Source organism: Bos indicus, chromosome 23 (genome assembly GCF_029378745.1).
Source record: "Bos indicus isolate NIAB-ARS_2022 breed Sahiwal x Tharparkar chromosome 23, NIAB-ARS_B.indTharparkar_mat_pri_1.0, whole genome shotgun sequence".
In the NCBI taxonomy this organism is placed as follows: domain Eukaryota; kingdom Metazoa; phylum Chordata; class Mammalia; order Artiodactyla; family Bovidae; genus Bos; species Bos indicus.
The window spans coordinates 31,678,302-31,750,390 of record NC_091782.1 but is presented as its reverse complement, the minus strand read 5'-3'; the positions used below and the strand labels follow the sequence as shown (position 1 = coordinate 31,750,390).

At 38.4% G+C, this 72,089-nt stretch overlaps 3 protein-coding genes across 3 annotated transcripts; all 3 read right to left on the bottom strand.

Moving 5' to 3' along the window:
* Window positions 1-14,305: 14,305 nt before the first annotated feature.
* LOC109576711 (olfactory receptor 2B6-like) lies at window positions 14,306-15,244 on the bottom strand. Its single transcript, XM_019985353.2, has one exon. The coding sequence runs from the start codon at window positions 15,242-15,244 to the stop codon at window positions 14,306-14,308; it is 939 nt and encodes a 312-aa protein (XP_019840912.2).
* Window positions 15,245-32,180: 16,936 nt separating this feature from the next.
* LOC109576707 (olfactory receptor 2B11-like) lies at window positions 32,181-33,122 on the bottom strand. Its single transcript, XM_019985350.2, has one exon. The coding sequence runs from the start codon at window positions 33,120-33,122 to the stop codon at window positions 32,181-32,183; it is 942 nt and encodes a 313-aa protein (XP_019840909.2).
* Window positions 33,123-42,994: 9,872 nt separating this feature from the next.
* LOC109576887 (putative olfactory receptor 2B3) lies at window positions 42,995-43,936 on the bottom strand. The gene has a single exon (XM_019985530.2). It carries the CDS (start codon window positions 43,934-43,936, stop codon window positions 42,995-42,997), a length of 942 nt encoding a protein of 313 aa, XP_019841089.2.
* Window positions 43,937-72,089: the final 28,153 nt, after the last annotated feature.

The following is a 72,089-nucleotide window of genomic DNA, read 5'->3' as shown; positions in this document are numbered from 1 at the left end:
CCTTGTTATGGTCAAGAACAACTAGAATGTCTGAGACCCTGCCACTGTTAACCCCAACCATTTACACAGCACACATGAATTTGTGTCACAGGCAATTTTGTTGAAAAACTACCAGTGAAATCAGCCTTTTCTCAGCTAAGAATGGAAGTGAAATGCACTGAAGGACCAACTTCTTCTTTATCTCAGTAAATTTTTCCTCCCCATTGGGACCATATCTCCCAATCTTTGTCCAATTCATCTCATACTTGTTCCTGTGCAGCATATTCCCCAGACGCATGCTCAGGGATTTCTCTTAATATATCTCAGCAGTGTGGGATTATTGGCACAAATATGCCATCAGATAGCTACAGAAACTAGCTCTGGCTTCCAGTCCAGATTCTCTCATTCTCTACACTTTCTTTGGCATCAGTGTCACATACTATATCTCTTTTTACGAAAGTGATGCTGAAAGGTCACTGGTTATCATATGCTATGACAATATCAAGTGATTTCAAGCATAATAAAGTTTCAAATACAAATTCACCATATTCCAATTATAATTCAGCAACAATAAAACTTTATGATCAAACTCTCACATCCGTAAAGAAGGCTGAATGCCGAAGAATTGATGTTTTCGAATTGTGGTACTGCAGAAGACTCGGGAGTCCCTTGGACAGCAAGGAGGTCAAACTATCCAATCTTAAAGGAAATCAATTCTAAATATTCATAGGAAGGAGTGATGCTGAAGCTGAAGCTCCAATACATCAGCCACCTGATGTGAAGAGTCATCTCATTGGAAAGGACCTTGGTGCTGGGAAAGATTGAGGGCAGGAGGAGAAGGGTATTACAGAGGATGAGGTGGTTGGATGGCATCATTGTCTCAATGGACATGAGTTTGAGCAAATTCTGCGAGATGGTGAAGGACAGGGAAGCCTGGCTTGCTGCAGTCCATGGGGTCACAAAGAGTTGAACACAACTGAGTGACTGAACAAGACAATATAACTTAGAAAAGAAAAATAATATGAATTTGCAATAAGCCTTCACTAGATTTCACAATATTATTTCACAAAGCCATTGGTGCTTTGTTGTTCTGTCAATAATAATATATTAATATGCAGTTAAATAATTTTCTGAAATATTATAGAGTATAATGCATGCCCATCTCTAACTGTTCCTGAGAGTATTTCCTAAAGATATAATCCAGTATAACAAATTAGATTTCTGTGTTATGTCCTTAGTATCCCTTAATCCAAAACTATTTTTCAGTTTTTCTTTGCCTTTAATTAACTAAATATTTCTAAAGAGTATAGATCATTTATTCCCAATCAAAAAATGGGCCAAAAAACTAAACAGACATTTCTCCAAAGAAGATATACAGATGGCTAACAAACTCATGAAAAGATGTTCAACATCACTCATTATCAGAGAAATGCAAATCAAAACCACAGTGAGGTACCATCTCATGCCAGTCAGAATGGCTGCTATCAAAAAGTCTGCTGCTGCTGCTGCTAAGTCGCTTCAGTCATGTCTGACTCTGTGCGACCCCATAGACGGCAGCCCACCAGGCTCCCCGTCCCTGGGATTCTCCAGGCAAGAACACTGGAGTGGGTTGCCATTTCCTTCTCCAATGCATGAAAGTGAAAAGTGAAAGTGAAGTCGCTCAGTCTTATCTGACTCTTCACGACCCCATGGACTGCAGCCTACCAGGCTCCTCTGTCCATGGGATTTTCCAGGCAAGAGTAGTGGAGTGGGGTGCCATTGCCTTCTCCAATCAAAAAGTCTACAGACAACAAATGCTGGAGAGGATGTGGAGAAAAGGGAACTCTCTTACAGTCTTGGTGGGAATGCAAACTAGTATGGCCACTGTGGAGAACAGTGTGGGATTCCTTAAAAAACTGAAAATAGAACTGCTGTATGACCCAGCAATCCCACTGCTGGGCATACACACTGAGGAAACCAGAAGTGAAAGAGACACATGTACCCCAATGTTCATCGCAGCACTGTTTACAATAGCCAGGACATGGAAGCAACCTAGATGTCCATCTGCAGACGAATGGATAAGAAAGCCATGGTACATATACACAATGGAATATTACTCAGCTATTAAAAAGAACGCATGTGAATCAGTTCTAATGAGGTGGATGAAACTGGAGCCTATTATACAGAGTGAAGTAAGTCAGAAAGAAAAACACCAATACAGTATACTAATGCATATATATCGAATTTAGAAAGATGGAAATGATGACCTTACATGTGAGACAGCAAAAGAGACACAGATGTATAGAACAGTCTTTTGGTCTCTGTGGAGGAAGGAGAGGGTGGGATGATTTGAGAAAATAGCATTGAAACATGTATATTATCATATGTGAAACAGATCTCCAGTCCAGGTTCGATGCATGAGACAGGGTGCTCAGGGCTGGTGCACTGGGATGACCCTGAGGGATGAGATGGGGAGGGAGGTGGCAGGGGTGTTCAGGATGGGGAACACACATACACCCATGGCTGATTCATGTCAATGTATGGCAAAAACCACTATAATAAAACTATAATTTTATTTAGTTCTGTCCCTCTGTTTTCTTGTACCTTGCCAAATTTTTTAAATAAATTTATTTTTTATTGAAGAATAAGTACTTTACAGAATTTTGCTGTTTTCTGTCAAATCTCAACATGAATCAGCCATCAGATCAGATCAGATCAGTCACTCAGTCGTGTCCGACTCTTTGCGACCCCATGAATCACAGCACGCCAGACCTCCCTGTCCATCACCAACTCCCGGAGTTCACTCAGACTCACGTCCATCGAGTCAGTGATGCCATCCAGCCATCTCATCCTCTGTCGTCCCCTTCTCCTCCTGCCCCCAATCCCTCCCAGCATCAGAGTCTTTTCCAATGAGTCAACTCTTCACATGAGGTGGCCAAAGTACTGGAGTTTCAGCTTTAGCATCATTCTTTCCAAAGAAATCCCAGGGCTGATCTCCTTCAGAATGGACTGGTTGGATCTCCTTGCAGTCCAAGGGACTCTCAAGAGTCTTCTCCAACACCACAGTTCAAAAGCATAAATTCTTTGGCGCTCAGCCTTCTTCACAGTCCAACTCTCACATCCATACATGACCACAGGAAAAACCATAGTCTTGACTAGACGAACCTTTGTTGGCAAAGTAATGTCTCTGCTTTTGAATATGCTATCTAGGTTGGTCATAACTTTCCTTCCAAGGTGTAAGCGTCTTTTAATTTCATGGCTGCAGTCACCATCTGTAGTGATTTTGGAGCCTGAATCAGCCATAGGTATACATATATCCCCTCCCTTTTGAAACTCCCTCTCATCTCCCTCCCCATCCCACCACTCTAGGTTGATATACAGCCCCTGTTTGAGTTTCCTGAACCATGCTCTTTTAAAAGGGATTATTTGAATTCTTTGCTAGACAGTTCATAGATCTGTAGATTAAGCATTGGATTTTATTACTACCCTTTTGTGGTTTCATGCTTCCTTGATTAGTCATGATATTTGTGGTCTTGCCTTGGTATCTGTGCATTTAAGAATGTAGGTACCTTTTCTAGTCCTTATAGACTGCCTTTGCCAGGCAAAGCCCTTCACTAGTCTACTTGTGCAGAGAATCTATATGGGCATTCTTGTGGCATCCATGATAAACTGCTATTGGAGTATTTTGGTGACTTGGTGTTGAAGTGAAGTGAAGTCACTCAGTCATATCTGACTCTTTGCGACCCCATGGACTGTAGTCTACCAGGCTCCTCAATCCATGGGCTTTTCCAGGCAAGAGTCCTGGAGTGGGTTGCCATTTCCTTCTCCAGGGGATCTTCCCGACCCAGGGATTGAACCCGGGTCTCCCGCATTGTAGGCAGATGCTTTACCATCTGAGCTACCAGGGAAGACTTGGTGTTGGGGTACATCAAAAGCCTGGAATAGCGGTCAACCTGGCACTGGGGCCCTCCAGCATCAGGAGTTAACAGGTGCCCTCTAGACACTGGTTTGTGGTCATTGATTGGATGTCTAAGACCAATTAAGATATCCTGGACTGTGGGAGTTGGCCAGTGCAGGAATATGACAGAAGTATGGGTTGTCCTGGCCCATTGGGAGCCTGGTACTTGGGAGTTGCCATGGCCATGGGAGCTGGTCAGGAACTTGATGCCATGGGTGTTGGTTGGTGCTCTGTTTGGCTGGGAGCCTGGGTTCACAGGAGCCATTTAGGATCTTGAAGCCAATGAGCTTCCTCCAGTCAAGGGAGGTTTCTGGGACCACTGAGCTACTTGTGACTACTTGAGGTGGCTGGCACTCAGGTGGGTGGGAAACCTAGATTTACAGTGCCCTCTGAGAGCCTGCAGCCATCACCCACCAGCCTCATTATCAAGCATCCTTTATTAATTCTTCCAAGGAACAGTGATTGCTATTTTGCTTCACGGAATGGTTGTTTTTAAAGTTCCATTATTCTTGTGCAGAAAAGGGAAGATTTGCCTACTGTTGGAGGGACTGTAAATTGGTACAGCCACTATGGAAAACAGGATGTGTAGGTTCCTCAAAAAATGAAAAACAGAAATGTCACATGATTCAGTAATTTCTCTCCTGGATATTTACCTAAGGAGAACAAAAACACTAATTTGAAAAGATATATGCACACCAACGTTCATTGTGGCATTACTAATAGCCAAGATATGGAAGCAATATAAGTGTCTATCAACAGAGCAATAAAGAAGATGTGCCACATATATACAATGGAATATTACTCAGCAATAAAAAGAAATGAAATGTCATTTACTTCAACATGAAGAGGTCTAGAGCATATTATGTTATGTGAAATGAATTAGAAAGTGAAAGACAAATACCATATGATCTCACTTACATGTGGAATATAAAAAACTTTAATTCTCCCTCTTATTTGGGAATTTAATTAGTTTTCTCCCTCTATTCAGATTCATATTCCTTTAAAAATATGAATTACAAAAAGTTGAATAAATTGATATATGCATTTTGATGAATTTGAACATATGGCTATGTATATGATACTGTCATCACAAACAACATAATCTGTTACCTCCAAAAGACTTCCTGTGCTTCTTGCTTTTTTTGTTTGTTTGATTTTTGAGAAAAGCACTGGTCATGAGTTTGTGCACTTTAGAATTTGAGAGGGCAGAAGCCCATTCTTGAGGGTGTATTTTGTCACTATTGCTTTCTGTGTGGAAGACACAATTCTGAAATGAATTGTCTTTAGAGGCCTGAAAGATAAAGAAGTAATCTGAACAGTTCTAAACAGTCTCTTTAGCTAAGCTTTTGACAAATCTTGTTGGGTTTTTCCCTCCAAACTAAGGTTGTCTTAACTAATAAAAATGATCAGAGATATTATGTAACATCACGGAAGTTTTATTTTCCTTGCGTTGTGTGTGTATATCTGTGTGTGTGTCAAATTTAAAAATATTTTATGGTAAATCATCCCCCAATCAAATTTTGAAGTTGTTCTAGAAATTTTTCCAAATATACCAAATTTTTCTAAATATACCAAAGTCAATTTGTCTCAAGAACTGGATGAAGCATGAAGATGGTCATTTCTATTTCAAAAAATGGATCTGGGTTGCAGTTGATTCAGTTCAGTTCAGTTGCTCAGTCATGTCTGACTCTTTTTGACCCCATGCACTACAGCACGCCAGGCTTTCCTGTCCATCACCAACTTCCAAGCTTGCTCAAACTCATGTCCATTGAGTTGGTGATGCCATCCAACCATCTCATCCTCTGTTGTCCCCTTCTCCTCCTGCCTTCAATCTTTCCCAGCATCAGTGTCTTTTCCAAGGAGTCAGTTCTTCGTGTCACATGACAAAAGTATTGGAGCTTCAGCTTCAACATCAGTCCTTCCAATGAATACTCAGGACTGATTTCCTTTAGAATTGACTGGTTTGATCTTGCAGTTCAAGGTACTCTCAAGAGTCTTCTCCAACACCATAGTAAAAAAGCATCAATTCTTCGGTGCTCAGCCTTCTTCATGGTCCAACTCTCACATCTATACATGACTACTGGAAAAACCATAGCTTTGACTAGACAGACCTTTTTTAATATGCTCTGCTTTTAATATGCTCTGAATATTCTCTGTCTCTGCTTTTTAATATGCTGTCTAGATTTGTCATAGCTTTTCTTCCAAGGAGCAAGCTTCTTTTAATTTCATGGCTGCAGTCACCATCTGCAGTGATTTTGGAGCCCCCCAAAATAGTCTCTCACTGTTTCCATTGTTTCCCCATCTACTTTCCATGAAGTGGTGGGACTGGATGCCATGATTTTACTTTTCTGAATGTTGAGTTCTAAGCCAGATTTTTCACTCTCCTCTTTCACTTTCATCAAAAATCTCCTTAATTTCTCTTCATTTTCTGCCATAAGGCTGTTGTCATCTGTATATCTGAGGTTATTGATATTTCTCCTGGCAATCTTGATTCCAGTTTGTGCTTCATCCAGCCTGGCATTTCTCATGATGTACTCTGCATATAAGTTAAATAAACAGGGTGACAATATACAGCCTTGATGTACTCCTTTCCCAGTTTGGAACCAGTCTATTGTTCCGTGTCTGGTTCTAACTTGCTTCTTGATCTGCATACAGATTTCTCAGGAGGCAGGTAAGGTGGTCTGGTATTCCCATCTCTTTCAGAATTTTCCACAGTTTGTTGTGATCCACACAGTGAAAGGCTTTGGTGGAGTCAATTAAGCAGAAGTAGATGTTTTTCTGGAACTCTCTTGGTTTTTCTATGATCCAATGAATGTTGGCAATTTAATCTCTGGTTCCTCTGTCTTTTCTAAATCTATCTTGAATATCTGGAAGTTTTTGGTTCACATACTGTTGAAGCCTGGCTTGAAGAATTTTGAGCATTACTTTGTTAGCATATGAGATGAGTGCAATTGTGCAGTAGTTTGAACATTTTTTGACACTGTCTTTCTTTGGGATTGGAATGAAAACTGACCTTTTCCAGTCCCGTGGCCACTGCTGAGTTTTCCAAATTTGCTGGCATGTTGAGTGCAGCACTTTCACAGCATCATCTTTTATGATTTGAAATCACTCAGCTGGAATTCCATCACCTCCACTAGCTTTGTTCATAGTGATGCTTTCTAAGGCCCACTTGACTTTGCATTCCAGGATGGCTGGCTCTAGGTCAGTGATCACACCATTGTGGTTATCTGGGTCATAAAGATCTTTTTTGTATAGTTCTTCTGTGTATTCTTGCTACCTCATCTTAATATCTTCTGCTTCTATTAAGTCCATACTGTTTCTGTCCTTTATTGTGCCCAGCTTTGCATGAAATGTTCCCTTGGTATCTCATATTTTCTTGAAGGAACTGCTAGTCTTTCCAATTCTGTTGTTTTCCTCTATTTCTTTGTACTGATCACAGAGGAAGGCTTTCTTATCTCTCCTTGCTCCTCTTTGAAACTCTGCATTCAGATTGATATATCTTTCATTTTCTCCTTTTTCTTCAATTTCTCTTCATTTCTCAGCTATTTTTAAGGCCTCCTCAGATAACCATTTTGCCTTTTTGCATTTCTCTTTCTTGGGGATGATTTTGATCACTCCTCCTGTACAATGTCACAAATCTCCATCCATAGTTCTTCAGGCACTCTGTCTATCAGATCTAATTCCTTGAATCTATTTGTTCCTTTTACTGCATTATTGTAATGGATTTAATTTAGGTCATACCTGAATGGTCTAGTGGTTTTCCCTACTTTCTTCAATTTAAGTCTGAATTTTGCAATAAAGTGTTCACTATCTGAGCCACAGTTAGTTCCTGGTCTTGTTTTTCTGACTGTATAGAACTTCTCCATCTTTGGCTGCAAAGAATATAATCAATCTGATTTCAGTATTGACCATCTGGTGATGTCCATGTATAGAGTAGTCTCTTGTGTTGTTGGAAGAGGGTGTTTGCTATGACCAGTGCATTCTCTTGGCAAAACTCTCTTAGCCTTTGTCCTGCTTCATTTTATACTACAAGGCCACACTTGCCTGTTACTCTGGGTATCTCTTGACTTCCTATTTTTGCATTCTAGTCCCCTATGATGAAAAGTACATTTTTTTTTTTTTTTTTTTTGGTGTTAGCTCTAGAAGGTCTTATAGATCTTCATAGATCTGTTCAATGTCAGCTTCTTTAGATTAGTGGTTGGGCATAGACTTGGATTACTGTGACACTGAATAGTTTGCCTTGGAAATGAACAGAGAGTATTCTGTCGTTTTTGAGATTTCACCCAAGCACTGCGCTTTTGACTCTTCTGTGGTCTGTGATGGCCACTTCATTTCTTCTAAGGGGTTCTTGCACACAGTAGTAGATATAATGGTCATCTGGATTAAATTCATCCATTCTGGTTCATTTTAGTTCACTGATTCCTAAAATGTCAGTGTTCACTCTTGCCTTCTCCTGTTGACCACTTTTAATTTACCTTGATTCATGGACCTAACATTCCAGGCTCCTATGCAATATTATTCATTACAGCATCAGACTTTACTTCCATCACTCGTCACATTCACAACTGGGCTTTTTTTTTTCTCTTTGCTTTGCCTCTGTCTCTTTATTCTTTCTGGAGCTATTTCTCCACTCTTCTCCAGTAGCGTATTGGGCACCTACCGACCTGGGGAGTTTCTTTCAGTATCATATCTTTTTGCCTTTCATACTGTTCATGGGGTTTTCAAGGCAAGAATACTGAGTTACTGAGATGGTAGAGTAGAAGGACAAGTGGCCATCTTTTGCAAGAATTCCAAAATTGTAACTCATTGCTGAACAGTCATTGACAGAAGAATGTTGGATCCCACCAAAAAAAGATACCCCATCTCCAGGGGCAAAGGAGAAGAAGCCCCAAGACTATGGTAGGAGGGGAAAAATTGTGTTTAGAATCAAAACCCCATTCCTGCAAGAGATACTTGGAGGGCTCAAGTAAAACCTTGTTCAAGAAAGCATATACTTTATCATCCAATACTTTGCTTAAATCTTGATTTGCTAGACCAAAAGACATGTCAGAAAAGTCCAGTTCACTCTTGTTATTCTTACCTGTTAATTTTTCACTATACAACATTATGTTGATTTCTCACCATATTAGTTAAACACCAAATATATGTAAAATCCTTTAAGTTGCTTTAAAAAATGTGAGATTTTTCACAGAACTAGAACAAATAATTTCACAATTTGTATGGAAATACAAAAACCTTGAATAGCCAAAGCAATCTTGAGAAAGAAGAATGGAACTGGGGGAATCAACCTGTCTGAATTCAGGCTCTACTACAAAGCTATAGTCATCAAGACAATATGGTACTGACAAAAAGACAGAAATATAGATCAATGGAACAAAAGAGAAAGCCCAGAGATAAATGCACACACATATGGACACCTTATCTATGACAAAAGAGGCAAGAATATACAATGGATTAAAGACAATCTCTTTAACAAGTGGTGCTGGGAAAACTGGTCAACCACTTGTAAAAGAATGAAACTAGACCACTTTCTAATGCCATACACAAAAATAAACTCAAAATGGATTAAAGATCTAAATGTAAGGCCAGAAACTATAAAACTCTTAGAGGAAAACATAGGCAAAACACTCTCCAACATACATCACAGCAAAATCCTCTATGACCCACCTCCCAGAGTAATGGAAATAAAAGCAAAAATAAACAAATGGGACCTAATTAAACTTAAAAGCTTCTGCACAACAAAGGAAACTATAAGCAAGGTGAAAAGACAGCCCTCAGAATGGGAGAAAATAATAACAAATGAAGCAACTGACAAAGAATTAATCTCAAAAATACACAAGTAACCCCTGAAGCTCAATTCCAGAAAAATAAATGACCCTATCAAAAAATGGGCCAAAGAACTAAATAGACATTTCTCCAAAGAAGACATACAGATGGCTAACAAACACATGAAAAGATGCTCAACATCACTCATTATCAGAGAAATGCAAATCAAAACCACAGTGAGGTACCATTTCATGCCAGTCAGAATGGCTGTGATCCAAAAGTCTACAAGCAATAAATGCTGGAGAGGGTGTGGAGAAAAGGGAACCCTCTTACACTGTTGGTGGGAATGCAAACTAGTACAGCCACTATGGAGAACAGTGTGGAGATTCCTTAAAAAACTGGAAATAGAACTGCCTTATGATCCAGCAATCCCACTGCTGGGCATACACACTGAGGAAACCAGAAGGGAAAGAGACACGTGTATCCCAATGTTCATCACAGCACTGTTTATAATAGCCAGGACATGGAAGCAACCTAGATGTCCATCAGCAGATGAATGGATAAGAAAGCAGTGGTACATATACACAATGGAGTATTACTCAGCCATTAAAAAGAATACATTTGAATCAGTTCTAATGAGGTGGATGAAACTGGAGCCTATTATACAGAGTGAAGTAAGTCAGAAAGAAAAACACCAATACAGTATACTAACGCATATATATGGAATTTAGAAAGATGGTAACAATAACCCTGTGTACGAGACAGCAAAAGAGTCACTGATGTATAGAACAGTCTTATGGACTCTATGAGAGAGGGAGAGGTTGGGAAGATTTGGGAGAATGACATTGAAACATGTATAATATCATATATAGAATGAGTCACCAGTCCAGGTTCGATGAACGATTATGGATGCTTGGGGCTGGTGCACTGGGATGACCCAAAGGGATGGTATGGGGATGGAGCAGGGAGGAGGGTTCAGGATGGGGAACACATGTATACCTGTGGCAGATTCATTTCAATATTTGGCAAAACCAATACAATATTGTAAAATTTAAAAATAAAAAAAAATTAAAGAAAGCCATGGTACATATACACAATGGAGTATTAAACAGCCATTAAAAAGAATACATTAGAATCAGTTCTAATGAGGTGGATGAAACTGGAGCCTATTATACAGAGTGAAATAAGCCAGAAAGAAAAACACCAATACAGTGTTCAGTTCAGTTCAGTCGCTCAGTCGTGTCCAACTCTTTGCGACCCCATGAATCGCAGCACACCAGGCCTCCCTGTCCATCACCAACTCCCGGAGTTCACTCAGACTCACGTCCATCGAGTCAGTGATGCCATCCAGCCATCTCATCCTCTGTCGTCCCCTTCTCCTCCTGCCCCCAATCCCTCCCAGCATCAGAGTCTTTTCCAATGAGTCAACTCTTTGCATGAGGTGGCCAAAGTACTGGAATTTCAGCTTTAGCATCATTCCTTCCAAAGAAATCCCAGGGCTGATCTCCTTCAGAAAGGACTGGTTGGATCTCCTTACAGTCCAAGGGATTCTCAAGAGTCTTCTCCAACACCACAGTTCAAAAGCATCAATTCTTTGGCGCTCAGCCTTCTTCATAGTCCAACTCTCACATCCATACATGACTACAGGAAAAGCCATAGCCTTGACTAGATGGACCTTTGTTGGCAAAGTAATGTCTCTGCTTTTGAATATGCTATCTAGGTTGGCCATAACTTTCCTTCCAAGGCGTAAGTGCCTTTTAATTTCATGGCTGCAGTCACCATCTGCAGTGATTTTGGAGCCCAGAAAAATAAAGTCTGACCCTGTTTCCACTGTTTCCCCATCTATTTCCCATGACGTGATGAAACTGGATACCATGATCTTCGTTTTCTGAATGTTGAGTTTAAGCAAACTTTTTCACTCTCCACTTTCACTTTCATCAAGAGGCTTTTTAGTTTCTCTTCACTTTCTGCCATGAGGGTGGTATCATCTGCATATCTGAGGTTATTGATATTTCTCCCAGCAATCTTGATTCCAGCTTGTGCTTCTTCCAGTCCAGCATTTCTCATGATGTACTCTGCATATAAGTTAAATAAGCAGAGTGACAATAAACAGCCTTGATGTACTCCTTTTCCTATTTGGAACCAGTCTGTTGCTCCATGTCCAGTTCTAACTGTTGCTTCCTGACCTGCATACAGATTTCTCAAGAGGCAGGTCAGGTGGTCTGGTATTCCCATCTCTTTCAGAATTTTCCACAGTCTATTGTGATCCACACAGTCAAAGGCTTTGGCATAGTCAATAAAGCAGAAATAGATGTTTTTCTGGAACTCTCTTGCTTTTTCCATGATCCAGCGGATGTTGGCAATGTGATCTCTGGTTCCTCTGCCTTTTCTAAAACCAGCTTTAACATCAGGAAGTTCATGGTTCACGTATTGCTGAAGCCTGGCTTGGAGAATTTTGAGCATTACTTTACTAGCATGTGCGATGAGTGCAATTGTGCGGTAGTTTGAGCACTGTTTGGCATTGCCTTTCTTTGGGATTGGAATGAAAACGGACCTTTTCCAGTCCCGTGGCCACTGCCGAGTTTTCCAAATTTGCTGGCATATTGAGTGCAGCACTTTCACAGCATCATCTTTCAGAATTTGAAATAGCTCAACTGGAATAATACAATATACTAATGCATTTATATCGAATCTAGAAAGATGGTAATGATAATCCTATATGCAAGACAGCAAAAGAGATACAGATGTATAGAACAGTCTTTTGGACTCTATGGGTGAGTGAGAGGGTGGGTTGATTTCGGAGAATGGCTTTGAAACATGTATATTATCATATGTGAAATGAATCCCCAGTCCAGGTCTGATGCATGAGACAGGGTGCTTGGGGCTGATGCACTGGGATGACCCAGAGGGATGGTATGGGGAGGAAGGTGGGAGGGGGAGTTCAGGATGGGGAACACATGTACACCCGTGGCAGATCCATGTCCATATATGGCAAAACCACTACAATATTGTAAAGTAATTAGCCTCCAATTAAAATAAATAAATTTATAGAAAAACACCAATACAGTATACTAACACATATATATGGAATTTAGAAAGATGGTAACAATAACCCTGTGTACGAGACAGCAAAAGAGACAGTGATGTATAGAACAATCTTATGGACTCTGTGGGAGAGGGAGAGGGTGGGAAGATTTGGGAGAATGGCATTGAAACATGTAAAATATCATGTATGAAACGAGATGCCAGTCCAGGTTCGATGCACGATACTGGATGCTTGGGGCTAGTGCACTGGGACTACCCAGAAGGATGGGATGGGGAGGGAGGAGGGAGGAGGGCTCAGGATGGGGAACACATGTATACCTGTGGTGGATTCATTTTGATATTTGGCAAAACTAATACAATTATGTAAAGTTTAAAAATAAAATAAAATAAAAAAAAAACTCCAAAAAATAATAAAAAATGTGAGATTTTATGACAGAGTTTGAAGTTGGATAGGAATCTTAGAACTAATTTTAACAGTTTCAACTTTTATTGATACAGATTCTAAGCATCAAAACTATACTCACATTGTTAAAGTAATCAAGTTACTTTCCAGTCTAGAAATGCAAAGTTTTTTCTTTTTCATCCTGATTCTTACACAGTTTCAAAAAACATTCCTGGCTGTTCCCATTATGCATGAAAATGTTTCCATGTTGTAATTCATTATTAATATTGCTTTCTTGTTCTGTCATGGATTCAGAAGGCTTTGATATATATGATGGTTTTTTGATATATATGAAGAACATTAAGAAATCCACACATTTTGTCCATATATTTTATTCATTTTAGTATTTAATGATACATTCATTGGCTAAAAATACAAAACATTGCAACCTTGTTTGTTAGAGTAACAATGTGTTGTTAAAGAATTAGTAGCAGGATTCCCTGGTGGCTCAGATGGTAAAACGTCTGCCTGCAATGTGGGAGACCCGGGTTCGATCCCTGGTTTGGGAAGAACCCCTGGAGAAGGAAATGGCAACCCACTCCAGTACTCTTGCCTGGAAAATCCCACGAATGGAGGAGCCTGATAGGCTACAGTCCATGGGATTGCAAATAGTTGGACACGACTACGCGACTTCACTTTCTTTCTAGATAAATGGAGGTTGATAAACTTGTGATACTCATAGTTGGTCTAAGGTGTAGACAGCCTCATACTGCATGCACAGTGGCACCATGCTGACCACTTAGATGTGCCCAGTCTTGCAGAGAGTGATGAAATGTTTCTTAGGTGCCATGGTCATAGGGAGTTCACTGATGAATGCTTGTCATGGTATTTTACGATTCACTTGAAATAATTAGTTTTTATTGTAATTCATAGTACATTTGTTTAATGTTTACAACTACTATTTCAGTATGTATCAACCAAAATAAAATGATTTTCTAATACATTTCCACAGAATGCCCTTACTGGTGAGTATAAGCCAAGAATTACCATTGTCTAGGAATATGAAGAACATGACATATTTTGCAAAAAGAACATCACATGATCTGTGGACATATGAGGCTAGAATGAGTTACTAAAGAAACCTCTATAAAACCTACCTCAATGGTTAAATAGTTTCATTTGATGTCTGCTAACTCTTACTTGCAAGTGAATACACTCCTCATGAGGTTGCCCAGTGCCCCCTTTACATCTTTATTCCTCAGAGTGTAGATGAAAGGGTTGAGTGTAGGAGTCACTACTCCATAGAAGAGAGCCATGAACTTGGGCTGGTCTCTTGAGATGGAAGAGGCGGGCTGAAGGTACATGCTAATGGCTGGACCATAAAATAAGAAAACTACTATGAGATGGGAGGAACATGTCCCAAAAGCTTTTTTCCTTCCCTCCAAAGATCTAATCTTAAATACAACATGTCCAATGCAAGCATAGGAAATAAGAATTAAGCACAGTGGCACAGCTAAGAAAAAAATGCATACCACTGAGAGTGTGAGCTCATTAGCACCCTTTTCGCCACAGGCAGTCTTTATCAGAACAGGAATCTCACATACTAAGTGATCCAGGGTATTGTGACCACACAGTGGTAACTGTAAGGTGACAGTGGCCTCTGAGACAGCATAGGTCATTCCACTCAGCCACACGGTGGCCACTAATAAGATACAGACGCGCTGATTCATGATGAGGGTGCAGTGTAGAGGCTTGCAGATGGCCACGTAGCGATCAAAAGACATAACAGCCAAAAGCAGACATTCTGTGCCCCCCATTATGTGGAAGAAATAAAGCTGAACTGCACACCCCACATAGCTGATTGTCTTCTTAGACGTTCCCAGGTTAAAGAGCATCTGAGGGACAATGCTTGTGGTGTAGCACATGTCCAAAAAGGAGAGGTTGGTGAGGAAGAAATACATGGGGCTGTGCAGACGGGTGTCTAACTTGGACACCAGAATGATGGCTATGTTTCCCATCATAGCCATGGGGTATGTTATAAGCAGAATAATGAATAGAGGAAGCTCTAGCCAAGGACGGTCAGCAAAGCCTAGTAGAATAAACTCTTCAGGATGGCTTTTGTTAATTAGTTCCATTATCTTTAATTTGTTTCACCTATAGTAGGGAAATGGCAGGAAAGATAGAAATATTTTGAGAAATGACAAAGCACAGTTATGCAGTGTGCACAATTATGTATGTAGTCATAAGAGATTGGGTACAGTAACTTGGGAAGGGAGATAATTAAATGAATGTGACATCAGGTGACTTAATTACTTTTCATGACTCTACAAAATAAAGGCAACTACTTTAAACAAATAACCTCGCTGAAGGTCAGTTTCCTACTCTGTTTATTAAATATGGGAATAACTGTCTTTGGGCTCTGGTGAGGATTAAATAAGTGACTGTTGTTCCGAAACTCCAAAGTAATGATTTTCATACTTTGCTTGTGAAAATTTTAGCTGAAGAGACTGTTAACATGATTCCTATCTCCAGGTGTCTGATAGAGTAGATGTGGCATGGAGTCCAGGAGTCAGATGGGTCATTATCAGAAACACTGCTGCAAGGCATTATTGAAATATTGAAAAGATTAAAAGCATTGACATAGATATAGGAGAAGACCAGACCAGAGACAACCTAGGAAGCATTATCAGGATAGCCTTGTTCAGAATTTATCGTTACCAGGGAGGGAAGAGTTGGTGGAAGGGATAGTTAGGGAATTGGGGGTTGACATGTACATACAGCTGTATTTAAAATGGATATTCAACAAGGACCTACTGTTTTAGCACAGGGAACTCTGCTCAATATTATGTAACAACCTAAACAAAAAAAAGCATTTGAAAAAGAATAGATATGTGAATATGTGTAACTGAATCACCTTGCTGTAGAGTAGAAACTAACACAACCTTGTAAATCATCTATAGTATAAATTAAAAAGCTAAAAAAGATAACCTTATTCAGATTCAGATATGTTATTATCGTTGAATAATTATATCTTTCCCATGGGAACTGGCGGAGAAGGCCATGGCACCCCACTCGAGTACTCTTGCCTGGAGAATCCCATGGATGGAGGAGCCTGGTGGGCTGCAGTCCATGGGGTCGCTAAGAGTCGGACACGACTGAGCGACTTCACTTTCACTTTTCACTTTCATGCATTGGAGAAGGAAATGGCAACCCACTCCAGTGTTCTTGCCTGGGGAATCCCAGGGACGGGGGAGCCTGGTGGGCTGCCGTCTATGGGGTCGCACAGAGTCGGACACGACTGAAGCAACTCAGCAGCAGCAGCATGGGAACTGGGCTTGCTTCCCTCTTGGCTCAGCTGGTAAAGAATCCACCTGCAATGCGAGAGACGGGGGTTCAATCCCTGGGCTGGGAAGATCCCCTGGAAAAGGGAAAGGCTACCCACTCCAGTATCCTGGCCTGGAGAATTCCATGGACTATATAGTCCATGGGGTCGCAAAGAGTCAGATACAACTGACTGACTTTTACTTCACTTCACTTCATGGGAACTGAGAAGGCTTGTTTTATTCAAATCCGTCTTAGTAATTTAGAATTGAGCAAGAAATTTAAGCATGTCAATTTCCTGAAGTATATAATGAGAGAATTTTGCTATGTAGTGTTTTTCCATACTTAAAAATTTGTTTTTGAATGTAAATTTTCTTGCATAGCTACTTAGTTCAAACTGGGCATTTGATTTTTCATGTTAAATTTTAATTATCTATCTTGTATTAATTTTTCTTCGGTGAGTGGACTTATCCTGTTTTTATCAGAGTTTGGATGGTTATCAATGATTCACTTAATTGCATATAACTACAAACATCCTTTAAGGCCAGAGAATTGATGTCTGGAGGAAATTCTTTATTCCAGTTCAGGATTGGAGACATTATTCATAGGCATAAAGTACTTCATATACTCACGACATGATGCCCTCCATTTCTTAAAGGTTTTGGCTGTGCTGTGCAACTTGGGAGATCTCCGTTCCCCCAACAGGGATTGAACCTGGACCACAGCAGTGAAAATGCCTTATCCTAAGCGCTATAACCACTAGATCACCAAGGAACTTCTCCCTCTCTCTCTCTTTTTTATTTTTTTAAGCTATGAGGCACGTGCAACAACAAAATCAACTAGCTGAGTAAAGCAGTTTTTGAGAAAATTTAAAAAGTAAGTGAATTTTTGTTTATCCTTTTTTTCCTGTTTAGTGTTACATTGTGTTTCATGAAATCTATTATCTTCCGTAAGATGAAAAATAATCAGATAGGAAGTTGAGGTAGTGTATACCAGTGACAAAATTCCAAGTTACTCTGCCAATAAATTATTGATTCAAGGGAAACAGAATTATACTTGCAAAGCATAGATTTCCCATACTTTATTTCATCGAATCCTCAAAGCCATCTTGTGAGCTGTCACACAGAGCTACTCAGGGCCAAGATGTGAATATGGCCCTTTGTTTACACACTAACTCTAGATCAGATGTGTATAATATAGTAATAAAATAATAATTTCAACTCATCCTGAAAGGGTTCTATGCACCAAACACTACAGTAAGCACTTTGCACCCATTTAATCTTTAGTACCTAGCCCCAAACCCTATAACAAAGGAAGTTTTAGTACTCATATTTTAAGATGTTGTTAACCAATCATTCTTATTGAGGTTCTAAATATCAAAAAGTAATTAATTCCTTAAATGAGATAGTGAGATAATAAGACTGTAAATTTAGAGTTTTAAGATTCCAAAGAAAGCACATGCAGAGATATTTTCTAAGTGAATATGTTTGCTACAACTTATTCAACTCTGACATTATTTAAGGTATTAAAAGAACATTTCAAATGTAGGAATATATCTTGACCTAAGTTCTCTTTATGGTAAAAGTTCTTTGTGTAGATATATATGAAACAAAAGCATGATGTGAATTAATTTAGTTGTTAAAATAAATATTAAAAAAGGCAATTGCCCACATTAAAATAATTGCACCATATGACATCTATTGTCTATTTGGTTAGCATTGTTATACTTACCTTTTTTATTTTTTTACCATGGTTCATCTTTCAATTTTTTTTAAAAGAGTAATTTTAGTCTTGATCCTCCAAAAATTCTTGCATAATTTTTTCTGACTCTCACGACAGTGTTCAGCCAAGTATAATCTCATCAATTGTATTAAATCTGCATTATTTGGAATTTTATATATATTATTCACCTTAGCAAGTGCAGTTTTGTTTGTGAATGGTGATCATCCCAGAGCCTCCTTCATTTCTCCATATATTTCCCTGGAGATTCTACAAAAAGTGTCCTAAATAATGCGATTCTCTTTTGATGTATATTTACACTGTGTAATTCTTTCTTAGGTAACTAATCCTTTTTGTATCATTCTCATGATATTTCATTATTTTTAATTCTTATATTCCAAGAATTTTTAGCCTACTTTTTGATCTACTTTCAGTGATTTTTCGTCACTAATTTCACTTGGAGATAAATAGGGATCTATTTAGCTTCCACTGTTTAAACCAGTGTTCAAAGTCACTTTACCAGAGTACCAATCTATTCCTTTTGACTTCTCCTTTAAATCTCCACTAAAGTTTTCATTCTGGTGTGTCTTATTTATGTATCATTTGTACACCACATTATTTTCTTTATATTTATAGTGATTTTTAAGTTTATATATAGGGAAAGATTGTAGAAGAAAGGAAAATTTATCTGATATCAAAGCATCTGGATGAAACATGTGGACAAGTCAATCTATCAAGTTCTGACTACATATTAAAAATGCTCACATGATTGAATGAAAGCTACATACTTCACTCAGGTGTTTAATATCTGTCAGATTAGTATTTATTAAAATTTACATGATTTTAAGGTTGGTTTAAGTCAAAGACTGAGTTTGATTTCAAAGATAAATCTAGTTGCTTTCTATAGGCATTAAACAATATATTTCCAAAGTTTAGAGAAGGCGCCTGGAAATGAAATGCTCTCTGCTTTTCCTACATATATTAGTTACTTTGAAGTAAACACATTCCAACTTTCCCTAAGATGGGTAGTCTTTAAAACAAGTGTCTTTTTACTCACCTTATTTTGATAACTATAATTTAATAAAAAGGAATTATGGAGGCACACACGAATTTTCAGACTTTCAGATAAGGACAGAGAAACTATAGTATGCCAATGAGTGTCTAAGAATTACCTTCAGAAGTGTGAGTTTTTCATGTGACACAATGCTGCCAAAAAGTAAAAAAGCCCAGAATAGGAAGACAGTAGTAGATAATATGAAGAATGCTTTGCAGGTATGCTTTTTGTATTATATTCCTAAGACTCTTGGGCATTCTTTACAAACAGCTCATTTATGCTTATCTCAGATGAGTTAGCAAACAAAGTTCTTTGGGGACTGAGTTCTCCATGGAAATGTGTCTTACGTATAATTAGTTATCTACTAAATTGGGGTTGGTAGCAAGAGTCCTCTACTACTAGATTTGTTTTAAAATAAACTCATTTCCTGACACACTGGAAACTACTTTTATGTTATTTTATTTTTTTAATTTTATTGTTATGATTTTTAATTGAAGCACAATTGACAGCAACATTACAGTATTTTCAGTTGCACAACATACTGATTTGATATTTGTATATGTTGCAAAATGATCACAGTAAGTCTAATTACTATTTGTCACTATGCGTGCATGTTAAATCACTTCAGTCATGTCTGACTCTGCAATCCTATGGACTGTAGCTTGCCAGGCCCCTCTGTCCGTGGGTTTTTTCAGGCAAAAATATTGGAGTGGATTGCCATGCCCTCTTTCAGTGGATCTTCCCGACCCAGGGATGGAAGCTGCATCTCTTGCATCTCTTGCATTGGCAGGTGGGTTCTTTAGCACTAGTGCCAGCTGGGAAACCCCTTTGTCACTATGCAAGGTTACATATTTACCCCAGAATTTTTAAGATTTACTTTCGTAGCAATTTACTTACAGATTTGTAATGCAATATTATTAACTATAGTCACCATGGTATAATAGTGGTGCATTACGTTTTTCTTTTTTGTTTGTTCGTTTTTTTTTCATTTGTTTCTTGATTCCATATGTAAGTAAAATCATATGGTATATGTCTTTGTCTAACTTATTTCATTTATCATAATGTTCTCAAGTTCCACCCATGTTGTCTCAAATGGCAAGATTTCATTTTTTGTTACTTCATTGTCCTCTTTATCCATTCATCCATCAACAGTTAACTTAGGCAATTTCCATATCTTGGCTATTGTAAACAATGCTGCAGTTAATACACAGGTGCATATCTTTTTGAATAGTGTTTTCATTTTCTCCAGATAAATATTAAGAAGTGGAATTGCTGGATCATATGATAGTTATATCTTTACTTTTTTGAGGAAACATCATACTATTTTCAGTAATGGCTACTCCAATTTTTATTCCCATGAATAGTGCACTGCTGCTGCTGCTGCTAAGTCGCTTCAGTCGTGTCTGACTCTGTGCGACCCCAGAGACGGCAGCCCACCAGGCTCCCCCGTCCCTGGGATTCTCCAGGCAAGAACACTGGAGTGGATTGCCATTTCCTTCTCCAATGCATGAAAGGGAAGAGTGAAAGTGAAGTCGCTCAGTCGTGTCCGACTCTTAGAGACCCCATGGACTGTAGCCCACCAGGCTCCTCCAGCCATGGGACTTTCCAGGCAAGAGTACTGGAGTGGGTGCCATTGCCTTCTCCGAATAGTGCACTAGGGTTCCTGCCGGGGACCAGCCCTGGCTGATCCAGGGTATTCGAAGGAGAGACGGCTTAGGCGACCTATTCAAATGTTAATTTGAGATATAAAGAGTAATAGAATGAGGATAGCTCAGTAGGAAAATTCAGTGGAGAAAAGAAGCTGAGTAGCTTGGTTTACGTGGAATATCAATATAACCCGTGACACCAGGTTAGCTCTGACCACGGAGGCCGCAGGTGCCCTCTCGAATAGCGGAAGGTGCCCCACCTTAGACACCTTCTAGAGTGGGTCTTAGAAGCCCAGGCAAATAAATGGTCGCAGAGGATATCCACGCTCCAGATGGAGACTCAGCTGGAAGTTAAGGAGTAAAATGACATGGGGAGACCAAGCGTTGGTGGGCAAGGCCCATAGCTTTATTTTTAACAGGGGCTTATATACCCTAAGTTACACATAGAGGATAATAGGGGATGCAAAGTCAGCAGTCTTTGACCCTTATAAAAAACCAGGGTTTCTTTCCTGCAAATTTATCGTATACAAATGGTTTAGGTGATTTACATCATCTTCTGGCCAGAAGGCCTATTAACATTTTATGACTCTTGACAAGGACTTATCAACAAAGACTTATTTTTTCTAAGAGTAATTATTTTAAGGTTTGCCGCCATCTTCCAAAGATAAAATTGCATTCCTATAGGGCGGATGTGTAATGGGTTTACAACAAAGGAAAGAATTTATTACCTTAAGGGTCTAAAGTTACTAACACCAAGGCCACTACTTATTTTTTCTACATACCAACTATTAATTAATACACATTCAAGGATACAATACAGGGGATGTGAAAACTTGGCAACAAGCATTGGCTCATCAATGAAATCTTTTGCTAGTTTTATTCTGACAGTTTCTAACTCTCTGAGAGGCTCTAAGCTATTTGAATATCTTAAGCTTCCCGTGCCTCTCGAGGCTGGGAGACTGTAAACAATCGTATGCATAGCTGTAGGAGTCCGGGTAAATTTGTCAGGCGAGTTAGAGAACTATCTGAGGGGTTTGGATTTAAACACTCCTAATCGCCCAGGAACTTTATTAATTGGAGGTGTAAGTTAACTCTTTGACAGAGAGAGCGAGATGGTGGTGGGGGACAGCCCCCAGTAAAGTCAGAGGTGAGAGCACAAAGCAATAAAGTAGGCAGACTCTGTTTTTTTGAGGGGGGAGGGGTAGATGCTCGAGAATATCCAGGGGGACTCCTGAGACTCATCCCGCCTTTGCGTATGCCGAGCCTCCTTCCTCATGACCTTTGTCACGAGTGGAATGTCTCTCGCCGGCTCCCGGCAGGTTCCCTTTTTTCCACCTCCTTACTAATACTTGTTATTTTTAATCCAATTGATAATAGCCGTTCTGATATGAGAGGTGATATCTCATTGTAGTTTTGATAGGCATTTCCTTAATTGTTAGTGATGTTGAACATTTTTTCATGTGGCTGTATACCATCTCCATGTCTTCTTTAGAAAAAGATCTATTTAGCACTTCTGCCCATTTTGCAATCTAATTGTATGAATTCTTTGTTTATTTTGGATATTAACCCCTTATTAAATATAAAATTTGAAAACATATTATCCCATTGTGTAGGTTGCCTGTTTATGTTATTCATGGTTTTCTTTGCTGTGCAGAAGCTTTTTAATTTGATGTAATCTTATTTGTTTATTTTTGCTTCTCTTGTCATTACCTTTGAAGTTAGAACCCCCCAAAATCACCAGTGACAATATCAAGGATTATTTCTTTTTAGCTCTGCTATTGCTTTTTGTAGGGATTACATTAAATTTGTAAATTGCCTTGTGTAATGTGGACATTTTAACAATATTCTCCCAATCTATAAGCACGGAATATTGAAAGGTTGTTGTTAAATCACGCAAAGACACTGGGATTCTTGGCCCCCAGAGGAGAAGAATTCAATCCGGGGCCAGAGACGAGGCTTGATCACTCAGAGCTTTTGTGTAATAACGTTTTATTAAAGTATAAAGGAGATAGAGAAAGCTTCTAACATAGGCATCAGAAGGGGGCAGAAGAGTACCCACCTGCTAGTCTTCAGCTGGATGTTATATAGCTGAAAGAAAGGAATGTCTTAAAATTCAGAATGGCACCAGGCCCCTCACCCATAAGATGCATTTTGGGATAACCTTGGCACCAAATGGTTTATCCTGGGCCATAAAATGATTAACTTGAATCTTGAAGAAGGGCAGACCACCATACAAATAGTTTCATTTACATAGATTAGGGGAACAATATCTGAATATAACATACTGGTTTGTCAAGTAGGGTCTGAGCCAAGAGGCAGAACAGACTTGAAGACGGAGTTTGGGGGTAAATGCATAGCACATTAGCATAGCTTAAGACAAACATTTCCATAAGAAAAAGGCATTGGTTAACTTCAGGTGAAACCAGATGTCATTATGGCAACACATTATGGCAATTTTAAGCAAAACCTCCTTTTAAATTTGTATAGAGAAGGAAAAAAATATCACCAGTTTCTTTCCTCCTGCCACTTAAGAGAGAGAAAAATGTCTGACACTTGCAGGGTATTTCCTCCATTTGGAGACCCCTGGCCTTCCTTCCTGTTACCCTCTCAATATCTTTTCATCTATTTGTATCTTCTTCAGTTTTTTCATTAGTGTTTTATAGTTTTCATTATAAGTCTTTTACCTTCTTAGTTAAATTTATTTCTAGGCATTTTATTCTTTTGATGCAATTGTAAATGGAATTGTTTTCTTGATTTCTTTTTCTGATAGTTTGTTGTTGGATAATAAATTTAAATAAGATACTATTAGTACAAAACTAGCTTGAATAAGTGATTCTAGAGAATTTATATCTGAGTTCTTTGAATATCTTACTTTGTTCATTTGTAGACTATCTTACATAAGATTTAATTATTTCTGGCCATGAAATAAAGGAGCATAAAAATCAGTTGAAGAGAGAAGAAAAAGAAAATCATTAAGTAGTCTTTCATGTGAGGAGAAATCAAGTGATACTTAAAAAATACCTTCAGGAGACCAAGACGGTGGAGTGGGAGGGCACGGGGCTCACCTTTCTGAGAAACACATCAAAACTATAATGACATATGCAGGGACACTTGCTCAAATTTACCTGGGGACAGCAGAACTACTCTACTATAACCAAAGCTGTAATGAAAGATTCATATGCAATTGGGTAGGAAGAGAGAAACAGTTTGGTTGGGACTCACATCCCTAGGAGGAGACACAAAAGAAGAGGGGATATCACAGGCTTGGGTATCCTCTCTGGGGAGCAAGGTATTAAGGCCCATATTAGACACCTCAACCCTGGAGTCTGACACCAGGAATAGGAGACCCCTCAGCTGGTTTGAAAACCAGTGGAGCTTACTGGAGTAAGAAACTGCGACTCTGCTCTTGAAGAGTGCAGACACAATCATGCTTACTCATGATCAAGAGCAGAGACTGCATATTGAAAGATTTCTGGGCTCTGGCTGACTTGTCAGAACCACCCCAGCATGTGAAAGAGCCTACACTGGGTTCCTGCACCAGGCCTTTTTATTCCAGTGATATTCCCCACTGAGGAGGTGATATCTATTGGCAATGAGAGTGAACACACTTGATGGGAGCTGAGACATCTTGATTCACTGGCCCGGCCTGTAAGCAGAGTAGAGGCAGCCATTACCAGCTTGCAAGTCCCTGGGGGAAGATGGAGCTACCTTCAGACTAATTTCAGACCCAGCTCTCCCAGCAAAGACACTGGGCACACACAAGCTGCCTAGGGATGCTCCCATACAAGCACGGTCAAAGACCAGGATAGGTAACGATTTCATTTAATTTTGAAGAGACAGAGAAAGTTAAAATGAGAAGACAGAATATGTTGCAAATGAAAGAACAAGAAGCAACTGAAAAGACCCTAATGAAACAGATAATTTACCTGATAAAGTTTCAAAGCATTTGCAGTAAGAATGCTAACTGCACTGGGGAAAAATTGATGAACACAGTGAAAATTTTACCAAACTAGAAAATAGGAAAAGCCTTCATTATAATGTCCATTTTGTCTGACATGAATATTGCTACCCCTTCTTTCTTGTTTCCATTTGCATGAAATATCTTTTTCCATTCCCTCACTTTCAATCTGTGTGTGTCTTTAGCTCTGAAGTTAGTCTGTTGTAGGCAGCATGTACCTGGGTCTTGTTTTTTTATCCAGTCATCCATCATATGTTTTATCACTGGATCATTTAGTCCATTGACATTTAAAGTAATTACTGATGGGTATGTACTTATTGCTATTTTATTATTTTCTGGTCGTTTTGGTAGTTATTCTCTGTTCTTTTCTTCTTTTATTATTTTCTATTGATTTCTTAGCTAGTATTCTTCTGTTCTTTACTCCCTTGTTTTTGTGTATCTATTGTAGGTTTTTGATTTGTCATTACTATGGCTTATATATCTATATCTATATCTACTTGTTTTAAACTGGTAGTCATTTAAGTTCAAACACATTCTGAAAGATCTACAGTTTTTACTCCTTTTCTCCTTATTTTGTATTTTGGATATTATATTTTATATCTTCATGTTAATCATGTGTTGTTTATTGTAGTTGCAGTTATTTTATAATTTTTTGTCTTTTAATCTCTATATGTAAGTAGTTAATCTTCTGCTTTTAGTATATAATTGCCTTTCTTATTGGGATTTTCTCTTCCCTATAGATTCCTATTGTTTTCCACTCAGAAATGACCCTTTTAACATTTCTTTTAGGATAGATTTAGTTGTGATAAACTCTTTACTTATCTGAGAATTTCTTTATCTCTCCTTCAACTCTAAATGACAATCTTGCACAGTAGAATATCCTAGTTGTAGGTCTTTCCCTTTCAGCATTTCGAATATGTCATACCACTTCCTATGACCTGCAAAGTTTCTGCAGAGAAACCAACTGAGAACCCATAAGGATTCTCTTGTATATTACTCTTTTTTCCCCCCTCTGACTGTATTTGTAATACAGTTCTCTCTTTTTCTTTATCCTTTGCCATTTTAATTATAATATGTCTTGGTATGGGTCTGTTTGAGTTCAACTTTTTTGAATCCTTTGTCCTTTCTGTATCTGAATATTTGTTTCCTTCTTCATATTTTGGCAATTTTTATCAATAATCTCATCAGATACATTTTAAGATCCCCCCTTTTCCTTCTGTGAACCCTATAATGTGAATATTGATAATGTTGTCTCATTGATAATGTTGTCTCAGAGAGCTTTTAAACTGTTCTCAGTTTTTAAAATTTTCTTTTTTTTTTTCTGTTCTGATCGAGTGATTTCCATTATCCCTATCTTCCAGATCACTTATGAGTTCTTCTGTATCAATTAGCCACCTATTCATTCCTTTGACTGTTTTTTTTTAAATTTCATCTCTTGAATTCTTCATTTCTGATTGAGTATATTTTATGTTTCTAGTTCCCTGTTAAAATTCTCACTGTGTTCATCTATTCTTTTCCTTAATTCAGTTAACATTGTTATTACTAGTGCTTTGAATTATTTATCTGGTAAATTGTTTATCTCTGTTTCATTACTTCTTCCGGGTTTTCTCTTGCTCTTTTAATTGAAACCAGTTCCTCTGCCTTTTCATCTTGCTTTACTTTCTCAACCTCTAGGAATTTAGATAAAACAGTTACCTTTTGTGGTCTTACGTGAGTGTCACTCTGTGGGAATGTCCTTGTATGGATTGCATGTGCCTGATTTCTTTGGTAGGAGAACTGGATTTGACATGGATACATGTCACTTCTTTCCTCAGGATGTACTAACAGCCATCACCTTAGTAGAAGATGGAGGGACTGAAACTGAGCTGGGTGTGAAATGGGATTTCCCCTCTGCTCATGACTGTCACCTCCTAATTGGGAGTGGGTTTTGATCCCAGGTTGCTGGAGCAGAACCCCTGAGGGCTGGGCCCAAGCTGGCTCTTTTCCCTTTAAGAGTGTGCTTTTTCCTCTCCCGCACCAGGACCTTTGCCCCATAGTGGGGAAGTGCTGAAGCAAGGGAGGGCCCAAGCAGGCTCTTAGCTTGTGTTGGCAGTAGACAGATCCAAACTGTCCCTGATGCACTTCTTGAGCAGGGGCCAGCAAATATTTCCTTCACTCTGCTCAGATGCAGTCTTGGATCCAAGTCCCCTTTGTCTCTCATAGCCGATTATTCCCCCCAACCTCTGCCACTTTACCCTTTTATGGAACCACACCACAGGGAAGGCAGGCCTCACCTGGACATTTGGCATGTATCAGTGTGTGAACTGTGGCAAACTGGCTACTGTCAGAATTCTGGGTTGTTTCCAGTGTGATGCTTGAGTAAGCTCCAATAATGGCCACCACCTGACCCAGATGCCAACCTGGGACTGAGTCAACTCTGTGTCCCATTTTTGAGCATTCTTCTTGGTCATGACACACCCAGATCCAGTGCTGCACTACAATGTGAATTAAGTGATACTGAAGTGTTTGCTTGGCTTGGGTCAGGGCATGTGCAGAGGCTTTCTCCAGAAACCCTGGAGCCACTGGAGTAGTCTTCACTCCACCATCTTTGCCCTGCCTTGAGGGTAAGCTAGTGATGTGCACTCATCACCAGCAGAGTCAAGCTTCCCACAGCCCTCCTGTTAGTCCCAGTGATCCTCTGGTCAGTCAAGAGGACTCATCCGCCCTGTGTAGGACCCCAGGATTGGGTCACTCAATCTGTAGCGCCAGTGTCTCACTCCCTAGGACATATCTCTGCCCATGTATTCTCCTTTTTTCCCCTCTGAGTCCCCATCTGGGGCAGCCATCTCAAACTTGATTGATCTGCTTTGAACTCTTTGTCAGGTGAATTATCTAGTTTCATTAGGGTTTTTTTCAGGTATGTCCTTTGTTTGAAACATATTACTTTGTCTTCTCATTTTGTTTAACATTCTCTGTCTTTATCAAATTAGGTGAAATAGTTACCTATCCTAGTCTTGAGGCATACTTAAGCATTCTGTGTGTGCCCAGGGGCTTTAGCAGGAGAGCTGGATCTAAAGTGAGCATGGGCTGCATCTTCTCTCCGTGTGTTCTGGCAGCCACCACCTTGGTGTGAGGTATGGCTAGTGTAGGAGGGGCTTGAGTCAGAGTCAGGTGGGAGTGAGCACCTCTCTTGTGCCCATCATCCTTTTGGAGGTGGGTTCAGGGCCCAAGGGGCTAGACAAGGAACCCTGACAGAGTTGGGTTTCTCCTGGGTATGATGGTTGTCTCTACCTTGGTTGAGCCCTTGCCTGGGCCTAAGGGCATGAGGTTGCACTCTTGGGCTGGTTTCACTTTTCCCCCAGTACGTATGCCTTGGTTAGAAGCTGGGTTGGGGCGAGAGCGGTTGGTGCCATGCCAGTAAGGTGGCCTCTTGCCCACCAGTGATAGTGTTCTCCTCCCTAGTTTTTGCTCCTCTCATGTGAGCATGGACACATACACTGGCAATGGCTGCCTTGGCCCTGGTCAGGGCACGACTGGGGTCCAAGCCAGCTCCTTTCCCTCTAAGTCTGGGTGTTCTCATTGGCAACGGCCTCTGCTACAGAGGAGAGCAATGCCAGGGCGAGAGGGGCTGGAGCTGGAGGCTGGTGTGGGCTGGGGTCTTGCTGGTGCAGTCCTGGCAGGCTGACCAGAGCCCATGCAGTTTTCAGTTTGTAGCTTCTGCGCCATGATCAAGAGTAAAGACGACTGTGGGTGCTCTCTTTAAGAGTGGACTCTTAGTTTCTTATAGTTCTGATCTAAGCCCCATTGATTTTTTTTTTTTCATTTTATTTTATTTATTTATTTTTTTACTTTACAATATTGTACTGGTTTTGCCATACATCAACATGCATCCGCCACGGGTGTACACGTGTTCCCCATCCTGAACCCCCCCTCCCACCTCCCTCCCTATACCATCCCTCTGAGTCATCCCAGTGCACCAGCCCCAAGCTTCCTGTATCCTGCATTGAACCTGGACTGGCGATTCATTTCTTATATGGTATTATACATGTTTTAATGCCATTCTCTCAAATCATCACCCCCCTCCCTCTCCTACAGAGTCCAAAAGACTGTTCTATACATCTGTGTCTCTTTTGCTGTCTCACATACAGGGTTGTCATTATCATCTTTCTAAATTCCATATATATGCGTTAGTATACGGTATTGGTGTTTTTCTTTCTGGTTTACTTCACTCTGTATAATAGGCTCCAGTTTCATCCACCTCATTAGAACTGATTCAAATGTATTCTTTTTAATGGCTGAGTAATACTCCATTGTCTATATGTACCACTGCTTTCTTATCCATTCATCTGCTGTTGGACATCTAGGTTGCTTCCATGTCCTGGCTATTATAAGCAGTGCTGCGATGAACATTGGGGTACACGTGTCTCTTTCCCTTCTGGTTTCCTCAGTGTGTATGCCCAGCAGTGGATTGCTGGATCATAAGGCAGTTCTATTTCCAGTTTTTTAAGGAATCTCCACACTGTTGTCCATAGTGGCTGTACTAGTTTGCATTCCCACCAACAGTGTAAGAGGGTTCCCTTTTCTCCACACCCTCTCCAGCATTTATTGCTTGTAGACTTTTGGATCGCAGCCATTCTGACTGGTGTGAAATGGTACCTCATAGTGGTTTTGATTTGCATTTCTCTGATAATGAGTGATGTTGAGCATCTTTTCATGTGTTTATTAGCCATCTGTATGTCTTCTTTGGAGAAATGTCTATTTAGTTCTTTGGCCCATGTTTTGATTGGGTCGTTTATTTTTTTGGAATTGAGCTGGAGGAGTTGCTTGTATATTTTTTAGATTAGTTGTTCGTCAGTTGCTTCATTTGCTATTATTTTCTCCCATTCTGAAGGCTGTCTTTTCACCTTGCTTATAGTTTCTTTTGTTGTGCAGAAGCTTTTAATTTTAATTAGATCCCATTTGTACAGGCCAGCATCAATGATGAACATAGATGCAAAAATCCTTAATAAAATTCTAGCAATCAGAATCCAACAACACATTAAAAAGATCACACACCATGACCAAGCGGGCTTTATCCTAGGGATGCGAGGATTCTTCAATATCCACAAATCAATCAATGTAATACACCACATTAACAAATTGAAAAATAAAAGCCATATGGTTATCTCAATAGATGCAGAGAAACCCTTTGATAAAATTCAACATCCATTTATGATAAAAACTCTCCAGAAAGCAGGAATAGAAGGAACATACCTCAACATAATAAAAGCTATATATGACAAACCTACAGCAAACATTATCCTCGATGGTGAAAAATTGAAAGCATTTCCCCTAAAGTCAGGAACAAGACAAGGGTGCCCACTCTTACCACTACTATTCAACATAGTTTTGGAAGTTTTGGCCACAGCAATCAGAGCAGAAAAAGAAATAAAAGGAATCCAAATTGGAAAAGAAGAAGTAAAACTCTCACTGTTTGCAGATGACATGATCCTCTACATAGAAAACCCTAAAGACTCCACCAGAAAATTACTAGAGCTAATAAATGAATATAGTAAAGTTGCAGGATATAAAATCAACACACAGAAATCCCTTGCATTCCTATACATTAATAATGATAAAATAGAAAGAGAAATTAAGGAAACAATTCCATTCACCATTGCAACGAAAAGAATAAAATACTTAGGAATATATCTACCTAAAAAAACTAAAGACCTATATATAGAAAACTATAAAACACTGGTGAAAGAAATCAAAGAAGCCCCATTGGTTTTCAAACTGGCTAACGGGGGTTATTTTCCCGGTGTCAGACCCCAGGGCTGGAGTGCCTAATGTATGGCTGGAACCTCTCTTTCCCGGGGAATTTTCTGACTATTTACTTAGTTATTTCTCCTCAATCTATTGTTTTCATTCAACTACCATTCCTGTTGTTTATATTTAGTTTCATGTGTCTATTCTCTAAATCATATGTTTTCTTGCATAATTTCTTATGGTTTCTTCTTTTTGTTTTTGGTTTGTTTGAGATAGTTTTAAATATTTACTTACCCATACTGATAATTTAGTAATCAACAGTAACAATTCAGTTGTCAATTCTTCATTGTATAATTTAGTTTTAGGAAACCAATTTTGAAAAATTTTATTGCACATAAATGAGAGTTTCACTACTGATTGGAGTACTTAGCTGAATTTCATAGAATATCTAATTTTAAGGAAATCATATTGTCTAGGTATTCAATTTGGTATTGTTGCATTTGCCTTAGTGTTTGCTAGGGGTTGTGTTTTTAATTTTTCTGCTGATGCATTTACATCTTTTTTTAAAAGCGTGGAGCATTTGAAATTCTTCAATCTTTTGGCAAATTGTCACCTATTTTGGAGGGGAAGGGTCAGCTTATACCTTGTCCCGTATTTGAGATCCCTTCTGACCTCTGTCTCTAATGGATATCTCAATTTGTTTTTTCGATCATGGTCCTCACAGATTCTGCATGTACTTCAAAGTTAACTGAGGCAGTTTCAAAAAATAATTTTCTGGACATGATTTCTTAAAATTCTGATATAGAAGGTCTGTAGAAGAGTCAGTCCTTATAAGTTTAAGGATTGTAATGTGTGCCAAAGCTGAAAAACAGCCCTCTAGCAAGTACAACCATGTGCATCAAATGTGCCTACACATGAGATTTGTCACATAGAGATATTTTAAAAACATGTCTTTCAATATTTTCTAAGACACAATTTATATACATATGAATTTTAATATTTTTATAAATTTCATCTAAAATGTTGTACCACATGTTTATTTTATTTATTATGATAGCCAACAAAGGTCCGTCTAGTCAAAGCTATGGTTTTTCCAGTAGTCATGTTTGGATGTGAGAGTTGGACTGTGAAGAAGGCTGAGTGCCGAAGAATTGATGCTTTTGAACTGTGGTGTTGGACAAGACTCTTGAGAGTCCCTTGGACTGCAAGGAGATCCAACCAGTCCATTCTGAAGGAGATCAGCCCTGGGTGTTCTTTGGAAGGAATGATTCTAAAGCTGAAACTCCAGTACTTTGGCCACCTCATGCAAAGAGTTGACTCATTGGAAAAGACTCTGATGCTGAGAGGGATTGGGGACAGGAGGAGAAGGGGACGACAGAGGATGAGATGGCTGGATGGCATCACTGACTCGATGGATGTGAGTCAGAGTGAACTCTGGGAGTTAGTGATGGACAGGGAGGCCTGGCGTGCTGCAATTCATGGGGTCACAAAGAATCAGACATGACTGAGTGACTGAACTGAACTGAACATATTGAAAAGCTACATTTTGGGGAGAATGTTGAGAGGAGGTAAAATCAGAAGTGCTTTTAGAACAGGGGCTCTTCCAAGCCCTATATGGAGAGTATGAAGCACAAAAATAGCTATGTTTATTCTCTTCTTTGATGGTACAATAAGACAAGAAGACTTGTCATTGCCATTTTCATGTCTTTGTTCCTTAAAGTATAAATAAAAGGATTAAGCATAGGAGTTACCAAACTGTAGAAAAGGGACATTAGTTTGTTCTTATCCTGGGAATTAGTAGAAGGTTGCACATACATGCTAATTACCGGTCCATAGAAGAGAGATACAACAATAACATGAGAACTACATGTGTTAAAGGCCTTCTTCTTTCCCTCTGAGGACTGAATTCTGAGCACTGTAGCTACAATGAACCCGTAGGAGACAAGAATAAGTGACAAGGGAACCAGGGAATAGAAAGTGCCCACAATAGAGAGCATAGCTACATTGAATGTGGTGTCAGCACATGACATCTTGATCATCACTGGGACCTCACACAGGAAGTCATCTACCTTGTTGTTGCCACAAAGTGGCAGCTGGATGGTGAGGGATGACTGAAGCAAGGAGTTAGCCAAACCACTTAGCCATGCCATGACCACTAGGAAGATATAGAGTTGCTGTTGCATGATAACTGGGTACCTCAAAGGCTTGCAGATGGCCACGTAACGATCCAAGGACATCATAGCTAAGAGGATGCATTCAGTGGCTCCCAGGAAGTGAAATACATAAAACTGGGTCACACAGCCTCCATAAGTGATAGACTTATCTGGGCCCCAGAGGTTCAGCAGCAGTTGAGGGGTGGTGGTTGTAGTAAAACAAACGTCCAGGAAGGAGAGGTTGGAAAGGAAGAAGTACATGGGGCTGTCAAGTTGAGGATCTACCCTGGATACCACAATAATCGAGATGTTTCCCACTAGTGTGCAGATGTAAGCAGCAAGAACTACTGTGAAGAGTGGCATTTCCAACCAGGGATGGTCAGAGAAACCCAAGAGAATGAAAAACTTTGGCGTGCTTGCATTGCCTGCATTCATGACTGTTGCTCTTGTTTGTGGATTTAAGTCAAAGGAAGATTTGCATTTCAGTATTAAATACTCTTGATAGTCAATTTATTCAGTTAAATAACATGAGTTATGAAGGGATTTTTCTCTGTGGTGAAACTCCAGTGATGTGATTTGATATTTGCAAGGTAAAATTTATGAGACAAAATGCCCCAAATAATGATTTTGTAGTATATCTAAAAGGAAGACTAACAAATCTTGATATTTTACCTAGGAAATGAAATATAGCAAATTTTCATAGTTTAATTATTAGAGAAAAGGGGACTCACAATTGCTCTTATATTAGAGAAAATAACAAAATACAAGACAGTTTCCCAAGAACCACCCATGCTAACTTACTGCCTGTGTTCATTTCCTTCATCCTTACTCAGTTGAGCTTCATCATTCTCTGGTTGAATTTTTGAGTTGTTTTCTGGGTAATTTCAGAATTCACTGGGCTCCAGCTGGATTCATCTACTTTACACAGAAATAAGACAGAGTGCTTTTCCTTAATCCTATGCCTCAAATCCTAAAATGACTTTTGCCAAAGTAAATTTTTATCATAAAAAGAAACATACACCTAAAAGAAAATGATTCTTTGCAACATGTTCAGAACTTAAAAAAACAAGATAGGCAATAATTGATTGTACAGACTGGCTATATAAGATTATTAAAGGTATCAGTTCTTAAAAATACAGTATGATATATATTAGTGCTTTTCATACTGTGAATTGTAATCTATCACACATTTAACAGTTATATACCATTTTATTGATTTTATAATATTTGTTTCCATTACAAGTGTGAGTATATGTATACATGTGTGACTGGGCTTATTATATAAAATATAAAACTTGCTTTAGGCAGTGGTAAAATGTTTGAAAAAGCACTGGTGTAGTAGGATATGGAATCAGAAAACTGGATCCACTTCACTGTAATGATTAACAAACATATCTTTTATGCATTACTTAAATGTTTGGAACCTCCCTTATCTACCTTGCTGTGCTATTAGGATTAACCAATCCAATATGTGTGGCTATACTTTTGTAAGTAATACTTAATGTTTGGTTAGTTATTTTCATGAAATATAGTGTCCAGGTTGATTAGGAGTCTCTATCTTCTAATCAATTTTCTTAGGTTATATCTAAATATTAACACTGTACTTATCTCCACCGAAAGAAGTCTCATAAGATTCGCATTTTCTTCCCTTTCATTTCCACAAATTACTCATATCCCTTGGCTTTAACATGATGTTAATGATTTTAAGATTTTATGTCAGCACACATATATTTAAATTATTGAAAATGACCGCTAACACAAACAGTATCTCTAGATTTATTTTTCCAAAATAGGAGCATTTCAATACTATTAATACTAAAGGTGCCAATTTACTTACACATTTTTTTAGTGTGCAGCTTTGCACAAAAACTTGTACAAAATGATATAAATGAATCAAGTTAAACAGATCACAATCACTTACATATAATGCTTACTTTAAATTAATGTTGATATTCAATGGTAATACTTCCCTTTATTGACATTGATATTTACTTTCCATCAGGATTAATTGGAGATAAGGAATGTATTTTCTCTCTGTGTTCAGTATGTTTACTTCTTATTGTAGGTCTTTATTTCTTATTGTAGGTCCTTAACATTATATGTATATTTGATTTGAAGCATCTTAAATATGTTTAGATATGAAAACCCATTTTACTCTAAAATAATTGCTCAGGAAAGGTTCTTCCTCTTTATATAAAGCTGTGGGACATTTTCTCCATACAGGCAATAAACCTCAGTGGAAATCTCTTGGTAAGAAGCATGATAGAAATTCCCTAGTGGGTATACTACTTTCCTTCTTCTTGCCATAGTAAAATGAAATGATAAATTTTGGCATTTTTTTTGTTGAATGAGTTTAGGAAAATGAATTTATGGGAATGCAAATTAGTATAGCCACTATGGAGAACAGTGTGGAGATTCCTTAAAAAACTGGAAATAGGACTGCCTTATGACCCAGCAATCCCACTGCTGGGCATACACACCGAGGAAACCAGAAGTGAAACAGACACGTGTACCCCAATGTTCATCGCAGCACTGCTTATAATAGCCAGGACATGGAAGCAACCTAGATGTCCATCAGCAGATGAATGGATAAGAAAGCAGTGGTACATATACACAATGGAGTATTACTCAGCCATTAAAAAGAATACATTTGAATCAGTTCTAATGAGGTGGATGAAACTGGAGCCTATTATACAGAGCGAAGTAAGCCAGAAAGAAAAACACCAATACAGTATACTAATGCATATATATGGAATTTAGAAAGATGGTAATGATAACCCTATATGCGAGACAGCAAAAGAGACACAGATGTATAGAATAGTCTTTTGGACTCTGTGGGAGAGGGAGAGGGTGGGATGATTTGGGGGAATATCATGGAAACATGTATAATATCATATGTGAAACGGATCACCAGTACAGGTTCAATGCATGATATAGAATGCTTGGGGCTGGTGCACTGGGATGACCCAGAGGGAGGGTACGGGGAGGGAGGTGGGAGGGGGGGTTCAGGATGGGGACACGTGTGCACCTGTGGCAGATTCATGTTCAAGTGTGGCAGAACCAATACAATATTGTAAAGTAATTAGCCTCCAATTAAAATAAATAAATTTAAATTTAAAAAAAAGGACTAAGAATCCTAGAAAATGCAATCTACCTAAAAAATTTCATGGAAAATCTTGAATAACAAAGAAAATTTAAGACAATTATTTTTGGGGTCAAGATGCAATTTTCTTTTATTTTTTTCCTCAGGGTATTATTTCTTGAGATTCCTGCAAATAATTTTATTTCTACACAGAGAGAGAAGAGGCAGTCACCTTCTAATATTATTTTTAAGGAACAATAAGGTTTTTGTCTTCGAATATTTCTTCCACAGTAGCATGGTATAATATAGACTTTTAACCTGACCTAATGCGTGCTGCAATTCATGGGGTCACAAACAGTCAGACATGACTGAGCGACTGAACTGAACTGAATGCTGACTATGTTAAAGTTCCACATTTGGTTTAAACAATTAAAAATGTGTCAAGAAGAAATTAATGCTTCAGTGTTTCACTCATTTATTTAAGCAATAACTATTTGTTGAGTGCCTGCTATGTATCAGTCACTTTCCCTGTTGCTTCAAATATAACACTGACAAAATTACAGACAAAAATTTGCTATAATGAAACTTATTTGTAATAGAGAAGTAATAGATTGATGCTTATTTTCAGTATGTCGGTAAACTTGGCTCCAGAATGATTGAAATACTAGTGAAATACACAAAGGGCAAACTGATATGTGGCAAAACAAGATTTTCATTGATGGTTTTAAACAATCATATAATTTTCACGTGTACAACATTATACTTCGGCATCTGTATCCACTAGAAAGTAATCACCATCACAAGTCTACATGCCGTTCATCATCTTACAGTTGACCCCCCTCACCCATTTTACTCACGTCCCAATACACTTCCCTTCTGGTAACCACTCATTTATTCTTTGTACCTGTAAGTTTATTTTTGTTTTGTTTGTTTTATTTTTTAGATTCCACATATGAGTGAAATCTTACAATAGAAATCTCTGTGCTTCCTATATCTGAATATCTGTTTCCTTCTTTAGGTTCAGGGAGGTTTCAGCCCTAATTTCATCGAATACATTTTAACTCCTTTCTCTCTCTCCTTTTTCTGAGATCCCTATATTGTGGATGGTAATGTGAAGGATATTGTCCCAGAGTTCTTGTAAACTATTCTCATTTCAAACAAAATGGTTTTCTGTTTTTTTAATTTTTTTTCTGTCTAATTGGGTGATTTTCATTTTTCCAGATGGCCTATGCATTCTTCTATATTATTTAATCTGCTATTAATTTCTCCTCTTGAAGTTTCATTTCACATACTATATTCTTTAGCTCTGACTGGTCCTTTATTATATTTTCCGGTTCTTTGGTAAAATTCTCACTGTGTTGATCTATTTTTTACCCAGTTCAGTTAACATTCTTATTACTATTGCCTTAAACTTTTTATCAGGTAAATTATTTACCTGTTTCATTAGAGTTTTTTCAGGGGCTGTTGTTTCTTGGTTTTTTATTTGAAACATATTCTTTTGTCATCTTATTTTGTTACTCTCTCTGTCTCAGTGAAATTATGTGAAACTGTTACCTATCTCAGTATTGGAGGTGTGTCTTTGTGTGGGTTCATCCCTGTGCAGTCTGTGTGTGCCCAGGGTGTTTGGAGAGACAGCTGGACCTGAAGTGAGCACTGGCCATGTCTTCCCCAGGGCCTTTTTAGCAATAATAATTCTTCTAATCCATAAGCATCTGTTTGTGTCGCCTTCAATTTCTTTCATCAGTGTCTTATAGTTTTCCAAGTACAGTGTACAGTTACTCAGAATAGCACATTTTCTTACATAGCTGCTACAGTTATCAAAACTGGAATATTTTATAGCAATATAACTGTACTATTATCTAATCTACAAGTTATATTCAAATCTTGTTGATTATCTCCAAAGTGTGCTTTATTTTGTTCCCCATGCAGGAGCCAATCATTACAGAAAGGTACATGAGGCTGGTTTGTCTTAACAGTTGATGCTGTTAAGTTCAGTCACTTGATTAAGGTGATGTCCCCCAAGTCTCTCCTATGACAAGTTATGATATTTTTTCCTTGGAAATTAAAATGTAATTAGAAGGGAAAGGCCAGAAATTATATAATATCTTGGTCCTGATAAAATTTTAACCCATCAATTTTAACATCTATATTTTAATTTTTTTCAGTTTTATTGAGATATAATTGACATAGAGCATTGTATAAGTTTAAGTTGTACAGCATAATGATATATCATGAAATGATGACCACAGTAAATTTAGTGTACATTCATTATCTCACAAAGATACAAATTAAAAGAAATTAAAAAATATTTTTCCTTGTGCTGAGAACTCTAAGGATTTACTCTCAACAACTTTATATATAACATACAGCAATATTAATTATATTAATCCTGTTGTGCATTGTATCCCTATAACTTTTTATCTTATAATTGGAAATTTGTACATTTTGACCACTTTTATCCAGTTCTCTCCCACCCCATACCCTGCCTCTAATAACAACAAATCTGATCTATTTCTGTGAGTTTGTTGTTGAAGTATAATTGAACTACAACACTGAGTGAGTTCCTGGTACACAGCATATTTTTGTACATTTCAAAATGATCACCACAGTAAATCTAGTTACCATCTATCATCATATGAAGTTATTACACAGCTATTGACTATAGGCTTCACACTGTACATTTTATACCCATGATGCATTTATTTTATAACTGTACATTTGTGTCTGTTAATTTCCATCAGCTTCTTTTTTCCCCTCTCCAACCCCTTCCATCTGGCAACTACCTATTTGTTCTCTGTATCTAGGACTCTGTTTCTGTTTAGTCATGTCTGTACATTTGTACTATTTTTAGATTCCACATGTCAGTGAAATCACACTGTTTTTCTCTATCTGACTTGTTTCACTTCTCATAATACCGTCTAGGCCCATCTATGTTGTCACAAATGGCAAGATTTCATTCTTTGTCTAAGTGATAGTCCATTGTATATATATTCCATTACCTATTTATCTACTCATCTACTGATGGGCATGTAGGTTGCTTCCATGTCTTGGCTATTGTAAATTAATCTGCAAATGAACATAAGAGTGCATATATCTTTTTTTTCGCGGGGGGTGGTTTGGAGGTACTTCTTTATGTTTTAATTTTTAAATTAACTTTTTTTGGATTTCCAATGCTGTGTTAGCTTCTGCTATACAGCGAAGTGAATCAATTTTACATATATTTTTTTGAATTAGTGATTTTTTCCCTTTGGATAAATACCCAGGAGTGGAATTTCTGGATCATATGGTAGTTCTATTTATTTTCTGAGACAGTGTTTTGCTCTAGAATATTTTTTTAAATTTAATTTTTTAAAAAATATTTTGAGGAACCTCCATATGTTTTCCACTGTGCTAAATCAATTCCCACCAACAGTGCATGAGGGTTCCCTTTTTTCCACATCCTCGCCAACATTTGTTATTTGTTGTCCATCTGATAATAGCCATTCTGATAGGAGTGAGGAGATATCTCACTGTGGTTTTGACTTGCCTCTATCTGATGGCTAGTGGTTTTGAGCATCTTTTGAATGTAAGTCATCTGTATGGAATTTTCGGGAAAATGTCTATTTAGGTTCTCTGCCCATTTTTTAAGTCAGATTTTTTGAGTTATGCTTTCTTTGTATATTTTGAATATTAACTTCTTGTCAGATATATTGTTTGCAAATATTTTCTCCCATTCAGTAGGCAGTCTTTTTCTTTTGTTGATTGTTTCCTTTGCTGTGGAAAGGATTTTTTTGTTTGATGTAGTCCCCTTTAAAAAATTTTGCCTTCGTTTCCCTTGCTTGAGGAGATATAGCAAAAAGAATTAAAGTTTGCCATCTCCAGCAGTATGGATGGACTTGGAGGGCATTATTCTATGTGACATAGGTCAGATAGAGAAAGGCAAGTACTGTATGATATCACTTATGTGTGGGACCTAAAAAACACAAAAACTAGTGATTATAACAAAAAAGAAGCAGACTCACAGATCCAAAGGACAGGCTAGTGGTTATCAGTGGGGAGAGGAAAGTGGAAAGGGCAATGTAGGGGTAAGAAAAAAAGGTTTTATGGGACTTTATGAAATCATGTGTGTGAATCTTGAAAACTGTAAAGTGCTATAGAATATAAAGAATCTTTCACTTAATAAATAAGAACCTAGATATATTAGTAAGATATAATGCACGTGAAGAGAAACTATAACCTTTATTCCTAGAGGGATAAACTAATATGCCAGCAATGTTAAAGGATGATTTCTCTTCCATAAAACGATTTGCTTTTACTAAAATACAGTAATGCATTTATGTAATTTTAAAAAGAGAAATGATTACTAATTAATAACTATATGTGACAGTCACTAGATTTTCATTTTTACAGAGAAATTAAATTTCTTTAGCCTTTGAGAATTTGAGTTTATATCCCACCATGGAATTTTATAGGACCATTTTCCTCACCCCAGAGAGTTTTATATCTCTGAAAATTGTTTTAAAAGAATAAATGAAAATTTGTTTTTTAGCTAAAATTTTCCATAATTTTGACAACAGATATTTTAATTTTTGTCTCCAAAATTAAGTTTTTTGAGTATCTTGGTGAACAAAACCAAACTTTGCTCTTTGCTACAGTCTAGGAGAAGGCAATGGCACCCCACTCCAGTACTTTTGCCTAGAAAATCCCATGGACGGAGGAGCCTGGTAGGCTGCAGTCCATGGGGTCGCTAGGAGTCAGACACGACTGAGCGACTTCACTTTCACTTTTCACTTTCATGCATTGGAGAAGGAAATGGCAACCCCCTCCAATGTTCTTGCCTGGAGAATCCCAGGGACGGGGAAGCCTGGTGGGCTGCCATCTATGGGGTCGCACAGAGTCGGACACGACTGAAGTGACTTAGCAGCAGCAGCAGCAGTAGTAGGTAAAGGCACTTATCAAATGATCACTTAGAAGGATAAATGCCATAAATGAGAGGTACATGGTGAGCAAGTAAATTTGTGGGTATTAGACTAAATCAGGGAGACCACAAAAAGATTTTCTAATAAATGATGAGGCCTGAGCAATTAGTAATTAGGTGGAAGGATTTGTTGTAGTTCAGTTGCTCAGTTGTGTCCGACTCTTTGTGACCCCATGGTCTGCAGCATGCCAGGTGTGGAAGGATAAGAATGCTCAAATATTCTGCGCTTTAAGGAAAAACGCTAAGTGCAAGACAGAAGGCTGTATGGCTGGAAAATACAGCCATATATTCCTCTTCCTTCGGAGAAGGAAATGGCAACCCACTCCAGTGGAATCCCAGGGCCGGGGGAGCCTGGTGGGCTGCCGTCTATGGGGTCTGACAGAGTCGGGAACGACTGAAGCGACTTAGCAGTAGCAGCAGAAAAAGAATATGGAACCAGGAGTATGAAGACAGAAAGGAATGGAGGGGTGGGAGGTACAAAAGAGGAATGACTGATTTGTCTTGGTAATGGTTTTGATATGGAAAATTATGCAGGGGATGGTTTAAGATATGGCTAATGGTTTCTGATTTGCAGATTCACAACAAGTGAATCAACTTACTAAAATAGTGAGCTTTAGAAGAGGACTTTGTGGTGAAGAGAGCAGGTAGGTGTTCAGCTTTTGATTGTGTTGAGTTGGAAATGTCTATCATATATTCAAAAAGAGATGGCAGTGGTACAAAATGGTTGGGAAATCTTAAAAATGGCACTTATACTGAGATATAATTGTATTCATTCATTTGCAGTGTCTTGAAATACTTATTGCTTTCTTTTTGTGCTAAACAAACATTTTAAACTCCATATATTTAAACTTTTCCCCTTTCCCATTTATTTGAAATGTCACATTTAGTAAACACATGCTTATTATATATTCTGCCATACTCTGTACTTACGTTTTTAGATAGTTTGTGCTTCTGCTACCTTCTGTGCTCTAAGTATTCTGCTTTCATAACTGGATAAAGTTCAAACTTTTCAGTTATCATCTTCAGCTACTTTTGTATGTGGTTTGCAACCTTTTCTCTGCTGCCTAAAATGTTGTCCCATCTATGCTCTTACATTGCTAACTGCAAGTAATCATTTAAGTATCTGAGTTTAAGCGTCATTTCCTCTGCGAACTAGAATATTTTTCAGTTGAGGAACTATGATTGTTTTCTCTCTGGGGTAGTGCTACCTAGTGATCAATAAATACTTACTGAGTGACTACCCAAATAAAGTGAATTAATTCAGATCAATGTTAGAAAAAATTCCTATTAACGTTTTTATAAATAATGTCATAATTTAGGGGAGATCCTGTGTGCTTGGTGCAGAACTTGGGAGAAGTAAGAATTTGGGGAATGAAAGAAGAAAGGAAAAAAAATGCAATTCATTGGAAATAAAGGGATGAATTAAAAAGAGGGTTGGAAATAAAATTCAACTGAGGGCTTCCTTGATGGCCAGTGGTTTAAGAACCTACCTCGCAATGCAAGGGACACTGGTTTGATCCCTGACCCAGGAAGATCCCGTATGCCACAGAGCAACGAAGCCCGTTTGCCACAACTACTGAAGCCCACATGCCCTAGAACTTGTGCTCCGCAACAAGAGAAGTCCTCCCTTTGCAACCGCAGTGTAGGTAGGCCCCACTCACCTAGAGAAAGCCTGTGTGTAGCAACGAAGACCCAGCACAGTGAAAAATAAATAAATAAATAATTTAAAAAATCAACTGATGTTTCCAGTTTCTAGGATGAGATGCACACACTTAGCTGGTTTAAAGTCAGCTATTACTAGATTTGGGACAGACTACATGCTTGGAACAGTTCTGAAGGGTGCATATGAGGATTTGTGTGCTATGGGAAAACTTCTGTCTTGGGATTGCTGGTCATTTAGTCCGAAAGATATGGAACTCCCTAACTAAGGCGGTAGACAAGATAGTTCTCTAACATATAATAAAAGTGGGAAAGTAAACCATCCAAGTGTTCTGAATAGTCAAGCATTGACAGGAGGGAATTAGCATGGCTTGGCCTCAAGAAACAAAGTTCATTGAGGAACCTTATAGAAAGCAAAGGAGCTTTTAGTTTAGAAAAATATAGCTTATGGTCTCAGCATTACTTCCTTAAGCAAGGAAGATTTTCTAACTGTTGGCCTAATTCCGTAAACTTGTAAAAGCCTTAAAAAATAAAAAAATTAATTCAAACACTATTCTATTTTCAAGAGAAAAAAAGACTCAGAAAATTCTCATCATGATGAAACACTTCTTACTTCTTATAGTAAAATGTTAACAGCATCAGCCTCTTAAAGGCTTCCTTCATATCTTTATTTCTAAGGCTATAGATGAGGGGGTTCAACATGGGTGTGAATATCCCATAGAAGAGAGAAACGATTTTCCCCCAGTCCTTAGAGGTGGAAGAAGGTGGTTGTAGATACATGTATATGCCTGTTCCAAAAAAGAGAGAGACTACAACCATGTGAGACCCACACGTCCCAAAAGCTTTCCGTCGTCCTTCTGCTGATTTGATTCTCAATACTGCTTGAGCTATGAAGCCATAGGAGATGAGGATCAATGTCACTGGAATTAGCAGAATTAATACACTGAAGAAAAAAAGCTCAGCAACAATAGGCTTTGTGTCAGCACAGGACAACTTGAGAAGGGCAGGAACCTCACAGAAAAAGTGGTCCACTTCTTGATGACCACACCGTGGCATGTTAAGGGTCAAGGAGGACTGCAGCACTGAGTTGCTGAAGCCAGTGAACCAGGAGAAGGCTATCATCCTCAAGCAGAACCAAGGGTTCATGATGACAACATAGTGGAGGGGTCTGCAAATCGCCACATACCTGTCAAAGGACATAACAGCAAGGAGGAGACACTCAGTAGCACCCAGGGCCAGGAAGATGATGAGCTGGGACACACAGCCAGCATAGCTGATGGTCTTCTTATTGTGAGAAATATTCGTCAATATATGAGGGACTGTGCTTGTGGTGTAACAGAGATCTAAGATGGACAGATTAGTAAGAAAGAAATACATGGGGGTGTGAAGCTTGGGATCCAGAATGCACACCATCATGATGGACACATTGCCAAAGATAGTGGTTGTGTATGATATTAATAGTAAAATAAAAAGAGGTTTTTGTAGCCAGGGCTTGTCTGAAAAGCCAAGTAGTACAAATTCTTTTGGGGAGCTCTCATTTGCCCAATTCATGGTGACGCACTTATTTTTCATTCCTAAAAATATAAAATAAGGAAGTGGTCAATAGATAATATTGACTACTCTTACTGTAACAGAACTGAATTTAGGATAATCATTGTGAGTGATTCAACGCCAAATATATAGTCAATTAAATAGAACCCCGTGAAATATAATATATGTATTGTATGGTTAAAAAATAGGTCTTCTGTTTTAGTATTTATGTTTGACTTTATGAAGCAATCATCACATTTAAATGCCAAGACTATGAACCTGCATGCATGAAACATGGACAGTTACATGTGCTCAATACATTTCAATTCTTATCCCTTTTCTTATACTGCTAACTTACTTACTTAATAAGTATTTTAAGAATAAATGCTGTTTTAATCCAGTAGTTTTTAATCCATGCTCAAAATGCTGAGTAATATAGAGGTTATAAGAGCATCATGTAAATCTGAACTTGATCTAAAGAAATTATGCTTATTTTAGTAGTTTATTCTTGGGATATTTTTGAGCTGTCTCTCTTAAATGACACGTATGAACATCCATTCCCACAAAGAGCTATCATGAGTATTAGATGCTTTGATTCATGGTAAAAAATTATGACTAACTTGTGATTTATAATGATGATCACAGCTGACATCTCCCAGCATCTCCAAATACCTTGATGAAAACTGCAAAATGCATAAGCTAATAGTTTACTTACTACCATGTGACATGCATTGCTTAGTGCCTGAAATAATTCTTTCTAATTCTCACCAAAACCCTAATAAATGGATATGATCTACATTTTATTGCTACTGTGACTCAATGAGAATACATAATTTGCACACACTGTAATCTTAAGGCCAAGACTCAAAACCAGGATTTCAAGGCCATTCTATTTTATAAATACCTTAATTCCACCTAAATATAGAGAAAGCAGCAAAGGAAGACACAAGAATTGTAAACAATGGAATCAAGGAGCCAAAAATCAAATAAAGTTGATTTTCTTCAATCTGTGGAAGTTATCAGTTATTTAGTTATATGACCTAAGGGCACCTAAATTCCTTTAGTCTACTTTGCATGTTTAAATTGTCATTGCTTAGACCTACCCCATTTGAATTTACAAGCATAAAAATAGATAGTGCTGCTAGACTGACTTAAAAAAGAAGATATAATAAGAAGAATTGACATATTTTATACCAGAGTGGAATACTTTTTTCCCCAAGTTAGTAACACTGATATATAAACTATAACTTTAGCATGGGATGCCTACATGAGAATGAATAGAGATGGTGCTAAGATCTATAATTCTTTCCATTACATGAAGTTTTAATTTTGGCTTTTTAGCTACAGATATACATTATTTAGTAAATACCAATAATACACTGTCAGTTGAAAAATAGAAAAGGATGTAAGACTTGACTTATTTGTGTGTACATTTAAATTTTCACATGAAAAAGTTCATACATTGATAAAGGATAGTCAAGATGAAAAATGTGCAGTTTATGGCAAAAATGGTTAACATATTAAAATGTAAGTAATTAGTACATAATAATTATGAGAAAAGGCCAAAACTCCAATAAAAAAAGAGCAGTGGATATAAATAGACAGGTTGGACAAGAATGAAGCAAAGGTGAAAATAGAAAAGATGTGCAATTTTTCATCAATAAAGAAACAAATCAAAACAGGGAAATGCTACTTTGTCTACTCACTGCTGCTGCTGCTGCTAAGTCGCTTCAGTCCTGTCCGACTCTGTGCGACCCCATAGACGGCAGACCACCAGGCTCCACCATCTATGGGATTTTCCAGGCAAGAGTACTGGAGTGGGTTGCCATTTCCTGCTCCTGTCTACTCACTAGATGGTTTTTCCTGTGGTCATGTATGGATGTGAGAGTTGGACTGTGAAGAAGGCTGAGTGCCAAAGAATTGATGCTTTTGAACTGTGGTGTTGGAGAAGGCTCTTGAGAGTCCCTTGGACTGCAAGGAGATCCAATCAGTCCATTCTGAAGGAGATCAGCCCTGGGATTTCTCTGGAAGGAATGATGCTAAAGCTGAAACTCCAGTACTTTGGCCACCTCATGTGAAGAGTTGACTCATTGGAAAAGACTCTGATGCTGGGAGGGATTGGGGGCAAGAGGAGAAGGGGACAACAGAGGATGAGATGGCTGGATGGTATCACTGACTCAATGGATGTGAGTATGAGTGAACTCCGGGAGTTGGTGATGGACAGGGAGGCCTGGCGTGCTGCGATTCATGGGGTCGCAAAGAGTTGGACATGACTGAGTGACTGATCTGATCTGATCTGATTTCTTTTTTCACATCTTTTATTCAATACTCTTTCACATTTTGTATGTCTCTGATGTCATTGATGTCATGATGCTCATTCATTAGTTCATTTTTTACATTGTCAGAAAAATGAAATTACCCTTTGTAAAGGACATTTTCATCCCACTGTTATCATAACTCTTCTCTTATTTCTATATTCTCTACTAATTAAAAGAATCCTAAATACTCCTTTTTTTTTTTTTTTTTTTGTATGACAATATAATGGGCAAAGGAGTGAAATGATAACAAGTATTTTTGGAGCCACTGAAAATATTTGAGCTTTATTTCAAGATTCCCAGGAAGCAAAAAAAAAAAAAAAAAAAAAAAGATTCCCAGGAAGCAAATTGAACTCTGGTTATTGAATGAGAGGCAACCTAGAGGCAGGGAAGTATATGAAATGATCTTGAGAGATCTTTCCCACTCAGTGGTAATAACATAATTCTGTTAGTAGACATCACTCACCTTTTCTTTTTTCTAGTGTTGAAAAGATGTCTACACCATTCTTTGTGCCATGTTTTGAAGGAAGTTTGGTCCAAAAACAGGATGAAAAATGCAATGACTTTTTGACATTTCACCTCTTGTGAAATTCTTATTCAACTACATTTTGCCTACAGATTGAGAATGAAATTAGCACATAACTGGACTGAATCAAAAACATATGAGGAAAGTTCATATGATGAGGTAAAAGTATATTAGAGCTAGTGTCTTCAGTCACCCAGGTGTTTTTGACTGACGCTGGCTCTTCTCAGCAAGTTCCTAATACAATGAGAAGCTGATTTTATAAATACCAGCAACACTGACAGAGTCATGGAGAGAGGCTTTAGCTTTAACTGAAGGCTTACCGTTCATTCAATGCTCTGTGCTCTTTTAGCCCTAGGGATTCCAGAGTCCCTCATGTTTAATTGGTCATTGTGTCCAGAGTGAAACTATGTGAACTCTATTTCCTGTAAGGGTAGCATAATATTGGCACATAGATGGTTCACACATATTAAAAACTAGATTGAAAATACTAGTCATGAAGCATAGACCATGAAAAATAAGTTTGGGAATTGTTTAATCAGGAAAGTACAAGACTACATGAACTTTTAATCCATTCTTTTAAATAGTCTCAGGGTCAAATAGTGAGACCACAGATGGTGTACATGGGATAATAGTATTTCTATTGTTATTGGTTTTGTGATGAATGTGTTTGGTCGAAACCTGCTAGAGAGCTCCACATTAAAAAACTATATCATACAAAGTTACAACATAAAAATTAACACACAAATTTAAGGTTAGCATGAATTCCTTGGGGCAGTATCACAGCTGACTCTTGAACAACATGAGCATGAGCTGTGAAGCCCACTGATACACAGATTTTCCATAAATATATAAAAATATATGTATAAAGCATCATGTGTAAGACGTGTGGAAGAGGATAGTGTATCCTCATGTAGGCATGAGTGATACTTGATATAAAATTAATACTTAAGTTTTTTATTGCTTATAAATTCGCTTTCAAAGAATTACATTATCATATAGTATACTTCTTTCTCTCTTTCACAGTTAGAGAAACTATGTTTCAGCCTATCACCACAGGTAAGTAGTTTTTAAGAAATGTATAATATTCTCAATACTGTATTATGAATATGACTATATAACATAGGCCATAAACATTTTTAAATGATTCATTTAGTGTATAAGGTAGGCTACTGTGAAGCAATTATATCACTTGTTTATTTATAAAACATCAGTAATTAGCTCATTTTTTGTTATCAATGTATAAGTCATTATACCTTAAAATAAATATGAATTTATTTTTCACATTGTCTTTTTATTTTTTGATTTCTAATAATACATATATACAGTATTTTGTATCATATAAGACAATATTAATGTAGGTACTGACAGACGATTCATCTTGTAAACAGAGGATGTAAACTTATGGTATTGATAAATACAGTGCCTACTGTAAATGTATTTTCTCATCCTTATGTATTATTAATAACATTTTCTTTTCTCTAGCTTCCTTTATTGTAAGAATACAGTATATAATACATATAATAGGTGTTAATAAACTGTTTATATTAACAATAAGGCAACAGTAGGCTAGTCGTAGTTAAGTTCGGGAAGTCAAAAGTCATGGATTTTTGATTAAGTGTGGAATCAGCATTCCTAACTTTTGCGTTGTCAAGGGTCAACTGTAGTAGAAACATATGGAATTGGAACAGGAATAGTTTTTGGAAATAAGTTGATTTATTAACTTGATATGTGCTCACCTAAGATTTGGTATGATAAAATTAAACTGAGTATCAGCATAGATATAATCTCAAAGAACATCTTTTGCTAGCAGTTTAATGTATTTGTTTTCACTTGTTTCTCTTTTGTATAATGCATTTTTTATAAAATGTAAGATCATCTGTGTAGAATATAATCATTTTCTAAATTGTTACATTTCTTAGCACCTGCCCTTATTGTTCAGTTCACTTGCCCAGTTGTGTCCAATTCTTTGTGACCCCATGGACCACATCACACCAGGCTTCCCTGTCCCTCACCAATTCCCGAAGCTTGCTCAAACTCATGTCCATCAATTAGATGATTTCATCCAACCTTCTCATCCTCTGTCATCCCCTGATCCTCCTGCCTTCAATTTCTTGCTCAGGATCACGGACTTATTTTTAATAAGTCAGTGCTTTGCATCAGGTGGCCTAAGTACTGGTGCTTCAGCTTCAGCACCATTCCTTCCAATGAATAGTCAGGACTGATTTCCTTTAGGATTGACTGGTTTGATTTACTTGCAGTCCAAGGGGCTCACAAGAGTCTTCTCCAACACCACAGTAAAAGTGCATCAATTCTTTGGCGCTCAGCCTTCTTTATGGTCCAATGCTCACATCCACACATGACTGCTGGAAAAACCATAGCTGACTAGACAGACCTTTGTTGGCAAAGTAATGTCTTCTTTTTAATATACTGTCTAGGTTTGTAATAGCTTTCCTTCCAAGGAGCAAGCGTCTTTTAATTTCATGGCTGCAGTCACCATCTGCAGTGATTTTGGAGCCCAAGAAAATAAAGTCTCTCACTTTTTCCATTGTTTTCCCATCTATTTGCCAGAAAGTGATGGGACTGGATGCCAAGGTCTTAGATTTTTGAATGTTGAGTTTTAAGCCAGCTTTTACACTCTCCTCTTTCACTTTCATAAAGAGGCTATTCACTTCCTCTTTGCTTTCTGCTGTAAGGGTGGTGTCATCTGCATATCTGAGGTTACTAGTATTTCTTCCAACATCTTAATTCTGGCTTGTGCTTCATCCAGCCCAGCAATTTGCATGATGCATTCTGTATATAAGTTAAATAAACAGGGTGACAATATACAGCCTTGATGTACTCCTTCCCCAATTTGGAGCCAGTTCATTGTTTCATGTCCAGTTCTAACTGTTGCTTCCTGAACTGCAAACAGATTTCTCAGGAGGCAGGTCAGGTAGTCTGGTATTCTCATCTCTTTAAGAATTTTCCAGTTTGTTGTGATCCACACAGTCAAAGGCTTTGGCATAGTCAATAAAACAGAAGTAGATGTTTTTCTGGAATTATCTTGCTTTTCCTATGACCCAAAGGATGTTGGCAATTTGATCTCTAGTTCCTCTGCCTTTTCTAAATCCAGCTTGAATATCTGGAGGTTCTTGGTTTATGTACTGTTAGAACCTAGCTTGGAGAATTTTGAGCATTACTTTGCTAGTGTGTGAGATGAGTGCAATTGTGTGGTAGTTTGAACATTCTTCCCTAGTGGCTTCCCTGGTGGCTCAGAGGTTAAAGTGTCTGCCTACAAAGCAGGAGACCTGGGTTCGATCCCTGGGTTGGGAAGATCCCCTGGAGAAGGAAATGGTAACCCACTCCAGTATTCTTGCCTGGAGAATCCCATGGACAGAGAAGCCTTGTAGGCTATAGTCCAGGGGGTCACAAAGAGTCAGACATGACTGAGCAACTTCACTTTCACTTGAACATTCTTCAGCATTGCCTTTCTTTAGGATTGGAATGAAAACTGACCTTTTCCAGTCCTGTGGCCACTGCTGAGTTTCCCGAATTTGCTGAGTTTCCCGAATTTGCTGATGTGTTGAGTGCAGCACTTTCATAGCATCATCTTTTGGGATTTGGTATAACACAGCTGGAATTCCATCACCTCCACTAGCTTTGTTCGTAGTGATGCTTCCTAAGGCCCACTTGACTTTGCATACCAGGATGTCTGGCTCTAGGTGAGTTGTCAGGAAGCATTTAACAGGAGGCTTCCTGTGTGCTGTTTTGGATCTGTCAGGAATCCTCTGTTCCTTATTAATTCCTGAATATTTAGGAATTAAGAGGAGAGGCAAGCCTCTCCTGGGGCTGAGGGATCCAGGCATTTCCTTCGTTAGTTTTTCTATACAGTGTTAAGTACCCTTTTCCTTCTTGTGAACCATATGGTAAAAGTGATTATTTACAACTCTCTCTCTCTCTTTAATATGGATCACCTATGTTTTGTAAGTCTGGAATTTTAATCTTTATCTTTGTTGAAAATAACTACAGTATATATGCCCACACCATGTTGATTAAAACACCTTTGCTCCATCAGAGCTTTGGTCCTTGTTTCTTGCTTTCTCTCTCTCTCTTTTTCAGGCTGATCCCCTGGAGCGCAAGACTCTCTGAGTTCACTTTCCTGCCCAGGCTTCTAAGACCTTCTCAAGAAGGTGCTCTGTGCCTTCACCCCATCGAGAGGGCGCCTGAGGCCTTCGTGAACAGAGCAAGCCCCGTTCAGGGGCTTTATTGGCTTTCTGCGTAAACCAAGGAATATCCGCCTCTTTCTCTCTCCTTTACTTTCTTATTGGTCAACTCCGAACCACCAGGTTCTGGTCCATTAAAGGACAACAGCAGTGAGTGATCACACCATTGTGGTAATCTGGGTCATTAAGATCTTTTTTGTATAGTTTTTCTATGTATTCTGCCACTTCATCTTAATATCTTCTGCTTCTGTTAGGTCCATACTGTTTCTGTCCTTTATTGTGCCCATCTTTTTATGAAATGTTCCCTTGGTATCCCTGGTTTTCTTGAAGAGATCTCTGGTCTTTTCTATTTTGTTTTCCTCTATTTCTTTGTGTTATCACTTAGGAAGGCTTTCCTGTCTCTCCTTGCTATTCTTTGCAACACTGAACTCAGATGGGTATATCTTTCCTTTTCTCCTTTGCCTTTAGCTTCTCTTCTTTTCTCAGCTATTCATAAGGTCTCCTTAGACAACCATTTTGCCTTTTTGCATTTCTCTTTTTTGGGGATGACTTTGATCACTCTTCCTGTACAATGTCACAAACCTCCATCCATAGTTCTTCAGGCACTCTGTCTATCAGATCTAATCCATTGAGTCTATTTGTCACTTCCACTGTATAATCATAAGGGATTTGATTTAGGTCATACCTAAATGGTCTGGGGTTGCCCTTGTGGCTTAGATGGTAAAGAATTTGCCTACAATGCAGGAGACCCAGGTTTGATCTCTGGGTTGGGAAGATCCACTGAAGAAGGAAATAGCAATCCCCTCCAGTATTCTTGCCTAGAGAATTCTGGACGGATGATCCTGGTGGGCTACAGTCCGTGGGGTTGCAAAGAGTTGGACATGATTGAGTGGCTACATGTTTACTTTCTTTTCTTTGAATGGTCTAGAGGTTTTCCCTACTTTCTTCAATTTAAGTCTGAATTTGGCAATAAGCAGTTCATGATCTGAGCCATAGTCAGCTCCTGGTCTTGTTTTTGCTAACCTTATAGAACTTCTCCATCTTAGGCTACAAAGAATATAATCGATCTGATTTTGGTATTGACTATCTGGTGATGTCCATGGGTAGAGTCTTCTCTTGTGTTGTTGGAAGAGGGTGCTTGATATGACCAGTGTGTTCTCTTGGCAAAACTCTATTAGCCTTTGCCCAAGGCCAAACTTGCCTGTTATTCCAGGTCTCTTGACTTCCTACTTTTGCATTCCAGTCCCCTATGATGACAAGGACATCTATTTTGGGTTTTAGTTCTAGAAGGTCTTGTAGGTCTTCAACTTCACCTTCTTCAGATTAGTGGTTGGGCATAGACTTGGATTACTGTGATATTGAATGGTTTGCCTTGGAAATAAATAGAGATCATTCTGTTGTTTTTGAGATTGCACCCAAGTACTACATTTTGAACTCTTTTGTTGACTATGAGGGCTACTCCATTTCTTCTAAGGAATTCTTGCCTGCAGCAGTAGATATAATGGTCATCTGAGTTAAATTCACCCATTTCAGTCCATTTGAGTTCACTGATTCCTAAAATGTCGATGTTCACTCTTGCCATCTCCTGTTTGACCACTTCCAATTTGCCTTGATTCATAGACCTAGCATTCCAGGTTCCTATGCAATATTGTTCTTTACAGCATCAGACTTTACTTCATCACCAGTCACATCCACAACTGGGTGTTGTTTTTGCTATGGCTCCATCTCTTCATTCTTTCTGGAGCCATTTCTCTACTCTTCTCCAGTAGCATATTGGGCTAACCTACTGACCTGAGGAGTTCATCTTTCAGTGTCATATCTTTTTGCCTTTTCCACTATGAGCCAGCCCTTATTGTACAACATTCTTTTAAAAATTAATAACTTATAATTATTTATATACTTTACCATTTTCCTATTATTTGCATTTCCTTTTTTATTGACCTCTAGTTGATTTACAACATTATATTAGTTTCAGGTGCACATCATAATGATTCAGTATTTTTATAGGTTGTATTCCATTAAAAGTTACTATAAGACAATGGCTATAATTTTTGGTGTTATACTATACATCCTTGTTGCTCATCTATATTATACATAGTAAATCCCATACCACAAATATGCCCCTCTCCCTTTTGCATAATCACTAGTTTGTTTTCTGTATCTGTGAGTGTGTCTCTCTTTTGCATGTCTATAAATGGAATACTACTCAGACATAAAAAGAAAGACATCTGGCTATTTGTGACAACATGGATGGGCCTTGAGGGTACTATGCTAAGCGTAATAAACCAGAGAAAGACAAGTACATATGATTTCACTTGTATGTGGAATCTAAAAGAAAACAAAACAAATACAGACTCACAGATACAGAGAATAGATAGGTGGTTCCCAGAGGGGAAGAGGGGTCAGGGAATGGAAAACAGGATAAAGGAATGAAGAAGTACAGGCATATAGTTATTAAACAAATTAGTCATGGGGATGTAATATACAGCACAGGAATTGTAGTTAATAGTATTGTATTATCTTTGTATGGTGGCACAGGGTAACTAAACTAGTTGTAATCACTGCACAATGTATACAAATGATGAATCATGATATTTTACACCTAAAACCAGTATAATATTGTATGTCAATTAGGCATCAATAACATTAAAAATAAAAATAAAATAAACTGTTTGGGGAGTGTCTCTTCTATGGTCAGTGTTCTCTGGTGGGCATTGACATGCAGCATAAAAGTTCACATGCTTTGTTTCCACTCCTGTAGACCATTGCATGCACTTCCACCAGACTACCTTGCCTCTGATTTTTAAATCTTGCCTTTTCTAGGCCTCTAATCAATAGACAAGCCCTTTCCTCTCTCCAATAGCTTGCTGCTGCTGCTAAGTCGCGTCAGTCGTGTCTGACTCTCTGCGACCCCAGAGACAGCAGCCCACCAGGCTCCCCCGTCCCTGGGATTCTCCAGGCAAGAACACTGGAGTGGGTTGCCATTTCCTTCTCCAATGCATGAAAGTGAAAAGTGAAAGTGAAGTCGCTCAGTTGTGTCCGACTCTTAGCAGCCCCATGGACTGCAGCCTACCAGGCTTCTCCGTCCATGGGATTTCCCAGGCAAGATTACTGGAGTAGGGTGCCATTGCCTTCTCCCAATAGCTTGCTGTGTGCTCAATTTCTCCTTCTATGCAAAGCAGACAACCTAATGTGCTCTATGGATTAATAGCTCTACCCCCTGAGAGAATTTCCTCTCACTATTGCCCTTTGGGGTGACACCTAAGTTAGGATCTTTTGTAGCATTTTTTCACTTATGACTCACAACAAAATATAAAGCTGACTATATGTTAGAGTCCTGAATTTTTTCTTTCCCCAGCATCTGGTCATTTGGGGATCCTTATGAGGCCATAAGTATAGTTTAAGAGTGCAACGCTGATGTAACAGAGGTAGGTTAAGTATCTGTGCCATTAGTTCACGTAATTTATGTCCTCTGGACATGATCTGGTCAGATCCAAATGTTTGGTTTCCAGTTGTATGTTGGATTTTTACTGCATGAATCTAACCTTATGAGATGGTGGATCTGACAACATCGAGCTCAGATAGGAAAACCCAGTTACATAATCACTTGATGCTTATACTACATCAGAATAGCTGCTTTGTAAGTATTAGGTTAGTGCAAAAGTAATTGTGGTTTTGGACTGTAGATTTTTTTAAAGCATTATAACCAGGCTCAAACATATCTTTATTAATCAAAACAGGAGCCATTACAATCAACACATTTTTGCCAATGAGAAATAAGTCTGTTTATTCCTGTAGCATAAAAATCTATGCTTTGGGATCCAACAGACTCTTGGAAAGCATTTTCTTCCTCCTGCTGGTTGTGATAGTTGTTTCCTTGCAAAAAATTGTTGTGATGCTAGAAGGAGTGGTTGTTGGTTGGCGAGAGAGGTCAGGTGATTATGGCAGATGAGGCAAAACTTTGTAGCCCAATTCCTTCAACTTTTGAAGTGTTGGTTGTGTGATGTGCAGTCAGGCATTGTCGTGGAGAAGAATGGGGCCTCTTCTGTTGACCAATGGCAGCTGCAGGCATTACAGTTTTTGATGCATCTCATTGATTTGCTGAGCATACTTCTCAGATGTAATGGTTTCACTGGGATTCAAAAAGCTATAGTGGATCAGACCAGCATCAGGCCACCTAACAGTGACTATGACGTTTTTTTGGCGCAAATTTGGCTTTGGGAAAGGCTTTGGAGCTTCTTCTCAGTACAACCATTGAGCAGGCCTTTGCCATTTGTTGTATAAAACCCACTTTTCATTGCATATCACAATCCGACTGAGAAATGGTTTGTTGTTGTGTAGAATAAGAGAAGATGACACTTCCAAACAATGACTTTTTAAAAATTTTCAGTCAGCTCATGAGGCATTCACTTATCAAGCTTTTTCATCTTTCTAATTTGCTTCAAATGCTGAATGACCACCGAATGGTGAATGTTGAATTCTTTGGCAACTTCTCATGTAGTTGCAAGAGTATCAGCTTTAATGATTGCCCTCAATTGGTCATTGTCAACTTCTGATGGCCAGCCCCTTTTCTCATTATCTCCAAGGCTCTCATCTGCTTTACAAAGCTTCTTGAACCACCATTGCACCATATGTTTGTTAGCAGTTCCTGGCCCAAATGGGTTAATGTTGCGAGTTTTCTATGCTATGTACAAACCATGAAGAATTTGAATAAAAAGAGTTGCTCAAATTTGCTTTTTGTCTAACATAGTTTCTATAGTGTAAAATAAATATAAAGTAAACTCAAGTAATGTCATTAGCAAAAATCATAAAGTGAGACTCTTTGTATTAAGTAGCAAAAATGCAATACATTTTTCATAATATTAGAGTGTACAAGCACACCTAAAATGATTGAACTTCTAAAACTTCACTTAATGTTCAGTTCAGTTGCTCAGTTGTGTTCAACTCTTTGCAACCTCATGGACTGCAGCACACCAGGCTTTCCTGTCCATCACCAACTCCCGGAGCTTACTCAAACTCATGTCCATCGAGTTGGTGATACTATCCAATCATCTCATCCTCTGTCATCCCCTTCTCCTCCTTCAATCTTTCCCAGCATCAGGATCTTTTCCAATGAGTCAGTATGTTGCATCAGGTGGGCAGAGTATTGGAGTTTCAGCTTGAGCATCAGTCCTTCCAATGAATATTCAGGACTGATTTCCTTTAGAATTGACTGATTGGATCTCCTTGCAGTCCAAGGGACTCTCAAGAGTCTTCTCCAATACCACAATTCAGAAGCATCAATTTTTCAGCGCTAAGCTTTCTTTATAGTCCAACTCTCACATCCATACATGACTACTGGAAAAACCATAGCTTTGACTAGATGGACTTTTGTTGTCAAAGTAATATCTTCTTTTTAATATTCTATCTAGGTTGGGAATAGCTTTTCTTCAAAGGAGCAAGCGTCTTTTAAATTCATGGCTGCAGTCACCATCTACAGTGATTTTGGAGTCCCCCCAAATAAAGTCTCTCACTGTTTCCATTGCTTCTCCATGTATTTGCCATGAAGTGATGGGACCAGATGCCATGATCTTGGTTTTCTGAATGTTGAGCTTTAAGCCAAATTTTTCACTCTCCTCTTTCACTTTCATCAAGAGACTCTTTAGTTCCTCTTCACTTTCTGCCATAAGGGTGGTGTCATCTGCATGTCTGAGGTTATTGGTATTTCCTGGAAATCTTGATTCAAGCTTGTGCTTCATCTGCCTGCATTTCTGATGATGTACTCTGCATATAAGTTAAATAAGCAGGGTAACAATATACAGCCTTGACGTACTCCTTTCCCGATTTGAAACCAGTCTGTTGTTCCATGTCCAGTTCTAACTGTTGCTTCTTGACCTGCATACAAATTTCTCAGGAGGCAGGTCAGGTGGTCTGGTATTCTCATCTTTTTGAGCATTTTCCACAGTTTGTTATGATCCACAGTCAAAGTCTTTGGTATAGTCAATAAAGCAGAAGCTTTTCTGAAACTCTCTTGCTTTTTCGATGATCCAGTGGATATTGGCAGCTTGACTCTGATTCCTCTGCCTTTTCTAAATCCAGCTTGAACATCTGGAAGTTCATGGTTCACGTACTGTTGAAGCCTGGCTTGGAGAATTTTGAGCATTACTCTGCTAGCATGTGAGATGAACACCATTGTGCTGTAGTTTGAACATTCTTTGGCATTGCCTTGGACCAGTTCATGGACCACAGCCTTGTCTAACTCAATGAAACTATGAGCCATGTCGTGTAGGGCCACCCAAGATTTACATGTCATGGTGGAGTGTTCTAACAACACATGGTCCACTGGAGAGGGCAATGGCAAACCACTTCAGTATTCTTGCCTTGAGAACCCCATGAACAGTATGAAAGGGTAAAAAGATAGGACACTGAAAAATGAACTCCCCGAGTTGGTAGGTCAGCCCAATACGCTTCTGGATAACAGTGGAGAGATAACTAAAGAAAGAATGAAGAGATGGAGCCAAAGCAAAAGCAACACCCAGTTGTGGATGTGACTGGTGATGGAAGTAAAGTCCAATGCTGTAAAGAACAATATTGCATAGGAACCTGGAATGTTAGGTCCACTAATCAAGGTAAATTAGAAGTGGTCAAACAGGAGATAGCAAGAGTGAACATCAACATTTTAGGAATCAGTGAACTAAAATGGACTGGAATGGGTGAATTTAACTCAGATGACCATCATATCTACTACTTTGGGCAAGAATGGCTTCCCTTGTCGCTCAAATGGTAAAGAATCCACCAGCAATGCAGGAGGGTTTGACCCCTGGGTTGGGAAGATCCCCTGGAGTAGGGAAAGTCTTACCCACTCCCGTATTCTGGCCTGGAGAATCCCATGGACTGTTTAGTCTGTGGGTTTGCAAAGAGTCATACATGACTGAGCAACTTTCACTTCACTTGGACAAGAATCCCTTAGAAAAAATGGAGTAGCCCTGATAGTCAACAAGAGATCTGAAATGCAGTACTTGGGTGTAATCTCAAAAACAACAGATTGATCTCTGTTCATTTCCAATGCAAACCATTCAATATCATAGTAATCCAAGTCTGTGCCCCAACCAGAAGTGCTGAAGAAGCTGAATTTGAATGATTCTATGAAGACCTACTAGACCTTCTAGAACTAACACCCCAGAAAGATGTCCTTTTCATTATAGGGGACTGGAATGCAAAAGTAGGAAGTAAGTCAAGAGATTCCTGGAGTAACAGGCAAATTAGGCCTTAGTATAAAATGAAGCAGTGCAAAGGCTAATAGAGTTTTGCCAAGGGAATGCACTGGTCCATAGCAAACACCCTCTTCCAATAACATAAGAGAAGACTCTACACATGGACATCACCAGATGGTCAATACCAGAATCAGATTGATTATATTCTTTGCAGCCAAAGATGGAGAAGTTCTATACAGTCAGCAAAAACAAGACCAGGAGCTGACTGTGGCTCAGATCATGAACTCCTTATTGCAAAATTCAGACTTAAATTGAAGAAAGTAGAGAAAACCACTGGACTATTCAGGTATGTCCTAAATCAAGTCCCTTGCAATTATACAGTGGTAGTTACAAACAGATTCAAGGGATTAGATCTGAGAGACAGAGTTCCTGAAGATCTATGGATGGAGAAGTTCATGACATTGTACAGGAGGCAATAATCAAGACCATCCCCCAAAAAAGAAATGCAAAAGGCAAAATGGTTGTCTGAGGAGGTGTTACAAATATCTGAGAATAGAAGAAACACTAAAGGCAAAGTAAAAAAGGAAAGATATACCCATTTGAACGCAGAGTTCCAAAGAAAAGCAAGGGGAGATAAGAAAGCTTTCCTAAGTGATCAATGCAAAGGAATAGAGGAAAACAATAGAATGGGAAAGACTAGAGATCACTTATGTGGAGGGCCCTAAATCTTTGTAAGTTTTATCTTCCACCCTCTGACATGCATGCCATAGAATATTCAGACTTCTTGAAATTTCTTGCTCTTCAGATATGATTTAGGGCTTCCCTGATAACTCAATTGGTAAAGAATCCACCTTCAATGCAGGAGACCCTGTTTCGATTCCTGGGTTGGGAAGATCGCTGGAAAAGGGAGAGGTTACCCACCCCAGTATTCTGGTCTGAAGAATGTCCATGAGGTCCCAAAAAGTCAGACATGACTGAGTGATGTTCACTTTCACTTAGATCTGATTAGGATACTGCCATCAGTATTGTGAAATAGTTATATTCTGTGAAATATCAGGACAGTCAAGATTTTTGCAGACAGACTGTTTTGTCAGAAAAGGTGCAATTGATTTAGATCCAAGGTGGGACAGTGAGTATGTCCTATTGTCCTCACATAAATGTAAATTGCTTTTAATTCTCTGTACTGATGGGGATTGAAAATGATACACTTAATAGGTCAACCATATGCTAGAGCCTATATTAATCTTCTCTTGTTAAGATTCTACAACAGATACACAGCTGCAAATGGGGCAACCATTTGTTAGGTTTAAGGTTATGCACTTTCATGTGCCTTAGTACCCCTGGTACTAAGAAGATGGGAGCCATTATCAACTTATTCTCCATCTTTTGGTTCAAAGTCTGAACTAATCCATGCATTTTATTCAGGACACAGTATTGCTTCTGATCTTGGCTGATGAAGGGCTGGTCTATGGATTTTCCCTTGGCTTTAAAAAAATTAATTTATTTATTTAACTTGGAGGCTAATTACTTTACAATACTGTGGTAATTTTTGCCATGAATTGACATGAATCAGCATGGATGTACATGGGTTCCCCACCAGAAATCCACTCCCACCTCCCTCCCCATCCCATCCCTTTGAGTTGTCCCAGTGCACTGGCTTTGAGTGCCCTGTTTCATGCATCAAACTTGGTCTGGTGCTCTATTTCACATATGGTAATAAGCAAGAGAGTTCCAGAAAAACATCTATTTCTGCTTTATTGACTATGCCAAAGCCTTTGACTGTGTGGATCACAATAAACTGTGGAAAATTCTGAAAGAGATGGGAATACCAGACCACCTGACCTGCCTCTTGAGAAATCTGTATGCAGGTCAGGAAGCAACAGTTAGAATTGGACATGGAACAACAGACTGGTTCCAAATAGGAACAGGAGTACGCCAAGGCTATATATTGTCACCCTGCTTATTTAACTTATATGCAGAATACATCATGAGAAATGCTGGACTGGAAGAAGCACAAGCTGGAATCAAGACTGCCGGGAGAAATATCAATAACCTCAGATATGCAGATGACACCACCCTTATGGCAGAAAGTGAAAAGGAACTCAAAAGCCTCTTGATGAAAGTGAAAGAGGAGAGTGAAAAAGTTGGCTTAAAGCTCAACATTCAGAAAACGAAGATCATGGCATCTGGTCCCATCACTTCATGGCAAATAGATGGGGAAACAGTGGAAACAGTGTCAGACTTTATTTTCTGGGGCTCCAAAATCACTACAGATGGTGACTGCAGCCATGAAATAAAAGACACTTACTCCTTGGAAGGAAAGTTATGACCAATCTAGATAGCATATTGAAAAGCAGAGACATTACTTTGCCAACAAAGGTCCGTCTAGTCAAGGCTATGGTGTTTCCAGTCATCATGTATGGATGTTAGAGTTGGACTGTGAAGAAAGCTCAGTGCTGAGAAATTGATGCTTTTGAACTGTGGTGTTGGAGAAGACTCTTGAGAGTCCCTTGGACTGCAAGGAGATCCAACCAGTCCGTTCTGAAGGAGGTCAGCCCTGGGATTTCTTTAGACGGAATGATGCTGAAGCTGAAACTGCAGTACTTTGGTCACCTCATGCGAAGAGTTAACTCATTGGAAAAGACTCTGATGCTGGGAGGGATTGGGGGCAGGAAGAGAAGGGGACGACAGAGGATGAGATGGCTGGATGGCATCATTGACTCGATGGATGTGAGTCTGAGTGAACTCCGGGGGTTGGTGATGGACAGGGAGGCCTGGCGTGCTGCGATCATGGGGTTGCATGGTCGGACACGACTGAGCGACTGAACTGAACTGAACTCAATATACATGTTTCAATGGTATTCTCTGAAGTCATCCCACCCTCACCTTCTCCCACAGAGTTCAAATGTCTGTTCTTTTTATCTGTGTCTCTTTTGCTGTCTCTCATATAAGGTCATCATTACCATCTTTCTAAACACCATATATATGCATTAATATACTGTATTGGTGTTTTTCTTTCTGACTTATTTCACTCTGTATAATAGGCTCCAGTTTCATCCATGTTATTATAACTGACTCAAATGCATTCTTTTTAATAGCTGAGTAATATTCCATTGTGTATATATACCACAGTTTTCTTATCCATTCATCTGCCAATGGACATCTAGGTTGCTTCCAGGTCCTAGCTATTTTAAACAGTGCTGTGATGAATATTGGGGTACACGTGTCTCTTTCAATTCTGGTTTCCTTGGTGTGTATGCCCAGCAGTGGGATTGCTGGGTCGTATGGCAGTTCTCTTTCCAGTTTTTTAAGGAATCTCCACACTGTTCTCCAGAATGGCTATCCTAGTTTGCATTTCCACCGACAGTGTAGGAGGGTTCCCTTTTCTCCACACCCTCTCCAGCATTCATTGTTTGTAGACTATTTGAGAGAAGCCATTCTGACTGGCATGAGATGGTAAATCAAAACTCCTTGTGGTTTTGATTTGCATTTCTCTGATAATGAGTGATGTTGAGCATCTTTTCATGTGTTTGTTAGCCATCTATATGTCTTCTTTGGAGAAATGTCTGTTTAGTTCTTTGGCCCAGTTTTTGATTGGCTCATTTATTTTTCTGTTATTGAGTTGCATGAGCTGTTTTTATATTTTAGAGTAATTCTTTGTCAGTTGCTTTAGTTGCTATTATTTTCTCCCACTCTGAAGCCTGTCTTTGTACCCTGCTTATAGTTTCCTTCATTGTGCAAAAGCTATAATTTCCTTCACTGAGCAAAACTTTTAAGTTTAATTAGGTCCCATTTGTTTATTTTTGCTTTTATTTCCATTACTCTGGCAAGTGGGTCACAGAGGATCCTGTTGTGATGTATGTCAGAGAGTGTTTTGCCTATGTTTTCCTCTAGGAGTTTTATAGTTTCTGGTCTTACATTTAGATATTTAATCCATTTAAAATTTATTTTTGTGTATGGCATTAGAAAGTATTCTAGTTTCATTCTTTTACAGGTGGTTGACTAGTTTTCCCAGCTCCACTTATTAAAGAGATTGTCTTCTCCATTGTATATTCTTGCCTCCTTTGTCAAAGATAAGGTATCCATAGGTGTGTGGATTTATCTCTGGGATTTCTATTTTGTTCCATTGATCTATATTTCTGTCTTTGTGCTGGTACCATACTGTCTTGATGACTGTAGCTTGTAGTATAGTCTGAAGTCAAGCAGGTTGATTCCTCCAGTTCCATTCTTCTTTCTCAAGATTGCTTTGGCTATTCAACGTTTTTTGTATTTCCATACAAACTGTGAAATTATTTGTTCTAGTTCTGTGAAAAATACCGCTGGTAGCTTGACTGGGATTACATAGAATCTATAGATTGTTTTGGCTAGTATAACATTTTCACTATATTGATTCTTCTGATCCATGAACGTGGTATATTTCTCCATCTATTTGTGTTTTCTTTGATTTCTTTCATCAGTGTTTTATAGTTTTCTATATATAGGTCTTTTGTTTCTTCAGGTAGATTTATTACTAAGTATTTTATTCTTTTCACTGCAGTGTTGAGTGGGATTGTTTCCTTAATTTCTCTTTGTTTTCTAATTGTTAGTGTATAGGAATGCAAGGGATTTCTTTGTATTAATTTTATATCCTGCAACTGTACTATATTCATTGATTAGCTCTAGTAATTTTCTGGTGGAATCTTTAGGGTTTTCTATGTAGAGACTCATGTCATCTGCAAACAGTGAGAGGTTTACTTCTTTTCCGATCTGGATTCCTTTTATTTCCTTTTCTTCTCTGATTACTGTGGCTAAAATTTCCAAAACTATGTTGAATAGTAGTGGTGAGAGTGGGCACCCTTGTCTTGTTCCTGACTTTAGGGGAAATGCTTTCAATTTTTCACCATTGAGAATCATATTTGCTCTGGCTTTATCATATATGGCTTTTATTATGTTGAAGTATGTTCCTTTGATGCCTGCTCTCTGGAGAGTTTTTATCATAAACGGATGTTGAATTTTGTCAAAGGCTTTCTCTGCATCTGTTGAGATAATCATATGGTTTTTATCCTTCAATTTCTTAATGTGGTGTATCATATTGATTGATTTGTGAATACTGAAGAATCCTTGCATCCCTGGGATAAAGCCCACTTAGTCATGATGTATGATCTTTTTAATATGTTTTTGAATTCTGTTTGCTAGAATTTTGTTAAGGATTTTTGCATCTATGTTCATCAGTGATGTTGGCCTGTAGTTTTCTTTTTTTGTGGCATCTTTGTCAGGTTTTGGTATTAGGGTGATGGTGGCCTCGTAGAATGAGTTTGGGGGTTTACCCTCCTCTGCAATTTTCTGGAAGAGTTTGAGTAGAATAGGTGTTAGCTCTTCTCTAAATTTTTGGTAGAATTCAGCTGTGAAGCCATCTGGTCCTGGGCTTTGTTTGTTGGAAGATTTTTGGTTACAGTTTTGCTTTCTGTGCTTGTGATGGGTGTGTTAAGATTTTCTATTTCTTCCTGGTTCAGTTTTGGAAGATTATAGTTTTCTAAGAATTCATCCATTTCTTCCAAGTTGTCCATTTTACTGGCATATAGTTGCTGATAGTAGTCTCTTGTGATTCTTTGTATTTCTGTGTTTTCTGTTGTGATTTCTCCATTTTGACTTCTAATTTTGTTGATTTGATTCTTCTTCCTTTTTTCTTGATGAGTCTGGCTAATGGTTTGTCTATTTTATTCATCTTCTCAAAGAACCAGCTTTTAGTTTTGTTGATTTTAGCTATGGTTTCCTTTGTTTCTTTTTCATTTATTTCTGCCCTAATTTTTATTATTTCTTTCCTTCTATTAACCCAGGGGTTCTTCATTTCGTCTTTTTCTAGTTGCTTTAGGTGTAACGTTAGATTATTTATTTGATTTTTCTCTTGTTTTTTGAAGTAAGCTTGTATTGCTATGAACCTTCCCCTTAGCATTGCTTTTACTTTTTTTAGGTTTTGGGTTGTTGTGTTTTGATTTTCATTTGTTTCTATGCATATTTTGATTTCCCTTTTTACTTCTTCCGTGATTTATTGTTTTTTCAGAAGCTTTTTATTTAGCCTCCACATGTTTGTATTTTTGATAGTTTCTTTCCTGTAGTTGACATCTAATCTTACTGCATTGTGATCAGAAATGATGCTTGAAATAATTTCAGTTTTTAAAAATTTACTAAGGCTAGAGTTAGGCCCAGGATATGATCTATCCTGGAGAATGTTCCATGTGCACTTGAGAAAAATGTGAAATTCATTGTTTTGAGGTGAAACATGGAGTAAGTCCGTAAGCCTTCTGGACTAATTGTGAATTCCCCAGGTCAGAATACTGGGCATGGTAGCCTTTCCCTTCTCCAGTGTCTTCCCAACCCAGTGATTGAACCCACATCTCTCACATTGCAGGAGGATTCTTTACCATCTGAGCCACAAGGGAAGCCCTAGGGTGCATTGGGGAAATGCTAAGTAGAATATTTATTGTGTATTCTTGAAATGGCATTTCAAAGTTCTTTCTTAAGGGACCTGCCATTCCCTTTAAGTGATAGAATCTAGGTTTGAGCACAGACTTAGATATGAGACCTGGGTGAAGGATCATTATTTTTATTGCAGTTCCCATTTCCATTTCACCAACATAATATTTTTGGAAAATCAACACCACCAACTTTGTAATTGTCTCTATGTATGTCTCAAACCTAGGAAATTATAATCTAATAGCCATCACCATAGATATTTGTGGATTAAGACACTATTAGTGCCGAGCCAGCCCTGCTATCCATTATGTTAATTGTAGCTGGGTGCAGGTATTGAAGAGCTGCCATGTCACCTCTGCTCATTTGAAATTTTATCATTCACATTCTCAGTAGGGATCTCAGTTTCTTGAAAACATCTTCTATTGTTAGCCTTGGCCTGCAGAGGACATTAAGCTTCCCAAAGATACTTTGTCCCTTTACCGATACATTCTCTACTCACTTAATATAGTGTGTCCTCTGGGACATCACAGGAAGTGTGGTTAGATGATTGATTCTCTTTTGGTACATCATAAATCCATTCTAACATTCCTAACTCTGAGCCCTGTTACACTTTATTATTCTTTACACTTTATTATTTATTATTTATCACATTCACTGTACATATAAATCTATGAAAGTTTTATACTACATCCCTGTAGTACTAATATATTAGAACTGAATCCAGCATTCCTTTCAAGAAATTGAATTCCTAAGCACTGCAAAAGTGTTCCAATGTCTATAAACTTTTCCATACCCAGATTTGTATTCTGTTTCTGCTCTAAGAGAGGTTACTGATGGTATGTGTTAGCCAGGTACAACAGATTTTAGAATAATCTATTTTCTCTTATAGTAGGGGTCATAGTTATTGCTCTAGAGTTGTTGAGTAAGGACAATGAGACACTGTGAGAAGGTCTGAAGCATCTTGCAAGGAACATGTTTACATGATCTCTGGCAAGTGGAGTTTTATTTCCTCTAACAAGAGGGAGAAGACTGATTTTGTCAGTTTTAATGATTCAGAGAAATCTGAAAGGAAGTTCACATTTTGAGGTGCAATTATACATATATCCACCATCTTAGGTGGCAAGGTCTGGCTTCATCCCTCTTAGAGTCCTGACTTTAATATAAACAGTCTGTTGAGATGTGCATTTTTTCTTCTTTTCAGTCCTGTCAGTCTTATAACCAAGTCCTGGGTCTGGTTTTCAACCCTCTTTCCTATGTAGGATATGAGAATCTCTTTAAGTGCTTCCGTGGAAGTTTACTTGCTTTTGTAGCATTCCCTAGTTATTGATTTTGAAAGTTGCTCCCTGGACTTGCTTCATTATGATCAACTAGGACTTTATTAGAAATGCCAATTCTTGGGCCTTACCCCAAACCTAGGGAATCATAAACTCTGGATGTGTGGCCCACAAATCTGCATTTTCACCAACAGTTTGAGAACCATACCCTTAGGCTAGTAACTGGCTGACTGACTGGAGCATACTACTCTCTTTTTTTTCAAGGCTTCCAAGATAGTCAATGAAAGCCAGCAATGCTGACAATTATCTAAGTATCATTACCCTAATATTTTTCAAGGGCTAGATGTACTTCAATGCTTCTCCTTCTACCTGTATGGTATGCCAAACCACAACATGTAAGACTATTTGTAGTAGTGATGTTAGCACATGTTGAGTTACCGCTATGCCACTTATCCCTACCTGTGAAAGGTTTGTCACAATTTGACTGGTGAGTGAATTATTTCCTGAATACTCTTCTAAGAGTCCGCTTTCAAATCCTGCTTCCAGACTAATTACATTTAGGTCCTCTAGAAAGCAGAGCTTGAGAATAGAAATTAGATTCAAATAATTGGTTTCAAGAATAATGAGTGAAGGACAGGAAAAATGAGACAGGTAAGAAAAACAGAGAATATAAGGGCATATTAGTCAGGTTGTGTGTAATGGGTGATCAGTTCTCCTGGGACTTCCTGGAAAACACATAAGATTTTTTCACATGAAGGAAGGTTTGCTGGAACCCTTATCCACTTGCTACCATTCTCCCTTGTTTGAAAGTTTCCTCTAGGGTCATTAAATCTCTTGCGTTTTGGGGCAGCATTTGTCTTTGTGCCAATTAGACTCCCACAGTGTTATACAAGGCCTTGGGGCCAACCAGGAAAGCATATGCAGCACGCTTGAGCTAAGACACTGTCAGCGTAGATGAGATGAATCTGAGTTCACACAAAACTGTCCCCTAAAGTTCTGCTGAAATCAGAGGTGGGCTGTGCATTGAGATATACTTCACCAGAGGTATCTGTTTTAGAAGGTGAGATGTAAATATTGTATTCCACATTTGTAACCACATTAATTGGGATGCATTGGCTCTCCACAGGATCTCCTCTAGATGCTATTTTGAGAAGAGGAAATGAGCTAAAGGAAAAGTACAGACAAAATTGATGTTTGTGAGAAGAGGACAGTCTCAACAGAAGTAGAAAATTCTTGTAATATTTTGCATAGTGAATATGAGCTAAACCAAGACTCTCTCCTCTTACCCAAGAATAAGGATTGGTCAGGGGATATACCTCTTCCAATGATCTGTAATTAAACAGGAGCTTAGAGAAAAAAGGTTGGTTCATGAAGATACCAATATGTAGATACAAATATAGGTAGATATATACATATAGTGAAACAATCTAGCTTTATACAAAGAACACAAACCGAAAGTTACTGGAAGTGGATAATAGTCACAGATTGGAATAAAAGGTATCTTGATTTTGGAGATGGGAAAATCTGTAAGACTCTGAGATTCTTTAAAACTTCAACTAATTTCTTCTACTAAGCATTGAGCTCAGAATCATAATCAAAGTGCTAACATTTCAACTCTAATTTGCAAAATTTTACATAAAATAAAGGAACAATGGCACAGAAAATAGAACAGAGGATCAGAGAGTATATGCGGACTTTCTAAAATACATGTCATTGTAAAAATCTAAAAAAAGAAGAAAATCTAATAAAAATAAAAATATGAGACATGAGAGATCCTTTTGCATCTTAAGCCCCTTCAAAATAGTTGTGCTTGTGAGTTTCTTGTAGATTAATATACTGTAAGCATGAGAACTACTGATTGTGAGAACTTTAAATAAATTTACTTTTAGTGTTTAGATAAAGTCAAATGTGATCATGATAGGTGGGTAAGAGTAGGGTGGATAGATAAAAATCAATAGGACTAAAATATTCAGGATATATCTTCCAGCAAGCTGTGTAAAAGCAAAAATATGTGCTGGTGGTTCATTTGCTAAGTCATGTCCGACTCTTGTGACCCCATGGTCTGTAGCCATGGACAGGTTCCTCTGTCCATGAGATTTTCCAGGCATGAATACTGGAGTGGGTTGCTATTTCCTTCTTCAGGGGATCTTCCTGATGCAGGGATTGAACCCAGGTCTCTTGCACTGCAGTTAAATTCTTTACTGACTGAGCTACCAGGTAATCCCTAAACATATACTGATGTAAAATGTTGCATGATATCATTACATTGTTGAAACTGCATTAGACTGAGATTAAGAATTCACCCCTGTGACTATATAATAGATTGTAGATATCAGATAATGTCATATTTTTTCTTAGAATTCTAGCTTGAGTGTTCCATTTCATGCAATGTATTATTTTTATATGAATTTAAATGTTTCAATGATATTCCCAAGCTTTTGATTTTCTCTAGTTCACATTATCATTTTTAGAATTATTTAAAATGATAAAAAACAAAGCATGACTGCTGATAAAATATAGGAAGATAACCCAGGAATATTTAACCATCTGATAATTTTTTGGTGAGGATTAAATAAGCTAATTTATTTAGAAAATTGGTAGTTACCTGAGAAGAACTCAGTCAAGCAGAGATATGCTGCTGCTCCTGATTTTCAATGTCAGTTTCATCTATGGATCTCTAATTAAAATTTATTTTAATCCATTGATTATATGTACATTTTCTTAAATTTATATTTGTAGAATGACTTGGTAAATAAGGAATAAATTATGAATAAAGTGATGGAAACATCTGGAATTTCCCATCAGAGTTTTGATAATTTGGTTTAGTTCTCTGCTGCTGCTGCTGCTGCTGCTAAGTCGCTTCAGTTGTGTCTGACTCTGTGCGACCCCATAGATGGCAGCCCACTAGGCTCCCCTGTCCCTGGGATTCTCCAAGCAAGAATACTGGAGTGGGTTGCCATTTCCTTCTCCAATGCATGAAGGTGAAAAGTGAAAGTGAAGTCGCTCAGTCCTGTCCGACTCTGAGCGACTCCATGGACTGCAGCCTACCGGGCTCCTCCGTCCATGGGATTTTCCAGGCAAGAGTACTGGAGTGGGGTGCCATCACCTTCTCCGTGTTTAGTTCTCTAGTATTTGGTAAACTGAAAACTGTTCTGGGAAAGGAATATTTTAATTTAAATGTTGGCATAAGTAAGGTTTTATGAAACATTGATTTGGGTGAGAGAAGGAAGCCCAAGAGTTTACATTTCTTGGAAGGATATGCAGTTCAAGGAGTCACTGAAGGCCATAAATTTGTAAAATCCTTTTCAAATCATTGATTATTTTCCTTCAAGGAGTCTTGTTGGAAGACTCCCTTGGCAAAAACTTATTGTAAGTGAAAATGCTTGGAATTGTAAAAAATGCTATATAAAAGTTGAAGAACTGATAGATCTTGTTATGATATATGAATAGGAAAATTGGTAGGAAACAGAGAAACAGGAAAGTGAAGGAAGAGAATACAGAAGTAAAAAAATTAACAACAGAAAAATGGAGAAGAAGGAAAAGGAACTATGGATGCCATCTTTCTTTTGGATGTTAAGAAAATACTGCCAGTGATTGAGTGGAAAGAATATTTCCGCAAATCATTTTTAATCTACTGGACAGATAAATAATAGTACATATTTCAAACTTGTTGTGTAATCTCAGGTTTTATAGGAAGAAAAGCATGTTAAAAATAGATATGTCTATACTGCAATATAAAGACTGATAATTTAAAGTGGTGAGAAGTGGGTACAATTACTTTTCAGTTCTTTGCAAGGAAGAAATGTAGATATATGACATTTCTTTTTTCTAAGTGATATAACTTATGTGTGTGTGTGCTAAGTAGCTTCAGTCATGTCCAACTCTGTGCGACCCTATGGACTGTAGCCTACCAGGCTCCTCTGCCCGTGGTGTTCTTCAGGCAAGAATACTGGAGTGGATTGCCATGCCCTCCTCTAGGGGATTTTCCCAACTTAGGACTCAAAACAGTGTCTCTTATGTCTCCTGCATTGGTAGGTTGATTCTTTACCACTAGTGCCACCTGGGAAGTGTATAACTAATACTGTCTATAAAAGTTTGCTCCCATATTTTGATGTTTTGTCCCTGGAAAAATCAATTGAACAGTATCTTCATCAGGCTTATGATAAGTAACAAACGTTGAGGAGTTACTATGGGCCAGGAACTCCTTCACATTTAGTTTCTCAACAAGCATAGATAGGTTCTAAGATTCCCCTACCTCCCCTCCATTTTTCAAACATATAATCTAAGGAAAAACTAAGATAAGAATGTAAGTTTAAACAACCTCCTTAGATCACAAACCATGAAGTATTCTCTTTTTTAAAATATTTATTTATTTATTTTACATTACAATATTGTATTGGTTTTCCCAAATGACCAACCTAGATAGCATATTCAAAAGCAGAGACATTACTTTGCCAACAAAGGTCTGTCTAGTCAAGGCTATGGTTTTTCCAGTGGTCAAGTATGGATGAGAGTTGGACTGTGAAGAAAGCTGAGCACCGAAGAATTGATGCTTTTGAACTGTGGTGAGGAGAAGACTCTTGAGAGTCCCTTGGACTGCAAGGAGATCCAACCAGTCCATTCTAAAGAAAATCAGTCCTGGGTTTTCATTTGGAGGACTGATGCTAAAGCTGAAACTCCAATACTTTGGCCACCTCATGTGAAGAGTTGACTCATTGGAAAATACTCTGATGCTGGGAGGGGTTGGGGGCAGGAGGATAAGGGGTCGACAGAGGATGAGATGACTGGATGGCATCACCGACTTGTTGGACATGAGTTTGAATGAACTCTGGGAGTTGATGATGGACAGGGAGGCCTGGCGTGCTGCGATTCATGGGGTTGCAAAGAGTCAGACACTACTGCGACTGAACTGAACTGATACTGTATTGTTGTTTTTCTTTCTGGCTTATTTCACTCTGTACAATAGGCTCCAGTTTCATCCACCTCATTAGAACTGATTCAAATATTCCATTTAATGGCTGAGTAATACTCAATTGTGTATATATACCACAGCTTTCTTATCCATTCATCTGCTGATGGACATCTAGGTGCTTCCATGTCCTGGCTATTATAAACAGTGCTGCGATGAACATTGGAGTACACATGTCTCTTTCAATTCTTGTTTCCTCAGTGTGTATGCCCAGCAGTGGGATTGCTGTGTCATATGGCAGTTCTGTTTCCAGGTTTTTTTTTTTTTTTTAATTTTATTTTATTTTTAAACTTTACAATATTGTATTAGTTTTGCCAAATATCGAAATGAATCCGCCACAGGTATACCCGCGCTCCCCATCCTGAACCCTCCTCCCTCCTCCCTTCCCCACCCTCCCTCCGGGTCGTCCCAGTGCACCAGCCCCAAGCATCCAGTACAGTGCATCGAACCTGGACTGGCGACTCATTTCATACATGATATTATACATGTTTCAATGCTATTCTGCCAAATCTTCCCACCCTCTCCCTCTCCCACAGAGTCCATAAGACTGATCTATACATCGGTGTCTCTTTTGCAGTCTCGTACACAGGGTTATTGTTACCATCTTTCTAAATTCCATATATATGTGTTAGTATACTGTATTGGGGTTTTTCTTTCTGGCTTACTTCACTCTGTATAATAGGCTCCAGTTTCATCCATCTCATTAGAACTGATTCAAATGCATTCTTTTTAATGGCTGAGTAACACTCCATTGTGTATATGTACCACAGCTTTCTTATCCATTCATCTGCTGATGGGCATCTAGGTTGCTTCCATGTCCTGGCTATTATAAACAGTGCTGCGATGAACATTGGGGTACACGTGTCTCTTTCCCTTCTGGTTTCCTCAGTGTGTATGCCCGGCAGTGGGATTGCTGGATCATAAGGCAGTTCTATTTCCAGTTTTTGAAGGAATCTCCACACTGTTCTCCATAGTGGCTGTACTAGTTTGCATTCCCTCCAACAGTGTAAGAGGGTTCCCTTTTCTCCACACCCTCTCCAGCATTTATTGCTTGTAGACTTTTGGATCACAGCCATTCTGACTGGCGTGAAATGGTACCTCATAGTGGTTTTGATTTGCATTTCTCTGATAATGAGTGATGTTGAGCATCTTTTCATGTGCTTGTAGCCATCTGTATGTCTTCTTTGGAGAAATGTCTATTTAGTTCTTTGGCCCATTTTTTGATTGGGTCATTTATTTTTC

Excerpts from the sequence above, each read along its gene's own strand:
- LOC109576707 (XM_019985350.2), bottom strand. The coding sequence starts at position 33,122 with ATGAATGCAGGCAATGCAAGCACGCCAAAGTTTTTCATTCTCTTGGGT.
- LOC109576711 (XM_019985353.2), bottom strand. The coding sequence starts at position 15,244 with ATGGAACTAATTAACAAAAGCCATCCTGAAGAGTTTATTCTACTAGGC.
- LOC109576887 (XM_019985530.2), bottom strand. The coding sequence starts at position 43,936 with ATGAATTGGGCAAATGAGAGCTCCCCAAAAGAATTTGTACTACTTGGC.